Source organism: Seriola aureovittata, chromosome 4 (assembly GCF_021018895.1).
Source record: "Seriola aureovittata isolate HTS-2021-v1 ecotype China chromosome 4, ASM2101889v1, whole genome shotgun sequence".
NCBI lineage: Eukaryota > Metazoa > Chordata > Actinopteri > Carangiformes > Carangidae > Seriola > Seriola aureovittata.
The window spans coordinates 17,335,338-17,406,464 of record NC_079367.1 but is presented as its reverse complement, the minus strand read 5'-3'; the positions used below and the strand labels follow the sequence as shown (position 1 = coordinate 17,406,464).

General features: G+C 39.9%; 5 protein-coding genes and 1 long non-coding RNA gene across 11 annotated transcripts in view; 4 read left to right on the top strand and 2 right to left on the bottom strand.

Annotated features, from left to right (window-relative positions):
- calm3a (calmodulin 3a (phosphorylase kinase, delta)) overlaps window positions 1-896 on the top strand; it is an 8,527-nt gene extending 7,631 nt beyond the window's left edge. The window contains exon 6 of the mRNA XM_056374285.1: window positions 1-896. This exon is cut by the window's left edge and continues 843 nt beyond it. The gene's annotated coding sequence lies outside the window, so the exon portion shown is untranslated.
- An 11,306-nt stretch (window positions 897-12,202) lies between these two features.
- On the top strand, window positions 12,203-37,263 carry ptgir (prostaglandin I2 receptor). Its single transcript, XM_056374979.1, has 3 exons — window positions 12,203-12,458; window positions 12,669-13,728; window positions 34,554-37,263. Exons 2-3 carry the CDS (start codon window positions 12,874-12,876, stop codon window positions 34,839-34,841), a joined length of 1,143 nt encoding a protein of 380 aa, XP_056230954.1. The 5' UTR covers window positions 12,203-12,458; window positions 12,669-12,873; the 3' UTR covers window positions 34,842-37,263.
- A 1,391-nt stretch (window positions 37,264-38,654) lies between these two features.
- si:dkey-202g17.3 (4F2 cell-surface antigen heavy chain) lies at window positions 38,655-44,458 on the bottom strand. Of its 2 annotated transcripts, none has more exons than XM_056374470.1 (10): window positions 44,351-44,458; window positions 42,594-42,972; window positions 41,195-41,359; window positions 41,031-41,107; window positions 40,870-40,947; window positions 40,742-40,797; window positions 40,451-40,646; window positions 39,662-39,769; window positions 39,495-39,557; window positions 38,655-39,365 (listed from the first exon to the last, which is right to left on the bottom strand). In XM_056374470.1, exons 2-10 carry the CDS (start codon window positions 42,961-42,963, stop codon window positions 38,967-38,969), a joined length of 1,512 nt encoding a protein of 503 aa, XP_056230445.1. In that variant the 5' UTR covers window positions 42,964-42,972; window positions 44,351-44,458; the 3' UTR covers window positions 38,655-38,966. The 2 variants fall into 2 exon arrangements, with proteins under 2 accessions (XP_056230445.1, XP_056230444.1); XM_056374469.1 differs by lacking the exon at window positions 44,351-44,458 and adding an exon at window positions 43,119-43,299.
- On the top strand, window positions 42,888-47,741 carry LOC130167931 (uncharacterized). Its single transcript, XR_008827346.1, has 3 exons — window positions 42,888-42,978; window positions 45,722-45,784; window positions 47,644-47,741. It is a non-coding gene; the product is annotated as an uncharacterized LOC130167931 (long non-coding RNA).
- On the bottom strand, window positions 46,043-52,661 carry ppm1na (protein phosphatase, Mg2+/Mn2+ dependent, 1Na (putative)). The gene is made up of 6 exons (XM_056374476.1): window positions 51,793-52,661; window positions 50,235-50,806; window positions 47,613-47,730; window positions 47,392-47,506; window positions 47,213-47,276; window positions 46,043-46,301 (listed from the first exon to the last, which is right to left on the bottom strand). Exons 1-6 carry the CDS (start codon window positions 52,196-52,198, stop codon window positions 46,269-46,271), a joined length of 1,308 nt encoding a protein of 435 aa, XP_056230451.1. The 5' UTR covers window positions 52,199-52,661; the 3' UTR covers window positions 46,043-46,268.
- Window positions 52,662-55,605: 2,944 nt separating this feature from the next.
- Window positions 55,606-69,519, top strand: rtn2a (reticulon 2a). 5 transcript variants are annotated; one of them, XM_056374474.1, is made up of 10 exons: window positions 55,606-55,762; window positions 56,756-56,809; window positions 57,347-57,940; window positions 59,028-59,255; window positions 63,943-64,150; window positions 64,909-65,047; window positions 67,103-67,172; window positions 67,277-67,323; window positions 67,417-67,475; window positions 68,741-69,519. In XM_056374474.1, exons 1-10 carry the CDS (start codon window positions 55,732-55,734, stop codon window positions 68,814-68,816), a joined length of 1,506 nt encoding a protein of 501 aa, XP_056230449.1. In that variant the 5' UTR covers window positions 55,606-55,731; the 3' UTR covers window positions 68,817-69,519. The 5 variants fall into 5 exon arrangements, with proteins under 5 accessions (XP_056230449.1, XP_056230448.1, XP_056230447.1 ...); XM_056374473.1 differs by having other exon boundaries at window positions 59,022-59,255; XM_056374472.1 differs by having other exon boundaries at window positions 59,019-59,255.
- Window positions 69,520-71,127: the final 1,608 nt, after the last annotated feature.

Below are 71,127 nucleotides of genomic sequence, written 5' to 3'. Positions count from 1 at the left end.
TGTGAAAACCCACTTGAGGACTGCAGTTAATACATTTGTTCTGCAAACAGATATCCTGATGATACAATATTGATGTAATGCTTTATAAATGTGTTCTCAAATATTAATGTATTGATGACAAACTTTGGTCACAAAATATATCTATATATATTAGTGTATCGTAAAGTTTGCATTGCCTATTGTTGTAGTAAATGACCTGTGACATGTTTTATCTTTGGTTTTGAAATGTGCCATAATACTCTAAAAACGCCTCAACCTTCTTGCAAGACTCGTAGTTCATTAGAATATAATAAATCTACTTAATATAATAACATAAAAATACATGCAGTTGAACATATTTGCACTTTGGTATAAACCATGTGGATATTACAAAGGATTTGTTCTAAAAGAAGAAAAAGAAACCAAATGTCACTGTTGCTGCTGCTATAACAACTCATATGTTTCACTCATTTCTCGTCCTTGTTGGTGTCTGATCTTCAATTTGTAGTCCAGTGATTCAAACTTCAATCTGCTTGCTGTTTTACTGAACAGAATACATATACTGTATATTCACAAATAACTACTTGTAGTGGGGGTGATGTGTTTCATTTGGGCTATTAGAACGGGGCATTCAGATGGGGATGAAATAGGGGTTGTAGCAAGGAATTCAGCTTGGTTTCAGTGTTAGGTTTTTGAACAGTTGGCTAAATTTGGAAAGAAGGTTAGCTGAGGTATCTTTGATTCCTCAAAGTACTGAACCTAAATACCGCTCTGTTTGAGGCATTTTAATTGGTTACCTTTGATTAAGATGTGTGGAAGAAAATGGTAAATGGACTGTTAACTTTTGAAGGTATCTCAAAAATGTAAAGATGTGATATATTTTCCATAAATCAATAAATTGACTGAGCTTTACTTCACCTACATTTCATTGTCATGTTTCATCTCGCTTGAGTCAGTTTTACACAGACATACACCCTGTTGGTTTCCAGACAATGACTGAAAAATAGATTCACTGCCACTGCCACTCTGTAATATTGCACTATATCCTTTCTCTGCCCGTGTCCCTGTGCCTGAAAGGCGCACTAATCCCATCCAGACAGCCTCAGATTGGGTCAGGGCAGGGCAGGTCACCCCAGCCTTCACTGGAGAAACTATCCCAGGCACAGGCTATATTTAGCGGCTCATGAGATTGCTACAGGAGCCTGTGGTAATCCAGGTCAGAAAGGGTTATGACCTCTCACCCAAACATACTAAATGCAAACAAGGCATGCCGGTGTTGTCGCTGACAGGCAAGATCAAGAGCCAATGGGATGAGGTTGTAACTGGAGCAAGCAGCTGTGATTGGATGTGTGTCCATATGCTAATCGTGTGGTTAAGTAGATAAAGTTAAATGACTTAGGAAACTGGAGCACACTCAGCAGGACAATAATAAACGCCAGCATCACAGGCACAGGCAGGTGTGATTATCCCTGTCTGGTTGTGTAACTCTAACAGTGTTGTGCAATAATGGACATCTCACAGACGGCAGTGAGAAAGATGATGCTTTTTAAGTGATATGCTGGCTTCATCAGCTGTACTTTGAATATAAATCAAATATGTAAGTGTCCAGTGTTAATATTTGGGTCATAAAGTACAGAAAAACACAGATCTAGAGTATTTTCTCCAGTGGTGGAAAACAAATTCTATTTACTCCATTTAGTCCATTTAGTGTATGTTACAATTTTTTTTGTGTTACTTTATACTTCTATTTAAGTACATGTCAGAGGGAAATGTACTTTTAACTCCACTATATGTATTTGACATCTATGGTTACCTACCTTTCAGATTACAATTGTACAAAATATTTCATTGTGCAAAATATATTATCTTTACAAAATACAGTATGATGAAATATAGATTAAACTACAGTATAATGCTAATGTCTAATGCTGGTAAAGTTGTCTTCACCTCAACTACTTAATACTGCTTAACTGTTACAGTGGATATAAACACCCCTGTTAAAATGGTCGGTGGTGTAAAAAATAAAAAGATCAATCTTTTCAGGACTTTTTATGAGTCACTGTCAATGTGACCTATAAACTGTAAAACTCAAGTAAAAAACAAACAAATCATTTAGGAAAAAAATACTTTTTCTTTCAATAATCTGGTTGTAATTGTGTCAAATGTGACACAAGGTGTATGGCCTTATTTAGACACATTATTGTGTTAAAAAATGTGTTAATTTTATTTCTAAGGGTTTGATTTTAAATATGTAGATGCCCAACTGAATAAAAAAGGGTAACATTTATTGTACAATTTATTTTAACAATGCAGACATGAACATAAAAGATTTCATCAACAAAAGTTTAAATGCATATGGTCATCAACTTTAAATCATTCTAAAATTCCTCACATGCATCATTACCATAACAAAATACATTTTCCCATTCTATACTAGCATTTCTGAACACATTCATTAGGGCTCATTAGGTTTTTAGTATAAAATAATTCCATATAAAATTGCTTGTTCATAAAGTCTATCAAATTAACAACACATTTTCCCAGTCTAAAATTTCTTCAAATGGGTCATAAGCAAATATTCTGTATGAAATTTGTTCTCATACTGTGTGCATATGGTCATTAACATAAGAAACACATTCTGTGAGCAAATGTGTACCAGATCCTAAAAGTTGCAGAATGAACCTACACAATTTTTACCTGGGATTTAAGAAAACTGTCTTCCTGGAAAAAATGACAACAGGCTTAATGGTCTGACATTTACAAGGTCACTCAGGCTAACCACTTCAAATACATCTTTTTTGTCCACCACTTAATCGTAGTAATGATCGTCAAAAACATTCAAATAACAAAATTCTGACAAACATTAACACTTCTTCCTTCTCACATTCTGGAAGAATGTGAACAATTTCACATATCCTAGTTATACACTAGTACAACTATATACACTAGTTAAGTGTTTACTAGTTAAGAGGGACAACACTCCTTGTTCTGTAAGTCTGACCCAAACACACTTGCTGTGTGTGCAACATATAGCGCTTAAAATGCCAAGATTTCCATTCCTTGTATGTTGCTCTTCATGGAGCAGCTCACTAAGTTACTAAAGATCCTACGACAGGAAAGGAACTCACATACTCCAGTTGGATTCTGACATTAATACACATTTTGTTAAACTGTCCAACACATGAAGTGTGTTACGCCTTTATTGTATTTTTTCACACAAAATGTGTTATACATATAGCAACACTTTTTTGTGTGATTTTTTTGACATCCTTTCTAATGTATATAAGTAAACATAATGTTATTAGTAGTGATGCATTCATCTGAACTTTAAGTAGCGTTTTACTGTTGTAGTTGGTAATGTAGTACCAATTTTAACCTCACTGTGTAGTTTAACAATTTTTTTGTTTATTTGATCATGGCGTTGACTAAAAAGTACAATATTTCCCTCTGAAATGTAGTCGAGTAAAAGTAGTGGCATATAATTTCAACTCTTAAGTTTAAGTACATCAAAACTGTTCTGACTTACACAGCTTAATTAAATGTAATTAGTTACTTTCCACCACTGTTGGCCACAAAATTCAACAATTCAAATAACAGTTTTTGCCAAGTATCCTATACAAACTCTTATCTCTAACCAAATACCTTTGACTTATTATGATAATATAAATCAACCTAGTCAAGTTCTAGACACCATACAGACTGTGGCCTATAAAGATTGCCACCTAGTTGGAAAGGATTTTACCACAACTTCAACACTAGATGGTGTTGTTTCATCAAACTCAATTTGCAACATTGGATTTGGGTCAAGAGCAACACATAAAGTCCAGTGTGGCTAACACAGGAAGGAGATAAGACACTGTAGAACTTGAATGAGCAAATGTTTCAGTGAAGTCTTCAGTTAAATGTGATTAAACGCAGCCTGCTTTGAGACAGCATGTGTCCATCAAAATACAGAAATAAGTGTGTGTGTGTGTGTGTGTGTGTGTGTGTGTGTGTGTGTGTGTGTGTGTGTGTGTGTGCGTGCGTGCATGCAGGAATTGTATGGTAACTTGTTCATGTGTTTGCCTACCACACCCACTACCCATAATTGTGTACTTTGCAGTTGTCGTTATGCTTGGGGGAGAGAGGGTTGTGGAGCGTTATGTAAACTTTACTGTGCAATGCAGCTTCCTGACTAATGTAACAATTTTAGAAAGAACATGTTTGTATAGCTCATTTAATGTATAGACAAAATCCCTCCCCTTTCAAAAATATACCCACTGTAGACCAAATCTCCCTTTCTGTCATCGTCTTACGTCTCCTTCCCCTGAAACCATACTCTACCACATGCTTGATGCCACCCTTACTCACTATGCATGTGACTAAACAAACACTGTCAACCCTCTTTGTTCTTCTCTTCAAGGTGACACGACATCCTACAACGACCATTACTATGCTTTCTGGCTGTGAATATTTGGGCGTTTGAAAATAGGCTTTTCTGAGTTGCACCTGTTTGGCATGACAAATAGAGGTAAAGTGAAACAAAACAATGCACAGCACTGTCTCTGCTCAACTAGCCGCAGGCTGATTAATCACCACGTTCATGTTAAAAACAAACATACACACAGAGTAGTGTTTGAGGTGTGGCTATGCCTTGTTTCACCTGTTTAGTGCTAGCTCCCCTCACATTTGCAGCCGTTCTTGAATCCCCCTGGTGAGATATCTTCCCAACATGTCCCATACATAACTGAACTATTTAAACAATGTCTTCTACAACCGTGATTCCCACCCTTTCGGCTTTTCTTTTAAGATTTTGCCATTTCCATCTTTTTTGGACAGTTGATGGTACGACACAGATGGGGAGATTTGCAAGACATAGTAAGTTCCTGCATGGCTGGGATCAAACCATGGAAGCTGTGGTTATACAGTATCCGTCTTAGCCCCTTGAGCACCAGGACCCACCCTCTTTTAGTGGGAATTTTCTCAAGAAGCACATAAAAAGAACTGCATTTATGTATCACATTTTCCATTACAGTAAAAACAGATGTTCAAGTAATACATTTGCCAGTCAAATTTTCAACTAAATGCAACTATCTGATAACTACAATGTGTTCATGTGATATTTACTCATCTTATAAGTTGGTGAATATACCATTAATAATACCATTAACACACAAAGTAACAAATTGTGGAATAATCCTCCAGATTTTGAGGTAATTTTCTAATTTTACACATTTATATGCTAAATTGTAATGACTCAGCTGATTATCTTATTTGTAAATATATGACTAGTACAGAATACTGACAAAAGGTGGATGACATGACTAGATAAATTAACAAGATCTGTGACATCTAAGACTCTTGGGAAGAATCAATAGTGTATTCCAGTCACAACTTGACTGACAAGATAACTAATATATCAAAATAAACCATAACATGTATTGATATCATGGTACATGCTTATGCTTGTATAATGATGCCTCTTTGCCAACATTTCAATCATTGTTATGTGTCATCATAGTCTGATGTTATGACTGAAGCTCACTATTGTACAAACAAATTTTTATAGAACATTTTAACAAACAATAATCTGAGAAACATGTTTTCCTATCAGTTTTCAAAATTAAAATCACTTATTTAAATGTAATGTTAATACAATATAATGTGATGATAGTCACTGTTTATAGAATGAAGATGGTATCTAATGACATTATGGATGAGTCACCCTTGGAAAACTATGCGCTTGACTCAATAAAAGAAATTAATATTGGATGCTCAAAGAAACCATTAGGCATGAGAAAATTCTCTCTTGGCCTGATATGGTTGGTTCTCAGAACTTTTACTCTATCAATACAACGATGAAGTGGTTTTAGATGGGAAATTCCAACCAGGACCCTTTTTGTAATTACAGACCGCACTGGCGCTCTGTGTGGTGTGTGTCCAGTAAAAACCACACAGGTATATTTTAATAAAGGAAACTTACTTGTGTGCTCAGCACAAACACACGGAAACACATTATAGACTCATGCAGTTCACTGACAGTATTATTAAGCTGTTAACTTTAAAGACAAGATCTGTGACCTTTGGTACAGAATACATGCAAATACAAATACAAATACCGACTCTCGGCAAGATGTTGATGTTAGAAACAATATCTGACAGAAAGAAAACGTGGAAATGCGTTTTTATGGTGGTGTGTCGACCATCACAAGGCACAGAAATCTACCGTGTTTTCATCCACACATCAGAGCCTGTTTCTGTATTCTGCTGAAATGGACACTGGGCAGTGAGACTTCAATTACTGTCTGCTGCTGGTGAGATTAAACAAAAGAGAAACGAAAATGTCTTACTTTCAACACTACTAGAAAGGGGAACTCCAGTGTCGTGCACATAGCCGTTCCTTTTTCTGTCTTGAAGAGCAAGGAGGGGTTAAGTGACTGCTGTCACTTTCACTTGGTGGTACGTAATGTAATCCTTGTTTTACTTGTGCGTGCAGGGGTAGATTTTCCTGGGTATTATCTGTTGTATTTCATTTTTCATTCTCTGGAGCTCACATTACATAGATTTGCAAACAAACTAGATCCTGTAAGATGTGTGGTCTGACTACATCAAATGGGCACGCTCAATCATCATACATTTTCCCTTCCCAAAGAATTAAGTGCCATTTGTGTTTCTTTGTGGTTTTGATGCAATGAATTTTACAAATGTGGATGCTGGGAAACAGAGGTCACTTTCCACAGTCTTTCCTCAATAGCTAATGGGAAAAGTAGCTGCATGAGGACCGAAGCAGCGAAAAGTTCAAACCCTGTTTACGGTCACATCTCTACACACCTAGCCCAGTCAGTGCATGAGGAGGCTGTGTTTGTTGGATCTTTTTGCTTTAGAGTGTTACAAAAACTGTCGCAGCCCCTCCGTTTCCAACAATGTGAAGCGGATTATAGACACTGTTAGCTGATTTGACAAGACGATGTCCATGCCAGCTGAGGCCTGTTTAGACAGAGACTACAGCAAGGGAAGTCTCTGTTAGCAGAGAAAACATCTTCAAATTCCATTATGGTTTGAATTACATCAAACAAGGTAAGCCAACACAGGCCTGGCTCATTATTTCTGCATTATAGGTGCCTGTGTATTGTCTACAGGATTGGGAAAGCCCACTCTGTTTTTGAATTTCCACTGTACCATAACTGTATCTGTGGCTATGTTACTAAATGACTCAAGACTAAATCAAGAGTTTGTAAACACTCTTCAAAACAGTATAGATAATATAATATATAATATTGTATATCTAATATAATGTATTACACAAGAAAATGTACTGCACAAACTCATACCTGAGTTAAACGGATTTGCACCATGCTGCACAATGAACTATATACAGTTTGGTATTCTTTATTTTAAGCTATTGACTAAGCTAAGCATTTCACTGTGCTCTTGTTCTGTTGTGTAAGAGTCACCCTTGAGTCTTCAATATATAAGATCTCTGATGGAACTCTTAATTAGCACTTTATTAAACGCAGGTGTGTTTGAGAGCTCAGCCAGCTGCTGCCTCTTCAAGTGATTAAGCTGTTGGGACGTTACAAATAAATTCTGCGTATGTAAAGATAAAGTGAACATGAACAATACAAACATATATTTTGATACTTTAAATATTGTTAAGTAAAAATATGAAGTCACAACTACGTCACTTGGACGTAAGCAGAACTGGTGTATATCAGAAGCTGTGATACAGTATTTTTTCCCTGTGTGTGTGTGCTTGTGTGTGTGTGTGTGTGTGTGTGTGTGTGTGTGTGTGTGTGTGTGTGTGTGTGTGTGTGCGCACGCGTGCATTCGTGTGTGTGGTCTCCTGTCATCAGCAGCATCTCCATCACCATCTTTCACTTAAATCTTTAGAGTCGACATCAGCTCCGACTCACTGAACAGTGTTTACCATTAATGGATCTTAAAACCAGTTTTGCATTGCTGATCTTCTGAGTGCAAAAACAAACACAGAGGAGGAACTGAGGCCCTGGAAGGCAAAATCTCATGCCTTCCAGGACTTCATGATATGCGCAGCTGAAAACATGTGCTAGCTAATTGAATAATTTGGTTATTAACATTTCCATGACTTAGACATTTGATACTTATCAATCAATGAAAACACATGGTAGTGATGACAGCGGACATGCCAGACTAATATGGCAATCACCCTGAATAAAAATAGAAAAAAAAAGAAAAAAAAAAGACATGGAAACTTCTTTTGTTCTCTTACGCTCTTTCTCTCACACACATGCTGCTATCTTTCTCCTTAGGGTGAGGTTCTTTGTGGGGTTGGACCTATTTTAAAAATATGATAAATAGCCCATACACAGTATACACAATATACATACGTCAAATGTAATCCTTTCCTTAATCAAATCAGAACATTGTGGGAGCTTTTTCAAATCTCTCCAGATTTGAGTTAAAACCTCTACTTTATATTTAGCTGTCATCGGAAACATTCAATTAGGAATGAGAAGGTCACACAAAAATATCCAAGACCAAAATTCCCTGAGTGCTATATTTTTGTAATTCTGGTCATGGCAGTCTAAAGTTACAATTCCATCATCCTCCAGTGAGTTATGAATTATGGTAAATGTTTAGGTTATTAGAGATTTTGTATGAGACATTTATGTCAGAAACTTTGTTCCATGCTGCAACTTTCCTCTGCTATTCAACTGAAGGAGGAAATGATGCTTGCTAAATCAGGCATATCCATATGTTGAAACAGCCTCTATTCCTGTTTCGTCAGTTCTTGAATGTAATTGAAAGTAGCTGTATCGTGGGTAGTCACTGCAATCACCCATGGTAACTACGAGGAAATATACAGTTCAGGAAAACAACATTCATCTGGACTGTCGATCTCCAAATCTGTCTTCCAGGAACATGTGCAGACAGACCTAAGACACATAAAAGTGCTTTCAATATTATGTAATATGTTTTCGTGTTTCACTCCAATAAAGACACCGCCAATGTTTTTGGTACAGCATCTTATCTTTCCTTCTCTGTGTCTGTCCATCCGTCCATCCATCCATCCATCTATCCAGTCATTACTGTAATGTGTCTTTCTGTTCATCCCTCCATCAATTTATTAATCCATCTATCCAACCATCCATTATTCATACATTGATCATTGACTATTAATCCGCCCATCATCCATCTCCTTCCATCTATACATCTTAATTCTTCTGAGTATCCATTTGACTGGAACTGTGTGTTTGGCCTGTATGAAACGTGAGTCCCCGCACCTATCCACTCATGAATTAACAATATACACATACAACCAAACAACAGCAGCTTCTATTGTAAATCAGTGCTTCACTGCACTTGTTGTCATAACAAAAACTTGTGTAAATTTACCAAGTGTTATGATCTCTGTGTCTCAGTTGGTATGTTCACAAACTAGACTCCTGCTTTGGGGAAAGTGTGCAAGTATGTCTGCATTTGTTTTGAGTGTCTATGTCTGCTGTATATTTAAATGTGCCAGGCTCATTTGTTTTATGGCCAGTGCAACTGTAAACACCCTGCATGCCATCCATGTCTCAAGCTACCCCGTGGTAGTTAAAAGTAAATGAAGAGTTTCGTTTGTCAGTGAAGAAGTGAGGGCTGGAGAGGTGGAGTGAGAGGGAGAAAAAGATTAAAATCAATAACCTGCGTGTTTTTGTTTAACAATATCACAGCAGCCCATTCCAGCAATCTACTTCCCACTAGCAGCTGTGCAACTGAGCATCAACACTTTCATTTACAGAGTGTAAAAGAAGGAGTGACTTGATCTCCATTACTCCATCCAGAAATGAAGATGGCACTTCACTGTTATCAATAAACTCATTTACAGAAACAGGAACCAGTATTGAGAGAGGAAACTGAGCCAAGCCACAAAATTGAATTACTCTGCAGCAGTTTGTACACAGGTCTATTTTCCTGGTTGTGATGGTGTCATTAGTGCTACATCTTATTTAAGGTGTCATGAAAAGAAACCATTAACAAGCATGGAAATGGCTGCACATGATTTCATCTTGCGTCCGGGGAAATGGTGACGTCTTTGTGTCATTTTATGTTTTGTGTTGTTCTGTAATTTAAACACTTACTATTTATTTCCTGCATTATAAACATCAGATTAATCTAGCAAATAAACAGCCCAAACAGCATTCACCAATAAAGTGGGGCAAGCCTTTATGGTGCCTGAGAGGCAAAAACTCAAAGAACTCACTATTGCTTGTTAAACACATTGCTTTGAGCAACTGAAGTCAGCTTAAATTAGTGAATCAAAATTTTTACATCAGACTGCAAGTGGCTGGACTGTCAGAGGACAATTGGTCCATGTTTACAGAGACTTTGGTAAGAAACTCAACAGTGAGTGGCGACAAAATTAGGGTTTTGAACAGTGAGGGATAAATGTCCACCAGTGCACATGCTCAGGTGTTTTTACTTATTGTACCTGATTTGTTTTGAAGTTGTGTGGCGATGCATGCTGGGAGTCATGTGTGTTACGTTTACATTAAACAAGATTTACTGTACTAATAAGAATATCAAAGGTGTGAAAAAATGAGACGAACAATAACTATAAAGGTGTATGTTGTAACTGATGAAACAATGCTAACAGATGGGTGGGGTGGGGGCTCAGACACAATCTGCGTGCACAGTCCAAGTGATGAGGTCTAATCAGAAACATTACACCCCTACACCCCTGTGTAGGTGCACCATGGCACGGTCTTTAAAACATCCACATCGCGGCCTCCAGCAATTAAGGGTTTATCACAAAGAGCAAAATGTGAATCAAATATGATCAAAATCAACACAAACCAACAAAGCAGCTGCAGGCTGTGACTGCAGCATCTTCTCTGGGTTAAAATAAGCATGAACATCTATCAATGGTTTTTTAGACATCACTCATGGGTGAACATGATGTCATACCTCCTTGGGGCCAGACTAATTAATTTAGAAAGTGACACAGCAAAGCACCAGGTCATCCTACCCTTGCAGTAATGGAAAGCACATTTTGTCAGGCACTGTGCTTAAGTAGTTTTTTTAACTTTACTCCAACACATTTTGGTGGAAAACTTTAGATTATCTGACTAAACTTAATCTGTTACTTTGTAGATTTTCCTCCAAAACATATGGTGATCTTAAAAATGATTCATTACTGTTTATAAAATGACAAAACAAAATAAACTCCACCACCAACAGAACATTAAACTACATTAAAAGATTAAAATGCAACTTAAAGGTAAATGTTTAACTATAAAAAAAAAAATACAAATTAAATGATAATACTACTCTCTGAAAAGAGAACTTTTAATTAAGTCAACTTTTGAATGCAGGACTTCTATTTGGAGTTCAAGTGTTTGTTGAACTGCTTCTCTCTGGTTCCACTTTTGTCAGGCACTCAACTCAAATATTTGGTAGCATATTCAGTATTCTTAACCCTGGAGGCTAAATCAAAGCCATGAAATGCTCACACACACACACACACACTGTTGGAGAATTCACCTTTCTCTCTGCCTCAGGTATTTTTTAAATGTATTTTTAGGGCAAGAAAAGCAAAAACAAGCAAGGAAAACATGCTTTCATGACATTAATGTTTAGCCAAAGCGCACTGGTTCTCCCTTTCTCGGTTGAGCTGTACCAAAGCTGCATGAAATGTAAACTAGCCGAGATTAAGGCTATTCAAAACACCTTTATAAAAAAACAAGAAGAGACACTGCCAAACAAAACACTTACACAAAAGACTAATTACATTTTTTCCTGAGCTCAGAGAACAAGTCAATGCTAACCAAAGAGTCTGTGTCAGTACAGCTGGGCCCTATATGAAACTTAATCATTTCAGTGTATTGGCGTTTATGTTTTGATATTTATTTCAGTCGATACTGCAATAAAAGTTCATTATAGGTTACCTAAGTGTTAAAGTAATGTGGTTTGAGTTTTTGTCTCTTGAGAAAAATAAAACTGATTGCGGGGTATTGGATATTGATAGTCAGTGTGCTCATGATGCAGCTCCGTCTGCTTTTATTTCTGTGTACATTGTATTGAATCAAGAAATAAAAGGGCAAGTTAACCTACAGAAATCTCATTGTTAATCACGTCCAGTAGAAAAACACTAAAGTTCTGTCACGTTTCTATCTTTAACCCCAGCTACCACACGACTTGTTCTTCTGAAGACGATAACGTCAGCGTCTTTCGGTGTCACTGCGGTGGGTGGGACTATGCACAGAGAGAAAGTCAGCTGAGGAGAGGCAGAGTTTAAACAGTCTCACTGTGTCTGTCACTGAGTTCACTGTGTGTCTGTCTTTCACGATGCCGGCACGTTACTGGCAGCGGCACGTTTAAACCATGTTACCCGAATCCGTGGGATAAGAAGAAGAAAAAGAAGACGAAGAAGAAGAATAAAGAAGAAGTAGTAGTTGTTGAAGAAGAAGAAGAAGAAGGAGGAGTAGGAGTTGTAACTTTGTTTGGTCGCTCGTTGTATTGCTTCTTTCCGGCAAAAGGTGAGTAATTACTTCTAAAAGTTTCACAACGTATAAGAACACAACATGAGCAGAGGTAGAAAGGTATTAATTTGTCAAAAAGAAAGAGTTTAACATGATGCCACGTGGTGGATTGAGTTTCGTGATTCTGTATTTCGGAAAGGTCAACTACCTGAGCACTAAGTAGCTTTTTTTTTTTTTTTTTTAATCCTTGTGTTATTTGTTCCACAGAAAGATTTCAAGACACTCAGGAGAGTGCAAAGAAGACAGGCAGCCAGACAGAATTATGTTTTAAGTCAAGGCATCATTATGGGTCCCAGCATACATCCCTGCCTTCTGTGTTACCAAATGATGGCATCAAGAGGTCAGGATTCCCTTTTGTTGTCTAGGAGTTCCATATTAATTCCACACTGAGCCGGCACATTTCTTTTTCATTATGTTAGACATGAACAAAAGCATGGTTTCAAACGAATCATGTCACAATACCACCTGCAATGATGCTCTGGCTGTGAATGAGGATGGCAAGCCAGCGACTAGCATCATCATGTTTTTGGCTGGTGTGGTGGGAAACCTCCTGGCTCTCTTCATCCTCGGAGTGCACCAGAAGGAGCATCGCTCTCGGTCTTCTGTCTTCTGCATCCTGGTGACTGGCCTGGCCCTCACCGACCTGCTGGGCACTTGCCTCCTCAGCCCACCTGTGTTCATCTGCTACGCCCGCAACATGTCGTTGATAAGTCTGGGTGGCAAAAATCTTTGCAACCTCTTTGGCTTTGCAATGAGTTTCTTCGGCCTGGCGCCCACGCTCATCCTTTGCGCCATGGCTGTGGAGCGCTGCCTGGCCATAAGCCACCCTTACTTTTACTCTGTCCACATCCGCCGCAGCTTTGCCAAATTAGCTCTTTTCTTTATTTACTTCTTTTCTTTAGCCTTTTGTCTCCTGCCATACAGTGGCTATGGCAAATTCAGACAGTACTGTCCCGGGACATGGTGCTTCATCGACATGGATGCGACAGGGGATGACCAGGTCAACTTGGTGCTGGCCTTCTCTCTGTCCTACTCCTCCCTCATGGCACTGCTGATCTTTGCAGTGTTTGTGTGCAATGGTTCAGTGATTGTCAGCCTGTGCCAGATGCACCGCAGCCAGGTGATGCGGCGCGGCTCAGTCGGGTCGACAGGGAGAAGGAGGCGGCTGAGCCTGGCATGGTTTGGACAGGGAGAAGAAGAGATGGACCACCTGGTGCTGCTGGCGCTCATCACTGTCATCTTTGTGGTCTGCTCCCTTCCACTCACTGTAAGTTTGACCTTCCCTCAATGTATGTGTTTGTGTGTCACACAATTCCCTTTTGAATATGTTTGCTCCCTCTCACTCTCTTTCACCTCTACAACATATTTTGAGGCCCATCCAGTCATTGTTTTTTACAGCTTTTACTACTGAATCAGAGACGTGACGCCCTGATGTGTCATTTGAACCAGACCTCCCAGTGAAAGAGGTTAAAGCTTTAAAAAAAAAAAAGAAAGAAAGAAAAGTTTGTACTGAAAGAAACGGAAAATGGGATTTTTTTGTGGTGCAGGAAAGCTTTATAAATTGTTATCTTTAGCATGGGTCTCCGACTGACTGGATGTATATCTGCTCACTGTTCAGCAGAGGGAAGAGTTTCCAGCATTTAGTGGGTTTCTTTGGGATAACAGAGTTCCCCCACCTCCTGTGTGTCTGTGTCTGCACCAGCAACTTTAATTCCTTCCCCTCATTCTTTAGTCATTATGTACATAGAAAGCTCAGCTGGCATAGCGACCGTTAATCTTTTTGTTGCTGCGGTATGTGTTTGTGTGCCCTGTTGGAGTCTCTCTGACTGTGGCTTCGCCTGCGCTAATAAAAGGTGTGCCTGAAAGTGCAGCCTTTGCCACACAAGGCATGCTGTCACTGTGTGTTTGTGCTGTGCGTGTGTCTGCTTAGTTCCATATCTGTTCGTTCTGGCCTGTCTGTTTGAGAAAACCTGACAACCCTGGAGGACTGGTCTGGCCCTGCCTCTCCCAGAGGGCAAAGCTCCGCTGGCAAGTCTCCACGTTTAAACCAGCCTCCATCTGTGCCCCTAAACATTAGCCAGAGGTCCTGAGGTTTGGGAAATAACCAGTTGGAGGATGTGATTAATGTGATGTAAATTACAAAGGCATGTCTGCCTTTATATGTTAAAGTTGACGTATTAAACAGCGTTGGTCTGATGATCGAGCAATTTACAGGAAACAGTAAAAAGTGTTTGTGCATGTTTTCACTCTTCACCATCTACTCACTGTCTGCATCTGGATTGTTTGTGGTAACGCTTGTCCTGAAGGTTTGACGAATCTGCGGTGCAATGGTATGTGGCCCCGGGGGGAATGTACAGGGATGACGATTTGTACCTGTCAACGCTCTGAGTAACACTTCAGGAAACTGAAACCCCAACTTCATCACTTGTATACAGCACAGTCCTTTTTCAATACGGTTTAGTTTAAAAATAGAATTGAAAAGCTGTTACCTCTGTAGTAAAATAATTTAGAAATGGCACTCTGTTTTTTGGGTTTTTTTTTAACTTCCACTTTGCTCATCTAAAACCAGTATTTGGCCTATAAATTGATTTCATTACTATACAACTCAAATGTATCAATATTCATAAATTACTTGTCTCTGCTGAATAATCTAGAGTTGCAAGCCTGATCTGTAGCATCTCATTCTGAATAATTCAAGACCCTGTTAAGTGACTAATGATTCATGCATCATCTCAAAAGATTTATGTGTGTGTGTGTGTGTGTGTGTGTGTGTGTGTGTGTGTGTGTGTGTGTGTGTGTGTGTGTGTGTGTGTGTGTGTGTGTGTGGTGTGTGTGTGTGTGTGCACTTGATTTCTCAGATGCATTGATGCATGTACATGCTTGTGGTTGTTGTAACCGAAAGAACTGAGACAGAGGTGGTGAAGTATCTGAGTGCATGTCAGTAGACTTACCATGTTTCCAGACAGATGTTGCTTCGTGATTAAGATCGCTTAGTTTGCCTGAAGCACAACAGATGTGGGGGGTGGGGGGGGGGCAGATTGTGTTTTACGTTAGAAATAATGTGACGCAATCGATATGTAGTTGATGCTGCTCTCAGTGGTGACGCAGTTCAGACTTTTGCAAGCTCTCTCCTTTGCATACACCAGTATACAAGCTGCAGTCATCATTCTTGCATACACTCAACGATGTGCCAACACAAACCCTCCAGCACATGTTTCCGGTCAGTCTCCGTGTACTCAAAGCACTTTCATGTAATTGAATATACCCTGGAGAATTATGCTTTCAGGCCCTGAAGACTGAACCCTGTCTGGCTGCATGCTGGTAGATGTGGGTGAGATGCAAAGTAGGTGCTGGGAAATTGATGCTTTGGCAGAGAAGATTAAAAAGTAGTAGAATCAGAAAACATTCATTGTTCTCCCTGTTTTTTGCCTCACGGGCATTAATAATGTTGTGGCCTTTGTATTTAGAGATCAAGTTGCAAGATCATGTATTTGCTACGATGAGCAGTGTTTCCTCTGAGTATTACTGAGGTGTGACTCTTTCTCCAGTCAAGCAAGGAGGTGGAAGTTCACATGTGGTGGTGGTGTGATTGGAGAAGTTGTAAACGATCCGGAATCGTTTTGTTTTTTTCTTTTTCAAGGTGGTGGGCTGACGTAATTTCTAAGAGAAATCCATTGGCTGTGAATGTTTGTCCTGTTCATTGTTACCTGAATCGCACAGCAGCTTCTCAGGCTTGTCACACCACAGTCCTGGCCTTGGATGAAATATGTCACCTCCCACTGATTTAAACCGACAGTACAAAACTATGCAATTACAGTCGACAGCTGAAAAAGATAAGGTGCCATTAAGCAATAGAACTCGTTGTGATGAATATCACTGTAGCTGTTCTGTGAAATGACGTTTGATTTGTTTGATCTAGCATGAAACATGAGATCCTACTTGGTTTGTTCTAGGACGGACTATTGACACATCGCTTGAAATTTAGTGCCATATTGAAGATACGCTTACTGCCTGTTAAACACTTTAAAGTACAGCTACAAAAACACATCTCCAGCTGAAGTATGGGATTTAAAGCTTCTCCTCTCCCAGTATAATCAGAGTTAGAGCTACATTATGTAAAATTACACCACAAAATTTGCAATAAAATTAAGATGCATTAATTGTGACTATAACAGTTTGAATTGATAGCACTGAAACAGTAAGTTGATTAACATGACAATTCTGTCAAAAATAACTTCAAGATGTCACTTCCTAAAAGCCCTAAAAGGACGTACTGCCCTTTCAGTTGATCACATTTGCCAATGAGTGTTTAGGGTCAGTAAGTCAAAACCTTGACAAAAGGTTTCCCTCTGAAAGAGAAATCAACAACTTCTCCATTAGGCCTTTCTTCGCTCCTCTTTGTTCTGTCAACCTCACTTTATAAATGGTCAAAGCTTTCTCCTGAGGGGGACATCTACAGACTGATAGCTTCCTTGTGATGATCACCATTATCCCTCCTCCCTGCTGTTCCCATGGGAACCACAGAAGTTGCCTGGGAGCCATATGTTGGTGGTCAATACCTGGATCAATAAAGTGCTGCACTTGTATCACAAGCTATTCACAAAACTGTTAGTGGTTTAAATTCTACATTTTCATTATCATATTAATCCATAGTTGGGACTAGGGAAAGAAAAAGTGTCGAGAAGATCTCAATAACCTCAGGGCAGGTTTATTTTAAAGTGACTGTAGCAACTTTAATCTGCAGCACAGATGTTTCCACTTAATGAAAAAAGGTTTCCATTAGTATAGCTGATGTGTGTGCGTCTTAGTCAGCAGATTGTGATTGGCTTGTGTGAGTGAGGTTACATGACAGGAAGTACAACAGAGATCCATAAACTTTGCTGCATTGTTGAAAGAATTGCAGGCATCAGAATAGTAGCTGTAATGTGATTTTACATGTAGGGTTCAGAAAACAGAGTAACAGAAACAAATTATTTTTGAATGAAAAAGTTGTGTTGTCATTCAGTGTTTCCCACCATGTGAGGAGCCCGTGTGTCTGTGGGCATGCTTATTTGCATGCACAACATAGTAGTAAAATGGAGACCTGCTCTTAAAAACATTGCTTCATAGCACAACTAGTGGTCAAAAACTCAGAAAGGCAGTGTTAAAGAGGTGTCACAGTCAGGTTTTAAACTTGATTGAATTGGTGTACATATATATATTTTAGATGTTCCATGATTTTGTAGTTTTTGTTTTTTTTAATTAAAAAAAATCTACTTTTTTTTTTTTTTTTTTTTTTAATTTAATTTATAACTACTAGACTCTGATGGATCGTAGTAACCACTAGGTTAAGTACATTAAAGACTTTGTGATCAAGTCTGGACATCGTCCTCTTTAGTCAAGCACAGAGTACAGTCTGTTATTTGGAAAAAGAAAAAATGAAAACACCAAACCACTTCCAATACTCCTGAGCCAACTGGGCAAGAAGCCTGATTATCAGGAAGAAGATAAACAACAGCACGTAGCTCTGACACATCTGCAGTCACAGGGCATTGTGCCTCTGAGAGTCACGGCAGCACTTCATAAATCTGAGCTGTCTGACAGAATGGGAACTGGGAAACCACACTGGAACAAAAGCAGATGGAACAACGTTCAAGAAAAGTTATGTGAATGAGCTGGAAGAAAAATATTCTTCCGTTTGAAGATACAAAACCTTCACCCGTTAATGAACTGGAGACTTAATAAAGATCGAGAAACCAGTTGTACCGTATGAAGACAAATTCTAGATGAGATCATGCTTTAAAACCTCTTAAACATTAAGACAAATAAGACTCCGCAGGACTTTAGCCTAAAGCATAAAACAACAGCCGGGAGCTCTCGGATCCCTCGACAGGCCCAGTCAAGCCCAGGCTCAAATGCCATTGAAAATGGGCATAATGACAGAATGATATCTATTCATGGACACTCCCCAAATCCAACTGGATCCACACTGTGTGGAAAAAGAGGGGAACTCCCAAAATCCAGACGTATCTAAGATAAGTGTAATGCTTCCCAGACGTGGTCTCGGATGAGTCAACTTTTGCAACATGTGGAAATAATAGTTGAATCCCTTTTTGATGGCAGACTGGTACACATGACCTTCGCGTGTGAATGAGGTGTCAGATGATTCCACACGTCATGGGAGTGGTACAGTTATTGATGCAAAGACCCACATGCTGTGACAGTCAAGATAGGCGGTAGCTTTGTCTCTCAAACTGTTATTGTGCTACAGGTGCTGCAGGTGCTGCTGGGAGATAAATGTCATTGGGAGCTTTGTTCAGGTTTCTATAAGGAAAGATGATGCTCTGCAATCAGCAGCTGGCTTTGTGGACTGAACAATGAGGATTCCCTTTCTTAGTGGATCGAGGCTTAACCTGCATTCAATACATACACAGCGCACACTCGTTTACGTGCACACATTTACTTTCATTACAGTAGTCACAAGGCTGCAGGCTTGCTAAGCTTGCTCTTCATATCCTGCAGTTTCATCCTGGATTGTTGTGCTTCCTCACATTTTACTGGGTTTATAGCGGGGAAAGTGGACAACAATTGACAGAAGATCCTGAAAGTAATGAGCTTCAGATATTGGACCCCTTTTTAAAGTGTCCTTGTAGTGTGTGGGAGAACATGGCCCCAGGCTTCAGTCGGTGCACAACAAGGGGAGAGCAGCTGCTGAAGAGATTTTTAATGGCTGAGGCACAGAATGATGAAAAGAGGGTAAAGACGGATGTGGAGAGCAGATCAGAAACAGGAAAAACAACAGCGTAGATCATCGTTCCATGATGTGTTCTTAGGTATCCAAATGAAAAAATATGCATGAGTCAATGACCCAGTAACGGAGCAACTGTAGTTTGCATCCTTATCGTAGCTTAAATAGATTCGACCACACCCTCTGCTGTGTCATGTCAAACTAACTTTAATGCCATTAGTGGAGATTTTGACTTAAACCTGGAGCACACAAGCTGTAAAGAGCTATAAATACTAACATATCATCTTTTTAAATTGATAAAGCAAACTTTACAGACAAACAGCTGCTTATTTAGACATCTGTCTGATATGGAGCAACATTAGCATTCATTTGAAGTCATGTTTCTGGGCACAAAATGATTTTGTGCAAATCTTAACACTCTTTTTGGTCTCCACTCGATGGAAATATCTGGCTCCTTAGCAGCTAAATGCTCCAGTATGTTCACCTGATTGTTGCTATACGCGCCTGTCTGCCGTTTGATGTTGGAGTGGTAAACCACAGCAAGTTTTTTGAGCTTCTTCTACAGAAAACAGCTGAAGTCTCAAGTCTAGTCAAAAATGAGGCCATGAGAGTGGCAAGAGGAAACCAAAACAGTAAAGTTGTGGGTCAAAAAACGGAAACGATGAGCTGAAAGATGCTAAAATGCTCCTTTGGACTGAGGCCAACTGCATAGACGGGGGATAATTCTCTGTGGGTTCATCACCACAATCAACTGTTTTGCTTTCAAAATCAGTCTCTCACAGTCACTTGGACTGATTAGAATTGGATGAATTGATTAGAATTTGGTGGTCAAAGGTCAAGGTCTTAATTCAATTCAAGAATTCATGCGCCAATTATGATGCACCTCAAAAGCAAATTTCTGACAAGTAATGACACTTTATATCCAAATCAAAGGTCAGCTTCACTGTGTCTACATCATGATGTGCAAAAACACTGGCCATCAATCAACTCTAACTCAAACTGAAGGACAGATTGTGATCATATTTCCAGCAAGTTTCTCAGTTTCTTACAAGTGAAAACAGTGAAAGGAGACCTTCTTAGATTATTCATAATGCATCACAGTTTTACTGGTAAACCTGTGGCAAAATCATTGTGGATTGCATTGGATCAGTACAAGGTTAAAATGAACACTGACATTGCTATGCTGAGCAACATCTTGTTTGTGTGTTCATGTGTAATGCAGTTATACCCTGTCCCTTGAATGATCTGTCCTTTTGTGGTCAGATGGCTTGCCACATATTTTCTCTGAAGCTGTTGTGGTTTTACTCCGGTATATAGATTTGAACTGCTGAACTCCCATTAACTCTTTAAATAACAGGCCCTTGGCTGTGTGGTAATACCTGATAATAATAGATAATGAAATACATGTAGATACGATTATATATGTTCGTTGGAATCTAACAGTCCTTCGTATATGTCCACGATAGATCCATTGTGTGTTTATGAATAATTTCCTTTGTCCGTTTTGGAAGTATTGCATGTAGTATAATTCATGATTTAAAAGAAGTGAAAATAGCCCCACCTCCTGCAATAAGCCCAAATATTTCTTTGATGTGCATTCATACTTTCACTTACATCTTTGAACAAAAGCCCAGCAATGTTGGCTACAGATGTTTATTTTGCAGCAGGAAACATTCCTCAATCTGTTGCTGGCATTTCCCGGGAGTGAGTTTTCAGGAGTCCGCTTCACGACTGGGCCGATAATTTAAAAGAGATTTATTTTATTGTTTGTGTGTGTGTATATTAGCAAATACCCGTTTTTCTAGTTATCACTGCATAATGGCAGTTTTAAATGTTACTTGAAAGATTTACAGCTAGAGTAAATTAACACCAAGATTTAGCTGTGTACTGAATGTCAGATGGTTTCATGACATGGAAAAAGAAAGATGTAAACATATCTGGATAAATCTCTCCAGACAAAAGTAGAATCTGCACAACTGTAGCTGAATCTGTGTGTGCCTTTCAAAATTGTACACATCATTAATTACTCTAGTTAGTCATATATTTGATGAGGTTTCTTTCCTGACAAACATCCATGTCAGCTTGGAGCAACAGATTATTGAAGTTACTATGGAACCTACTGGAATCTAATGGAGGTTACCAGTGGGTTTATAGCTCACATCTAACGGTTTATTACATTGACTCAATAATAAAATCTTATTGATCCTGGCAAATGGTGTTAGTTGTGGATCTTGCTTGTTTCCTCTGGAGACACAGCAGCCCAGAATAAACCTGTCTTCTCCAATGGATATATATCCATTATATATCTGCCTCCATATTGTTAAGTTACAGCGGGCTGCTGTCAGGACCTGCATGTTGTTAAGCAGTAGGTGTTGTTGTAGAGACATACAGGTAGTCTTCCTTCAAATGCTTCTATTTGAAATACGCCTTTTCAAATGATTGATTGATCAGGCTTCTTTTAAATGATCTTAGATTATTCTTTTCAGACAAACTTAATTCAGTTTCTCATCACACAACAATTCAATATGAGTAAAAAAGGAAAACAGTGAGACGAACAACATAAAAATGAAATCCCCATGAAACAGAACAAGGACCTTGATCTCACGTTTAAGCAGTTCTGTTAGTTTTTAGTCTGTGTGTCTTCTTCATCATCATTTATGTTATTTGAAGTGTATATTTATGTACAACTTATATAACCAGCAGCTTTTGTTTTTCTTCTATATCATTTGCTACGTCTCGGTTGAGCTCCTCTTCTTTTTCCTCTTTGCATTTTCACTGACTGCGCCTCATTACCTTTCTTCTTCTGGTTAAGGAAATGAGGAAATGCATTTCTTGCTGATCTGCAGTTTTATTGATTTCTGTGCAGCAGACGCTTCAGTGGATATTTCCACTTTCTTCAAGGCTCTCCTATGTGTTTTTTTTCTTCTTCTTCTTTTTTTTTTTTCCAATGCCGGTTGTGTTTGGAGGATGATTTCCCTTTGAGTAGTTGCCAAGACATACAGAATATGTCAGCAAACCTTTCTCAACCGTTTACTGTATGCACAGTTGCATTATTTAGTGCTGTCCATATTTGCCGCCTTGGCTTCTTGCCATGTGTGTCCACAATTATTTGTCCATCCATCAGCAACTTTTTATTGTTCACACAGCAGTTGCATGAAAGGTGCTCCACACCCAAGTGTAGAGTTTCTCAACCTTAGGGTTGGGACCCCTCATGGTGTCACTTGATATGCAGAGACGGATATTGATGTTTTTTGTGTGTATTTATGATACATTTTTAATCATAGAACCTGTTTAAATAGGTTTGAAAAACAGGTACAGGCCTAGTAAGATTTCTTTATGATCAATTTGGAGCTCCATTCGTGCTTTTGAACCCGTAATATACGAGTATACCATGCTGACATTTACACGACGACTATATGATCAGCAGACTCACTTTGAGAAATAAAGGGTTTTGATCAAACAGACTTTAAGTTAACGTTGGATGGACTTCATCCACATGAAAACCACTTATTGGACCTTATTGTTCACCTCTAAACATTTGTAGTTTTTAGAGTCACTGTAACTCATGTTCACAACCTGTGGTTACAACTTTAAAATGAGATGAGCAGCATAATATATGAAATGTTAATGACATGTATCTGAAGAGCAGCCACTCTGTTGGTCCCTGTTTAAAACACAGTCCGGCCCCTTTTCAACAATGCACGTTGACTTTAATCTGATGGCAATTTAACATGGCGCTCTCTTTATCTGAATATGGTTCACAACAACAATGTTACTATGTTGGACCTAGTAACATATCACTCTCAACATGACACAGGTCTGAACTGAATAGCTCAGATTAATGTTAAGGCTGCAGTAGCAACACAAGGTGAAGAGTAAAGATCACTGCAGTAAATTTATTACCTCAATTTTCATCTCGTATGCACAAAGGAAATAAAATAAGTAATAAAACACTGTGAAAGAATCACTTTTAGGTTGTTGAGGAGATTCCTCTCAAATAAGATCAGTCTGTGAAAAAGGTGCAAGAGAGGTTAAATAAAAAAGGCCTTTTTTAAAATCTGACCAGCATTTTCTTTCTCTAAATTTTCACTTTTCATTTGTGCCAAGCTGCATGGATACACAAGTAGGAAAAGAGCTACAGAGTGATCTCCTTTTTCACTCACAAACTACATTGGGCTGAATACAGACACCAGTTGCTCATTAACCAAGCAGCAGAGCATTAATGCCATTAAGGAATTAATTTAAATCAGATAATCTAATTTCCCGTTGGTGATGTCTGTCATTCTAAAGTGAAAGTTGGCTACAGACGAGGGAAAAAGTAAAAAGAGGTAAAGGGTTTGAGAAGAAATAATGAACCTAGGTATTTTCACCAACTAGATATCGGATCAAAAATTATAACCTGCTATCCAAACCCATCCCTGGTGTTGACTTAGTGATGACACCTTCCAGTAAATGTATAGATACAGAAAGGAAAAAATGAGATTCTTGCTTCATATACCTCACCACCAGTCTCAGGAAATTATATAGAACCTAATCAAACCTGGCTGATATGCAGCGGTAAAAGACAACACCCTCACATCAAACAAAGATGAAGTGAAGCAGAATGGTGTTATCTGTCGTTGGGCTGAGGGACTCGTGAAAAGAGGCAACAGCTGACATCCAGTGTGACAAAAACATACTCGCTGTGGCCAAGAAACATTTAAGAACGACATGGGATGAATGCACATTTTGGTCAACCTCAAATCTTTCATTAGAAGTAGAAAGATGTAATTAGAAGGTTGTAATTAATCCACCAACGCGCTTCTATTCACAAAATGATCACAAAATGATTTCTGGTGTGACGGAATCACTGAGTAAAGGAAATGTGCATGTTATTGGGGTTTTCAGTGGAGTCATAAACATCCCCGTTCCTCTTCCACAAAGGTGACCTTAACTTGCATCAGAAAGGTAATGAATCGTAGCATTAATCTTAAAAAAAAAAACATATTAGATGACCAACTGTTCAATGGCCTGGTTGGGTGTTGACCCTTCTTACACAAGTAGCCAAGAAACGTATCAAATACTGATCCAGCTGATTAAGCTTGACTAAACGACACATGAATCACCCAGCTTTGTTTCAATAGCTGATTATTCCTGCATGTTATAACAACAGAAAACACTGTAAATAATTTTTGGGAAGCGGCGTCAGTAAATGTTCTTTGCGAACTTTCAAAATATGTTTTACTGCTGCAAACAATTGATGTTGTTCCTTCAAACAGCATCTCAGCCAGAGTTAGCAGACAACAGGGACTAAACAAAATGAACAGGATAATTATAACCAGGCAGCAGAGAGCAGATTCCGCGGTTTAGGATTTTACAGAACTCTATCTGTTGTTTACACAACAGCAGAGCCTGAAAATATGTTATGGCCACCAAGAGAAAATAAGTGATGGGAATAATCCCACCCCCACCCCAAAGTTAGCTGTCGGGTTTAGAGGTTAGGGTTAAAAATACCTGCAGAAACGTATGTATGGAAGTTGATGATTGGCTTTGTATAATACTTTGGGCAAATGCTTAGTTATACATTTTTTGATATGTGCAGCTCATATGAAATTGGTTACTTGGGGGGGGGGGTGAATGAAAATCAAATGAACCCAAACCATCAAACTGTTCCTCTAAGCTCGCCAGTTTCTTGACAAGAGCCTGAGGGATGAGTCCAAAAAACCTTCATCATGAAAAGCTTGTAGAATTTCTTTTCTTTTAGTAATCAGTGAACAGTTTACTATACATATATGTCCTTTGGAATTATATAGTATAGTAGTATGTACAGTATGTGTTACTGGTAGATGGATATTTCTGATGTTTTTTAATGTAGGGGTGTATTTTAATGTAATGTTGGATGGGTTCAATTTTGGTAGGACACAAATAAAATGCGCTCAAAACTGAAATGATGTTTTTGTTTATAAAGCCCAAATTCCTCCTTGATGGATTTACAGTCTATTTTAGGTGTCAGCTGTTGTGTATAGGAAGCCTCTGTGCACCTGCCATAATCCAGGAGTCCATCTCTGAGTTTGCGAGCTGGCAGACTTTCCCAGGATAACTGAAGATGGAAAAATAAAAACCCAAGCACAGGTGCATGTGCACTTACTTATCAGCATTCACTTTTCATAATGAAAGTGCTATGTGGTTGTCTCCAATTCAGATTTACACCATAAAGAGGAAATGGGTTTGTTGAAATATGCAATCCTACACAGTCACTTTGTTTTTTAAATTCCCAAAACAAAACAAAACCATCGAGAGACGGTGTGCGAGGAATCCTGGGAGGGTCATAAAACTACAAGCTGGCCATGCGTGGCAGTGACTTGTAGTTCTAATGTACTGCTGATTGTTACAGTACGTATCCAGTCCATCTTTGCCAAGAGAAAATGATCTGGAAAATGAAAAAAAAATAGAAATAATTACAGCAGTATTATGTTTTGATAATTTAAATGACTGACATGCAGCAACCACTTAATCAGAAACTTGTTTTCAATATAGTTATAATTTTGTACATTTCCAAGAGCTTGAAGTGTAAATAACAATCTGAATTTGAAGGGCATCATTTCAGACTGTGAGCAGTGCCACAAAGCTGACTGCAGTTGCTATCAGATAGAAGCTGAAATGTGCACATTGATGTGCATGGCAGCGAGAGGTAACTGATATGATGATTTTACTACAAAAAAAACCAAAAACAATATATATATATATATATATATATATATATATATATATATACACACACACACACACCCACAGTTTAAAGTACCCTAAACACACATCCCCAAGCTCTGGGATTTTAATATCCTGAATATACAAGGCAAACAACTTGTCTCATAGTTTTAGGTTTTGGCCATTATAACTACATGTTACAATAACAACAGTTAATTTCTGAGAAATCAGAACAGGGTGAAATCCATGAAGTCTAGGATGGCAAACAATATAAGCAGTCAGACGTTTAGACAGGTCTCCTAATATGGTTGAATCACCAGTTCAGCCTCATTATAAAAAGCTGATATAAATGTCTGTTTTCCAGAGCTTTGACCAATTGTAATTATACACAGTTTTCTATGCAGTGAAAAACTTTAATGTACTTTTTTGGTACAGTTTTAGTATTTTTTGTGTTTTAGAGAAATATAGTATTTATCTAGGAATTTCTTTACAACCCACTGGTCGTCTGACCCCTTGTACCGCTTCCCCAGCTAACAGTGTTATTGCAGATGTTATCACATCCCAGAACTCGGTAATGAAGTTGTTGTCATAACCAACTGGAGTGATGGATAAACCTACAAAAATAGGACACAGGCTTTAAAGCAACAAAAGTGGACGTTGTTCATTGCCAGTGAAAATAAAAGATGTCATTTATAATGCTCAGTTGTTGGCAAATGAGATGATATATTGTGCACGTGGCTGGGAATTAGAAAAGTGGTATGTGGTTATTGTACTGGGGCCTCTCTGTGACAGAATGTGTGTTACAACCAAACTAGAATTGGCTCTAATGGTGGAATGAAACACAAGTACAAGTCAATGATAATACTTCCATTCAAATTACTAGGTTCAGTCTATCAAAAGATGGTCTGCCACCAATTTCAAAGTGTACACATAGTATCATCAACAATTCCCCACCAGCAGCATGTGTATAATAATCAAATGGCTCTTACAGCTTCATCACTGTTGAAGGGAACCTGTTGTTGAGCCTCTGTTGCAACCCCTATACAGTGTATGGTTGCAACAGCTGCAAGGTTTTGCAGTACGACCAGTGTCGAACTGTTCTTATCTCGCACAGACACCCATCACCCAACTTCATATTTTACACAATTTATGAAAGTGTGTTTTTCAGTCTTTCACAGTTGCTTCCACTTCCTCTTTGGTGTTGCTAGTGTTGCTTTGTGTGTGCGTGCGTGCGTGCGTGTCTGTGTGCTCGCGTGCGTGTCTCTGTCATGTTCTTTTTTCGGTTGTCGAGCAGACAGCAACTCCTTACAGCTCCGCATCCCACGCATGTGAGACAGTTCACTCATCAGACAACCCACAGGGACAGTTTTAGTTTGCCCTACACTTTTCAACGTAACATTCCTCACGAGAAAAGGAGGCGATAATTATAATTACCAACAGAATAAAAGGGAGATGCATAAAACAACATGGATGATTTATAGCAGGAAGCAGTTGTGTGAATGTATGTGTGCGCACATAATATTTTTTGTTATCTTACCACTGCGGTCACTTCTCCCTCCACATAATTGACTGAATCGATTGACAACAATTGAAGTTCATTTTGGAAAATGCTGGTAAAAGTTGGAATAGCTGCAGGTAACTCACCGCAGCCTGAAGCACGTTTTAAAGAGGGAACTCACTAATGGACTTTCAGACAGGATAATTCCCCTAATGGAAGTTGTCTGAAGACAAACACAGACTTATTAATGTTCAATGTTTTCCTTTCTCCTGAGACTGAATCCATTTACATTTATACGCTGCCTGTAGTGCTTCCTAAATTAACAGCTTTTTACTGACGGACTTAAAATGCTCAGGAGGCTTGAGATCTGTTTTCTGTGTTGAAAAAGTCACAAAACAAAATCAAGGGAGGAATCAACATATTGAACAAACTGATTACATGCACCAGATGCACATGTGCTCTTGGTTGCCCACGCCCACCAATCTTTCCTCTCAGTATCTTTTTCTGTCAATCTCAGATGACACCAACCACCTCCTCACTAACTTCCTAACTGCAGATTATGTAAAACTGAAATCCCCCTCCAATGTAGAAACACTGTGCTGATACTTACATTACATATCTGCACCGTGTGACTCATCACACAGGTCCTTCAGGAACTAAATCTGGGGCATAGGCCACTGTGGTCAGACTGCCCGGGGACAAACATGTATATTTGATTGCTGTCGTTCGTGAGAAATTACAGCTGTGGCTAGAAATCCATTCAACTCGGATGCACTTTATTGGACTGCTCACCGTCATAGTGTCCCAAAGGAACAACCTGCTACACAGCCGTACTGTGTGTGTAATAGCTTTTTTGTATTTGTGTTGAATTTTCTCTTGAACTGCGCCCTCAGGCAGTAAAGAAATAGGGCAGAGCCACAGTGGAAAGACTTGATTAAACTTGAGGTATGAAGATAAATCAGAGGTGAGAATTTAGAGCAACCCATCAGGCTCACAACAGAAGCACCAGCTGGTCTCATACACCTTTGGTAAACTGTGGTGCCATAGGCGATTCAATTCTAGTAAATCTGCTTATTTAGCTTTTTCCTGACAAGAATTAGATGATAACATTGATTTTAGTCTCATGCCTTTACATTAAGCACAGGAAGTCGGGGTGTGTTAAGCCATAAATCATAAAGCCTGTATAAGCGGGGAGGAAACAGCTGTAACCTAGCTCTGTCCAAATACACCAGAGGCTCTCAAGCTCATGAAGTAACATGGTGCACGTTGTTCAACTGGTACATAAAACAGAAATAGCAAAACAAAATTTTTTGGTTTTAGGACAACTTACTATTTGTAGCTATTTCCTCCAGCTGGTTGTCAGTCAATACATGCAACATCCTGGGGCGGTGTTGTCATAGCAATGGCTTAGATGTGGTATTGGGTAGACGATGAAGTCAGGAAAATGGAAGTGCTTTGTAAATTTGTATTACACTAACCCTATAATCACCTTTAATTTCCTTAATAGAGACCTGATACTTGATACTGTGTTAAATAATGTTAAAGAAAAGAGGTTTTAAAAAAAAAAAAAAAAAAAAAAAAAAAAAAAAAACTCAATCAACCATGAATCTTTAAACTCAATAAAAGAGCACTTTCCTTTCTTTCTACCATCCTTTTAGGAGAATTACCTGTAAATAAAAATAAATGAGATTTTTTTTCCCTTTTGAGAAAACGGAGGAAGTGCATAACATTTTCCAGCTCTGATTAGTCATTAGTGTCAGCAGGTCTTCTTTCGATGCTGCCTACAGAACCAGGAAAGTAGGGCAGCGTATATATAAACATTGAGGGTGGGAGTCTGCAGATGAGTCACTGTTGCATGTAACAGTTACCTGCTGAGACCACATTGTTATACCGTTGGCATCTCAGGCAAACAAATGAACGTGTTTATTTGCTGAACAGTATGAGAGAGAAAAAAGTTTGGGCACTTGTGGGCATTGCTTGCTCTGTTTTTTCTGTTTGGTGCTGAGCAGATAGAGTACTGAAGGTTTTTAGGCCTTTTTTTTTTTTTTGCTGAACAAAAACACCTGCCTGCCACACACGGAAACAATGAGCTGAAAGTCAGCGTAGACCTCTGTAAAGCAGAGGCGAACTGCAGATTCAGGTGATAATGCTATAGGTCCCTTTTACATTAACACATTGTCATTTGATCTATTGTCAGCTTTAAAGCTGCTATAATCAATACTTTTATATTTGCAATGTATCAAATGACAATGTTTAATGTTAAAAGTTACCACACAGAATTACCACCTGCCTTTACATGTCCTTTCTTGGCTCATTGTCAGTCATGATTCACTCTCAATGCTCTCATCAGCGTTTTTTCCAGATGCAAGCTGCGGTTTTCAGCTAAAAAAAGCTCTAAGAACCCACGGTACGCTGCCGGGCCATCACCAAAAGGCAGAATTTCTGACTAGCCCATAAACATAGCGGATTATTTAGCCTCTAAATAGCCAGATATTGACTTCATGAGTTTGGAGTCTGCTGGATGTGTAAATAGGCAACCGTTTCCTATTATGTCCTCCATAAGCTTAACTGATTATATGTCTGTGTTGTATTTATAGCCCATTTCCACTGCCTCCAAGTGGAGACACACATGAGATTGATATTGATCTTCTCATCTTACTCTTGAAAGCCTAATGATTAAGAATATTTCCCAAAACATTGAACGACTCCTTTAAAGACCTGTGCAGCGCTGCATCATTTCTCTCTCTTTCTCCCTCTTTCCTTGCTCACTGGTGTAAACAGTCACTCTCTAAAAGGCCAGTAATCTCTGCTCTGCCTCCTCTCATCCCCATATAATGATCCTGCAGTGAAACAAGATCAGGAAGAAAGAGTTGGGAACAGTCCTCCAGGACCTTGAGATGGGAAATAACGGTTCATACAGCGTAGACATCCGTTAAGTGGTTTGTTTCCTGAAAGACGCAGCAATCATCAGCCCCAAATAGCATCTTGTGTGTCTCTGCCAGGATATGCACATTTACACCAGTCGGACTGGGTCCAGGTACATGAAGATCCTCATTCAGCAGGATGTTGAAGCTCTAAGTAAAATTATACAGACCTGAAATAAATGGGTGTTTAATCAATTAGTCAGCCTGCAGAAAAAAATTGGCAACTATTTTGATTATTTGTTAACCCTCCTGGTCAAAAATGCCAAAACATTTCCTAGTTCCAGCTTCTGTATGTTTAGGTTTAGGTCTGGGACTGTTGGTCGGTAAAAACAAACAATTTCATGATGTTACGTTTGGCTTTGGGAAACTGTGATGATTTTTTTTTTATGATGACTATTCTTTGTCAATTCTTAGACGAAGCCTTCTTCTTTTTTTTTCTTGAAGATATTTTTCCACTTGTTTATGTGACAAAGACACCTGAACAGTCCAGTTCCCTTTGACCCAGTTTTTGTACATACAAGCAGTACAGTTTGCAGAGCAGTAGATGTTGATGGATGAATGTGTATGTGTTTACACATGTACAACGTGCAGTGTGCTGTATGTGCATATGTCTGTGAATGTGCTGCAGGCATCTGTTTATACAGTGAATGTGTGGACATGCTTGCTTTTGCTGGATTTATATGCCGATAAGCATGCTCCCAGTCCTTCAAAGCTTTCACGCACCGGCACAATTCTCTGTTCTCCTAAATAATCACCCCGATCCCCAACTGCTGTATACTGTCTCTGGCCTGCTCTTTAACCACAGACTGATACATTAATATGCTTCTGTTTAAGGAGAGCCTGACATCTCATCAGTTTTGGCCCCACAGCCTGCAGCACTTGGAGAAGACAGCTAGTGATTTGTGTCTATCTCTGCGGGGCTTAAGGTCTGCTAAGAGGACCATAAGAGGCAGGGTGGCATGCAGGAACAGAAGCAAGGGTGAGATAAGCAATATGGATTGAGACAGCAAGGGTGAGGACGATAGCAGAGGATATGAGAATGCATGTCTGTTTGAAATGTTTCTGGCAAGGCTTTGTGATGGATAAGGTGTATGATAACTACACAATGAGCACAAGAGATGTTTGTCATTGTGTTTGTTATTGTGTAAGCCTGGCATTCATTTTTACCTTGAGTATTGATTCAAATAAGAAATTGTTGCCACCATAAGGCCTGTTTAAAGCCCAGGCAGTTAATGCTGTTGTGATTCTTGTCATGAAAGAAGGTCCCAAAAGGACACGGTTATTTTCAAAGCTTCTGAAACATTTATTGGATCCGCTGCCGCTTGCCTCTACTGATATCAAGGCAAACACCCCTAATAGATCTGTAGCAGGTTGCACCAGCTCCTCATAAACTCAAATTTAGCCAATAATACCTTGTGTGGAGATATATGCATCACTGGAATGGAACTATATCCAACTGTAATTTCTGGAAGTTATGTTACAGCTTGTGATGCTATAGGGACTTCATGTTTACAAAGTTGATCATTTTTTATTCGACTGTGCCACAGATGTTTCCTGGCAACAAATTTGCACATTACTAAGATCTTTACTTGCTAAAATGTTCCTTAACTCCTAACCTCATTTAGTAAATTACTAGTTTAAATTATGCAGATGAGTACAGTGGAAAAAAAGAACAATTGACAAAGAGGTGGCATCAGGTCAAATTGTGAAATGTTTGGTTGGCCTTTTGCAATTGCTGTCGCAATAGGCTGTTTTAAAAAGGAAACATCCTGTAAAAGGAACACCACACTGCCTCTTATGTGTGTATTGTGGCCGTGTGTGTGTCTTTGTAAGTATTATCATAATCAAACTGACCCTTCATGTATTAAGTCTGTGAAATCACTGAGAATCCAACAGTCATTCCCTCATGATCGGTTGCGCAATTAAAGAGAAATTCACACAACATCAAAAGTAACATGATTACTTCCTAAAAAGTCAGGAACATCTGGACCTTGTTTTTTTCTACTTTGGGTTGTAACCACTTCTGACACACCTAAGATGACAACACTTTTCCAGGATTGATGAAAACTGTTATGCCACTGAGCTCAACATCTTAGACGCTTCATAATTATAATTGCTGTTGTTTTGGGTTTGCATAGACTTTACATCATCCTCTCTCTGTCTTTCTCATGGGTGTATTTGTAGATCAATATCTGTGCGACCACATCCGTGCGAGCTAAGGCATTGTCAGCCTCGTGTCTGGTCCCTCTGGTAGTCTGGTTTGGCCTGGCTCTGGACTTTCTCCCAATGGCCCCTCTCACTCTGTCTCTTGCTTATTAGTGTTCTGTCCAGGCCCTAGCAACAGGGAAACATTTACACCAATGCATAACAGCTCTCAATCAGCACAAGCCATTAATTAGGCCACTGTTTGTTGGATATTTAACGGAGGAAATGGAGCATTGTTGATAGAGAAGAGGAGCAAGGTGACAAAGACGCTTCCTGGGCCAGCTGCTGCTTCTCTCTCTGCCCAGGATGAATAAGCAGCCAGCTGCTGCTGTCTGCAGTCTGTCATACCTTAAAGGTCAATGCAGAAAAAAGTTGTGGTCTTGCCATGTAGACTTGTTTGCATCTATATTCAGGACACTTTGTACATCTGAAAATTAAATGTGTACTCTCAGTGAGTTTGTTTTATTGGTACAAAGAGACGGATGTTGATATTTGGTAAAGCCTAACATTAGAAAGATGAACCACAGTTGCAACTGACACTGATACTAAACACACAGTCATGTGTTCGCATCTGGTTAGAAGACCAAAGTGCCGACTGGTCCATTACGTTCTGCTCTTACAGAGGTTTGAATCAGGTTTGATTTGGCGCCTTCCAGCAGACTAAATGTTTAATCTTGTGAGATACCAATTCACTGAAACTTTATTCAGTGAACAAGTTACCTGTGAATATTATTGATTAATATATGAACTTTATGACAAATCAATTGTTGTTTAATCTATATGTAAAATATAATGACAAATGTTCACCTCCATTTAGGCCAAAGTAGGGTTGCAAAGGGGCGGAAAATTTCCGGTAAATTTCTGGAAAGTTAAGCTTGGGAATTTTGGGAATTATTGGGAATTTAGGGGAACTAACTGGGAATATATATATATATATATATATACATACATATATGTTTATTCCACAGGCTCAAATGTGTGCCTTCAATAGTGTCTGTGCTTCAGGCTCAAAAGTGTGGTCCAGTCTTCTAGAAATCTTCTGTACATGTGATGGAGGCATGCACAGTGCCAGTAGGGGGTGTGGTCTCGTTAGCCATGCAGTAAGCAGTGTGCTCTGTGCATGTGATTGAGGAATGGCATAGATATTCAAGAAGTGTATTTGAATGGCAGCTGTCTTGTTTTAGTCAAGATTATGCTAAAATATACTTTCCTCAACTATATTTAAGTTCCCTATGAAGAGCCAACCTTCAATTTTGAAAATTCCCAGTTTATTCCCGTTTATTCCCATAATTTCCCATAAATTCCCATAAATACCCATGGAAAGTTTCCATTTTTGAAAATTCTCAGAATTTTGCAACCCTAGGCCAAAGCAATGTCTTCTCGTTCTGGTTGTTCATTTTTTCTGATGAATATGTCATCAGTTCAGTTCAGCTCAAGCTCTGTCAGGTTCAATGGGGACCGTTGGAGGACCACCATTTTCAAGTCTCCAGAGATGTTTGATTGGGTTCAGGTCAGGGCTCTGGCTGGGTCACTCAAGGACATTCACAGACTTGTCCCTAAGCCACTCCTGTGTTGACTTGGCTGTGTGCTTAGGGTCATTGTCCTGTTGAGGTCCTGAGCGCTCTTGACCAGGTTTTCATTAAGGTTATCTCTGTACTGTGCTCCGTCCTGCCACTGAAAAACTCCGGGTTTTTCAGCAGTGCCGGGTGTCCTCCAGACATTGAGGCCAAAAAATTTATTTTATCAGACCAGAGAATTTTATTTGTTTCAAAACAAAGGGCAAATCCCTTGCTGCAGCGTTCACTGTGACACTGTATGCTTACTTCTTTGAGCATGGTAATAGTTTTCATCAACTCCTCTCCTCTCTCATTTGATCTGTGGTGGCTGGACACTCAGAGAACAATCCCTGGAGAGAAAAATAAAAAAAATCAACCTGAAATACAGTGTTAAAAGTGAGGGGGCATGCTTCCAAATTACAGCCAGTATTTAGTATTTTCTTGACTTTATATTTTTTATCAAGAAAAGACTAACCCCACCTTTTCTGTCTTCAGATTGCAGGCTTTATCAACGCCATTCACCCATTTTGTGGTGACACAGAGAACCTAACAGCCTTCCGCTTCTACGCCCTCAACCCCATCGTGGATCCATGGGTCTTCATCATTTGCCGCAAGTCTGTGTTTCGCCACCTTTGCTCTCTGCTGAGTTGCAGCTTCAGCAAAGGAGCTGTGAAGACAACAGCACACTGCGCTCTGTCTTTACCCCTTGACAGTCACATACAGTGTAACCCGCCAGACAGGCCAGTTTCACAGACCAACATGTACTCCAATTTACCTCTGTGACCCAGAGGAAACCCTTGGCTGTGGAGGGTCAGGGACTGGAGGCCGGGGAGACTTTCGTGTCTGAAATACATTGGGGCAAAGTTGTGAAATGAAACTTTTAACAAAGAAGTATCAGACTTTGAGAAAGAAGTATCCGTCACAATGGAAATCTTCTGTACATGGTCATTTAAGTTTCTCTAGGTACTAACTTGATTGCAATTGGTCTCGAACTTCCACTGACTGATGGAAATGTTTAAAGTTGCAGGGAGGGTTATGCCACAAAGCAAAAAGCACTGTAACTAAGCACTAAGGAACACATCAATCCACTTCAAGCCATGGATAATATACTTTAAAATTAATACATATATGCACTCTGGTAAAGATATATGGGTAAACAATATGCATGAATGTATACTGTCTTCTTTTTTCCTTCAATCAGTCGGCCTTTTCTTTAAGACACAGCCAGGTGACTCTTGGATAAAGTGTCCACAGCATCTTGACGCCGTTGACATGAAGATATTATTTCAATACCTGTCACCGCTGGGGTTGATTACATGTTTATCCATTTCACGTGACCAGTTATAATGTGAGTGTGATCTAAAAGAGACACACATACAGTACCAGTTAAAAGTTTGGACACGTTGTCCGTGTGTCTTAACTTTTGACTGGTACTGTATTTTGTGAGGAGGAGTTATCATTATTCTGTCACGTGTAGCCACTGATATTTTCATATTTGTGATATGTGTGTACAACAAGAATTAGCATAAATTAAACCATTAACGGGCCTTAATGCAGAATGATCAACCACTAAAACTAACTTTACAGCAATGCTAGAGGTCCTTTAACACTTTCACTTTGGCACAGCGGTACTTTGAGCTAAATGCCAATGTCATCATGCTAACATGCTTGTGTTTAGCATGTACAATACTAACAATGATCACCATCTTATTTTTGTGTGTTTATTTGCTAACATTTGCTAATTAGCACTAAAAGAGTAGAGCCGAAGCTGATGGGAATGTCAGTAGTTTTAGGTATGAGGTATCATAAACCAGAGAAATGAATGCATTGAGATTTTAACTTTGTGATGATGTTAAATGAAAAGTAAAGGGGCTATCAAAGTGAGCGGCTCATACAGTAGGTCACTATAGAGCACTGCACCAAATTTCATGGCAATCCATTTAATTGTTGTCGAGGCATTTCACTCAAAACCAAGAATGGTATTAACGAAGAGTCAAGGGGTCACCAAGAGTCAGTAATAAGCTTCATCCTCCCTGGAATATGAATGTCTGTGCATTCAATGTCATTCTGTGGCCAATGATCAGTCTCGACCAAAGTGGTAGGCTGTAAAGTCTCTAAAGTGACACCGCCAGTGTATCTAAAAACAAGAATCCAGATCTTCAAGTTAGAATAATTACTTGTTGACCACAGAGTGCAAGTCTGGGTTCCAGATGTGTTGCTTTTATGTTGTTCCTGTGAAAATAGCCTCTCAGTAAGTCTTTCAGTCTGAGACATAGTGCTGGTTGGTGTTTTGTTGAAACAGAGCAAATAATCAACATGTTTCCTGACAGAAAGCATCAACATTTTACCACCCACAGTCCTACGTGCAGGACAAACTGCCACCACTATGAAAAGTTGCATGGATATGAACATGTAATTTATGAGAGATAAGAATCACATCTTTTCAAGTTGTTGTCGGTTCAAAAAGGAACAACCTGTCATAGAAATGATGAAAGCACTCTGGCCGGTCCAAAAATGCAGTAAATTAAAAGTAAAAATTGGTCATTTATTTTGATTTAGGCTTAGGTTAAAGGTTTAACTTCTGAAGTTCAAGTCTAATCCTCTGTCGAGAAACCAGATCAGTCAATCCGAAACTTAAAGCCGCTTAAGTCTCAAGGCTCAATTTATGTTCCTGTCCAGCCCATAATATAAATGTATTGCATGAACATTGGATTCCACCTCACTGATTTCTAAGCTACCTATTATAAATGTCTGTGAATGTTCTTTTAAGAGCCTCTTGCTTTTGAAAAAAAGAACTGCTGCTTCAAAATGCACTGTGATAATTAACCTTTTGTTGTTGTTGTTGTGATTTTAATGCTGTAGTTGAATTCAAATGTAGTGTATTTATGCCCTTTCACTGTGCTATGATGTTGTGTATGATTGTGTTGGTTTGGCGAGACACAGGGATATCAGATGGAGTTCAGGTTTTCTGGCTGTGTTGCACATTTTTCCCTGTTTAGTCTTTAATGCTCTGTCACACGAGCCATCAAAAGTCAGACACGTTACCATTTGCACATTTTGTTCTTTGAGGGTATAATTTGACTTTGAATAAAATAGTACATTTTTGAAAAAAAATAGTATGGTACAGTTTGTTCATGTGAAATAAAATATTAACAAAAGTCTTGCAGTTGTATGCCTCCGCAAACCAGTTAAGTAACCGTTTACATTCATGTCTTTCCAGACTCATATAATACTGTATATGTAGTTAAGGCGTTGACGGAATTTAATAAAAGGTATTAAATCAAATTGACTTGAATTTAATTAAATTTAATTAGATTTTCTCAAGTAAATTAGGTTGTTGTAAATGAATTTAACTATAAATTTAATTTCCTTTAAATTAACTCAATTTAATTGAGAAAATTGTATTCAATTGAATAAAACTAATTCAATTGTATTAATTTAATTAAACTTTTAAATTAAATTGAATTAGATTGATTCAATTTAATTGAATGAATCTAATTAAAATACTTGAGTAATCCAGAACAATAAAGTGTTGAAAACAACATGATTATATTGTTGAATTTACTAAATTTAAATATTTTTGTCTCAACACCCTTAACCAATCATAAGTCATGGTGCAGCCTGATGACAGCAGACTGGTGGGTTGAATTATGTGTGGTTTGGTAGCACAAAACTTACAGGTTCTTTAGAAGCGAGATAATGTTAATTTCTAATAGTAACATGATTCACTGTAAGTAAATGTTAACAATGACATAAATATTTATATTTGAAATTTCTGGTTTGTGTTGGAAATGAGGAGGGTTTATTCAAATAAAAATGACATGCAACATAAACAATACTGAATTCAGGAGATGAATGACAGCTTATCCGGTAAACAGTCTTATTGTTATGTTTTAATATTGGTTTGCGATCTTTAGAAACTCAATTATAAATATATAATAATAAATATAAAAGTTACAGTCAGTGCAGCAGAGCAGCAGAGTAGTGACCAATACTGTAGCACCACTATGTGGTTAACCAGTGCACACAAGTGCACATTTATTTCTAAGTCATACAGGCATTTGTTTTTCTGGAATAGTATGACAGTACATAAGTGGCAAGAAAGATTAAGATAATATGCTGTGAACCACTGCCAAGCTTCATTTGCTTCCCAGATTTGAATCAACAAAGAGGTTTGAAAAAGATAAAAATTCACATACAGGAGTAATTAGTATGCGGTCCACAATGTGGTCAGTAGCTCATACAAGTGATGAGTAATTGCAAAACCACTGCAGTGGGGTTTCACTTTGTTTATAAAACAGCTTTTCCATGGAAAGGAATACTTAACCTCTGGAGTTCAGACTTTGCGTCTGACTTCTGTGCACTTTTAATTAAGTAGGATTTTTCATGCAGGACTTTTATTTGTACGTATTTTTACCCTGCTGTACTGGTACTTTTACATAAGTAAAGTATCTAGTATAGTATAATATCTTAATACTACTTCCACCACTGCCTACAAGTCTTTGTGACTGTCATTTTGTCAATGCAACAAAGGATAAAGCTGCTAGGGAACCAAAAATACTATAAAAATGTGCAAATATTTAAATAAATCACAAATAACACAAATGCAAAAACAATTTCAACTGGTTTCCTCATCATATCTCTACCTGATATATAAAGTTATGTTAATGCTATGTTACCAGAAATAAACCATGCTCAGTGTTTTCCCCTAAACAGACTCCAGAAGGTTAAAGGGAATATATCCTGACAACAAATGATGCCACACACACAACACAAATTCATCGTTTTATTTTTAGTGACATCTGAGCGTATACAGATCAGAACTTAAAAAAAAAAAACACGTGTCAGATACTTGTCATTCTGAAACCCCAGCACCTAAATCTCCACACAACTGACAACAGAGAAGCTCTACGAGTAGCTTCCTGCCTCAAACAGTTTGATGACGATAGCTTCGTGGGGCCGCAGTTCCAGCGTGTACAGAGATGTCGAACCGAGGCGATCCATTCCTGTGCTGGCCACAAACACTCCAGCCTCGGGCAGGCTCGGGGCCCAGGCAGGATCCAGAGCGTGAAGTTCAGGCCCGACATTGAGCAGAATGAGGAAGTGGACACAACCCCAGGAGCGCAGGAAGGCCAGGATCGTGAGAGGTGCAGGAGAAGCAAGAGTGGAGTTGGAGGAGGAAGAGGAGTTGGCTGAGGTGTTGAAGGGGAGGAAGGTGAAGCTGCCGTACAGAAGAGCTTCTTCTCTGGCTCTGGAGTGACTGAGGGAGGTAAAGAGAGCTACAGTTGAACGCTTCACCTTCTTGTCCTGAGAGAGAGAGGGATTATAGAGACAGAAAAGTGTCAGTTAAATATCACCTACCCAACTAATACTTGGTTTCTTTATCAACAGCTTTATATGATAAAGAGACAGCAGACAACCAGCTTTATCACTCACTGTATTTGCGTCTGATGGTTCATTCTTCTCTCCATGAGACGAGCCAACATTCAGAGACACATTCTATATGGCAGAAAGCTTTTATTTGGCAACTTATAAAATGGTTAAATTATGAACTCAAAGTCTCAAGCAGGGTTTTTTTTATTTATTTATTTATTTTTTTAAACCTGTGTTTGGTCGAAGTCCTCATCATACTGGACTGCAGGTGATCCTGGCAGAGTCATCATCAACACCAGGAGTAATTTCTTCAAGTCAGGAGATGCTTTTCCTCCAACCTGCAGAAACACATTGCAGTTGTATAATGACATCCTACCTAAACCAAAGGGCAATTCAATTATACTCAAGATTACTTATGCCATTCAGTAAAGTTGATATGACATCACTAATGCTTCAATGCAGTTACAGACCTGGTGTTCAAGTTTCTGTAATGTGAGACGTACAACTGTAAACTGTTGCATTTCTTTGTCATATAGTTTGTCGGTGAACTGAATATCTGTAGACTGTTAATGGGACAAAACAATCAATTTTTCCAAGAAAATAATCATGATTGATTGATGAAAGTAACAGTTATTTGCAGCCCGACATTCATTATATTTAACTTCTGCATGCTTTACGTCGAGTAAATCCGCGCTAAATCTCCCATCTGTGTTGCTGTTGAGCTGTATCGAATTATACAAAGAGGTGTGTCTGTTGTTTAGCCTTCCATCACTGATTTGAATGGGGGTGAACAAAATAAAAGTAACACCTACCAACATAAACGCAATGCAGTTCAACACCCCCACAAACTACACCCTCCAAGATGATCACACGCCTCTTTAACACAGATTCAACTGGGACAACAACACTGAAACCTTCATGAAGGTAGGATGTAATGCAGGACTGTATTAGACTCAAGTAGTTTTGACGAGGTGTTCCTACTAAACTGCCATCTGAGTGTATATATGCACATGTCTTACTGTCCAACTGGGCCATATCTCATCTTCTCTTGTCTGCAAGTGTGTCTCTATAGCATCTGCAACTTCCTGGGCAGACAGGAGGTGATGTGAAGATGGCAGAATTGACCTCATGACCACATCCACCAGTGTCTTGTTAATCTGGCTGGAGTTGTTCAGAGGACGTGGGACTTCTTGCGTTTGTTTCACCACCACAATCCTGAAGAGAGACGAGGGTGTGCAGTTTCCAATTACTCCGTAGCTTCATTTTATGTTAGAAAAACAAACATCTATCCACATCTGCACATGCAGTACCTTTCCTCCTCCTGACTGCTAAATTCCCTGAAGACGTCTCTCCACTCCAGCAGAGTCTGAAATATAAATACTTTATTGGAACCACTGCTTATAAAGAAAATTTAAAATTTTTAATGAGTATCATTTACCTTTTCTGAATATGCTGCATCTGTATCGCAGATTGCAAAACCCGCCACACCCTGCTCCAACCAGAACCGCAAGGTATGCTGTGGAAACGGTAGTAATGTTTTAAGGAATCCAGCAGCACCGAGAACTTAAAGACGTTTAGTAGCATGACCAGAGGTTTCACCTGCAGTTTGGCTGATGATGGCTCGTTTCCTGCTACGTCTAGATCCACTTCACAGAAGTCCAACACCACTTTGAGACCTGCAGCACCAGTGAAAAGGTTCATTAATCATCAAACCATGCAGGAAAGAGTCTTCTATCTAGCTATGCGTGCTGTCTTTCACTCACCTGCTTTGTTGCTCTCTGTGAGCAGATGTTGGATCTGAGGCAACGTCCCCAAGCTTTCACCAGTCGCAGTAAGGTTTGATGGAGACACGTCTTTAACAAACAGACCCTCCAGGATCAGAGCCCCTATACCCAGGGACCTGAGGTAGGGAAGCTGCTCACACAGCACTTGAGAGATTAAAACATGAAACTGATTTAGTCATATTTCATCTGTCACTGTTCAATTTCTTTCTCTCCCCTTTTTTTTGTATGTTTTTGTCTCAATACACTTTGTACTTACCATTTGTGTTTGGTGAAAATGGTATTTAGTACTTTGTGTATGTAGCAGATGGTCATAATACATGTAGTTTAGTTTTTAGGTTACTCATCTATATTACAAATCTGTTCATTTACCTCTTCTAGTTGCTCAATTTCTCCGCGTGGGAACAAAGCATTGCCTTATCTTTTTTTTTTCTCTCAACGCAAACACAAGAAAACCTCTTAATCTCTTTTCTGAGTGTTTTGCAATCATGTGGTGGCCCACAGCTTTAAGCTTGTGATGTCTGGATGCCGTCTGTGTGGTAAGAGACAGTGATCTGCCCTGAGATAAAGGCCAGGTGCTAGTATGATGAAATTTGGCCTGCAAAAAGGCAATCTTGCAGTAATCAAGAACCCCCATCTGGGTTTGAAAATTGATAGAATTTAAATTTCAATGAGACCAAATGTCATACAGTGTGAACATAATGCTCTCATTAACAATCAAGAACCTGTGTGTCAACTAGTTTGTGTTTAACTGAAATGTGTCGAATTTCGTTTGGGAATGTCCCAAGACTAAATCCACAGTATCGAATGACAGTGGGTTCTACTTTATTACATTATGTTGAAGTCATGTCTTTATTATGCATTTTCCTAAAATTAATGTGTTGGATCAAAATAAACCTGTAGCACATTTCAAAGAGAGTGGGGAGAACAGGGAGTATTCTGGGGCCCAGCAGCTCTTATTTTTGGTCGATCTGGCCCCTGATAAAACATTGAGGCTCATTAATGTCGTCATCATACATATTCTCTTATGGCATGCCATGTTTATTGTGTGTCCTTAGCAGCACTATGAAGTTTGCCTTTCAATCTGCAAACATGGTAAAAGTAAACTTTGAACAAATGTGTGTCTCAGCCTAAGAAGACTTTACAAAGATACTGTATAATGTCCTTGCCATGCCCCTAACTGACCACCAGGAGACAGTCAAACTGTGATTAAATGTGTTCTTCAACAAGAAATTTAGCTTCACATGGACTGCAACTGGAACAACTGAAATAATAACTAAAAAATAATATCTAAAATGTTGGGTTTTTTTTTTTGTTTTGTTTTGTTTTTTTGTGTGTGTTTTTTTTTTTTTTTAAATGAAACCATTATTTATTTCCTCACCATTTATGCCCCCTGACCCCTCCGCCTCCATGAACAGGTCGGGCTGCAGCTGGTAGAACAGCGACTTCTGCCACCACTTGAGCGGGGTTACGACCGGCCGGGGGCTTATCGCAATGATGGCGATGGAGGTGGCGAGCATGCCCACCCAAGCCAGCCAGAACAGCAACACCATGTAACAACGCACTCTCCTCCAGCCCGGACCCCCCGCCACGACTTCCAGCTGCTCCTTGGTCAATGGCTGCCACTGCTGAACCGGTTCCGGTTCAGGCTCCGGGATGAGCAGCGGCGCCGTCTCTGAGCCGCCCACACTGCCTGACAGCCCGGGGCCTGGCACGCTGCCGTACCCGGTGTCTCCTACGTCCAGAGGCATCCTGTCCGTCTGCGGGTAAGTGATATGTGGTCAGATAATAGGGGTTTAATTTCAGTTTGTATAAACATGCACGCACCCAAGTTGTAGGAGGCGGGAGTGGGCCAACTGCTTGTGGGCTGAAGTTTTGTTAGGACTTGTTTGGTGTGTGTCCATACCGTGCTGCCCGTCTCCTCAGCGGCCTCCTTAACACTTTGTGCCATGTAAACCACAAGACGATTACAGATGCTGCAACAGTTAGCGTTTCTAGAGAAAAGTGCAAACACACTCAGCAAGCAGCTCTGCCATGGCCAGCACCCTAAATTCCCCTGTTTCTTCCTCCTTTCCACAGGTGTGCTACAGGTCAGGTGTCACTTGCGTCTGATTGGCCAATCCTGTTCACGCCCTCACCTCAAAAATTGGCCTTTTTTCAGTAGGACCATTAGGTTAAGGGACTGTAACTTTCTAAATAAGTTTTTCTTTCAGGCAGACTTACAAATACAAAGAAAAATCCAAGAGGAACTATGAAGGTTCATAAAGTCCAGCTTTTGACTTCAATAACAAGAAGACCAAGAGAGTCTCTTGCATTTTTTGAAGGAAAGTTTCTGTTAGATTCCATAAATAAAAATTAATCCATTCAATTATTTGCTTTCATACATGGGAAGTTTGAAAGACTAATATTCACCAAAACACAGAGCAATGATATAAATACACCTGTCACCAAGTTAGCACACAAATTCAAAAACGCTCTAGATGAAATTGGTTGAAGACAATCAAATGAGACCCTTCATTTATTTGTTCATGACAAAAATCAGGCTATAATATTACTTAAACTGGTAGATGAATGCAGCAGGACTTAATAGATCGTCATTAATTAGCAAAAAAGTTGTGTCTCCAATTTTCAAGATTCTCTTGCTATTGAATAATTGTGAAGATTACATGTGTCTTATTCTGCATGCTAAGATATTTGTTGAGTGTGTTCTTTTGTTTTATGAACTGTACCTTTTGGTCACATCTGCCTTGTAGATTTTGCCTTTTTTTTAAGTCTACCACCGCTGTCCTGTCATTTTCAGTACATTTGGCTCATAATACTCTATGGCATTACATAACAACGCCAAAAATGCAATCTCCAGTCTTACTGCAATTTTTTACAAGGTTTTCCCCTGACAGCAGTTGTTGGTTATGGGCCCTCTGGCGGTCACTTAGCACTAAACAGCTAATAGGTTGGTGATGCCAAGGGTTAGCTCTATACAACATGTCTCTGGACTGAGGGAGGAAACCAGAGGGAACACAGGCAAACTCAACACAAGTCTCCAGCTAGTTCAAACCAGGATCATCCTGCAGTGAGACAGAACTAATTCAACTCTGTCATCATGCTTTTTACCTAAACACAATCTAAGTCATTACTCACATTTTCAGTCTGAGGTTTCTTGCCTTCCTCTCTGGCCCCTTTTTTTTTTTCTTCTTTTCCACTCTTTACTTCCTCTTTAACTTTGTCCACCAGTGTTTCCGCAGAGCAGTGCCGTCCTCAGTTGAGTATTTGAGTGATCCGACTTGTGAGGAGTGAGGAGGTGAGAAGGACACTGTCCAATGAAAGCTCTGCTCAGCCAATTAATACAGAGGTGCCGAGCCTCACCACACCCTCGCAACACATTCTGAAGAACCCATGACTGCCAATGAGAGCCCCCTAAAGTCCCTCATGTGGTAGTTTTGACTTTGACTTGAATGATCTTGTTTTGTTTTTGATACTGGAGAAGTAAGGAATATGTTTTTTTAGAGAATTTATATCTATGTCCTGCTGTGGTCTCAGTCTCTGTTTCTGGATGGTGTACACCCTTTGACTGGTTGGTCTGAATGGGAGCAGACTTATGTAAATATATATATATGTAAATGTAAAGCCAGCCTTTAAATTTCAAGGCACGGTCATACAATGATAGATATTGAGACTTTGATCTGTTGTCACATTTCAAGCAAAGTCAACAGCCCAGCTTATTTTTCTTTTCTGTGTGTGGAAAAACAAGAAATCAGCTGAATAGAGCTGCAATCACTGACTGAAAATAAATGTGCAAGTAATTTGATGAATAATTTTAGTAAGTTTTCAAGAAATGCCAAACATTTCCAGCTCCCTTAAACTTGAGAATGTGCTATTTTCTTCTTTTGTATGGTCTGATTACCAAACACAATTGTAAAGTGGACTATTGGTTTGACAGAACATGTGAAAATGTCACATTGTGTAGACAAAATGAATCAGCCCTAAACCACTGTAAATCTCAACAACTCATATGTTCAAAATAAGTGGCTCTAAATATCATTAACATAAAGTTGTTAAATGAAAGATTTATGAGAAACACTTGTCACAGCATAAATGAATAAACAGTTTTTTTTATAGTATCTATCTATAATTTCAGATTGATAATCACGGGATCAACTATCAGTGAGCTTTATCAGGCTGTACAGATGCGTTGACTATAAAATCGCCTGCAGGAGAAAAACCTTTGAATCGCATGGTGATGTAACACATCACACATCTGCTCTAAAGAGCCGCAGGTTGCGTGTTTAATGAGGTCTGCCTGCTAATTCCTGGGAATATCTCATCCTTTTCCCCCAGCACGGCCCCCTCTCTATCTCTTTCTCCAACCCTCTCTGCATTCTTTATCCTTTTGTGTCTCTCCCTCTGGCTTTCCTCTCTTATGGCACACGTTTATGTTCTTGCTATAACATGTCATTGCTATCCACATCACCTTTGCTCCTTGACAGTATTGTGCAAACTAATTATTTACAGAGGGACCCTGCGTTCCAACATGAGACTCTGATACACATGCAGCCCATGTGTGGAGCACATAAAGTAAGTCCAAGTTGTTTTTGTGTTGTTTTTTGTTTTTTTTTATTTGAAGAATGCAATGTTATTTTGGTTTTTGCAGGATTTATTGCTTGAGAATGAGGAGTGTCAGCTCATTTGTTTTCCATATGTACAGTTTGTATGCAGCATTACACAGAATTGTAAATGAGCTGCCATATACAGAAGCCTCTAGCGTGTAGTAAATATCTATCAGTGTCTCTCCAGGCGCTGTATGGTTAAATATTATGAAGAACTCTTGGTCAGTAACAAATGATTTTAGAAAATATATTTCCAATATTAAAAAAAAAAAACACAGCAAGTATTTCATTTATTATAATTTCATTTTAATTGACCAGACAAAAAATCTTCAAAGAGAACATAGTACATAAAGAATCAGTCATTAGTGCTCGTCTAAAATGTAAATGCGGTTTAAGCTTGTGGCCATGGAGACGGTGAAGCTGGTGGTGAGTCTGTTTCCATGGCAACAGCTTTAGTTTGAGTCCTCCTCCGATCCTTCAATGTCCTGAAATGTCACAAGACAAGGCGTGATATTACTATCATCGAAGTTTCTGCATTTTGTTCATATAACTTAATTTTACAGGTAGATCAAGCTTACAGGAAGTAAACTCTACTTTCCTAAGATTATCAATTTAACAAAGATGCCTGACATTTCCTCAGATGTTTGTATTTGCTGTTTTGTTTTGCTTTGCTTTGCTTTGATGGATTTTGAGCAAACCAAGCAATTTGAGGACATCATCATCATATTGGTCTACATTTTTCACATTTTATAGGCAAAACATAATCAATTTACTGACATAGACAACAACAACCTTACAGGCTCAATTTTTCCTAAAAAATTACCTGAGCAATTAATCAATGATTGGAAGTGTTGCCTCCACCAGGGAGGTTATGTTTTTACCTGTGTCTGTTTATTTATCAGCAGGATTAGACAAAAAATACTAAAGCGATTTGCACTGAACTTGGTGGAGAGATGGGACATGGACCAGGGAAGAATCCATTGAATTTTGGGGGAGATCTGTAACATGTACTATGAATTTAATTTTTTTTCTGTGAAGTCTGGCGTATGTTGTTTGACATTGGTCATGGCAGAGGTCTGAGCTCTCTAGTTTCAATTTTATTTTCTGTCAATCAACTATTGACTCTTTTTTGCTATAACAATGATTGATTAATTGATTAGTCAAGAAATTAACCAGAAGATAAATCACTAATAAAACTAATAGTAAGTGGCAACCATACTTTTGTGTGACTTTAAATGTCAGGGGTCATGACTTATGGTCAATATCAAGATATATTCATCACTCAAAAACTGTTTGTGTAAATGAGGCATATTAGTTTTATTAATTTATGAATTTATTGTAACTGTCGGCATCTAACAACATGTTTATCGAATGAAATGTGTCTCATGTGTCTTACCATAGGTTCCTGACTTCTAGGAGCCATAACATGTTTCTGATATGCAGAGATGATGCAGTCTCGCCTGCAAAGAGAGAAACAGTGGTAGCACATTAAAAAAGATTTCTATTTTGATTCCACAAAACTGATTCCACCGTAAACATATCGGTGTATTTTGGGGGTTAATTGTTCAGACTCACTTGCTGGTGATGCCTCCTCCTGGTGGAAGTCCTGGCATCTCTTCTGCAGCCAGGAATTTGATCACATAAAGAAGGTCAGGGTCCTCATCTCGGGTCCTCATCATCTGGATAATTTCTGTTAGGGGAGGCAGTCAAAAAAATGTGGTAATAAATTAGGGAGATGACATTTACCCAAAGATCAGTGTGTTGTCGTGTGGGATTTAAGTCTTAAATCAACTCACCTTCCACTTTCACATCAATCTGTTGCTCCAGCTCCGCCTCCTGCTGCAGTGCCTCTTGTGACACCCGGGGGGCGCCGGGGAAGCAGACAATGATGATGCTGATGTTGTCCAAGCTGCCCTGGAGAGGGAGACAGAGCACAGCATTATCAGACAAGTTTGATGGAAAGAGCTGAGGCTGCAGTTTTAATTCCACAGTGGTGGAATGTAACTAAGTACATTTACTCAAGTAAAATTTCAGGTTCTTCTTCTTCACGTGAGTATTTCTATTTTATGCTACTTTATACCTTTACCTCACTACACCTCAGAGGGAAATATTGTACTTTTTAATTCACTACACATATTTAACAGCTATTGTTTCTGATTAATTAGCTGAAAGAAACCTATAACGAGCATGTTTAATTATGTATATAATTGCATGGGATTATGTATATTTAACTAAGTAAAACTATAGAGGGTTTATATTATCCCCATTCAACCAGATATTACATTAAAATGCGGCTTATATGTTAAATCAGTAATTATAATCCTGTAATATAATAATGTAATGATATAACTCTGGCACAGGCCCTTCTGCCTGCATAATGACTACTTGTACTTTTGCTAAGTACTTGAGCACTTTCACACTGTGGCACTGGTACTTTTACTTAACTACAGCATCTTAATACTTGTTCCACTGCTTGAAATCACTTGAAATAGACCTGCTGAGAGGGAAAAAAGCAGGGGGCCGAGGTCTGTGCCAGGCTGGGTGCAGATATATTTTGGTTGATTTTATGGGAGGATTATCACATGCTGATACATTTGCTAAACAGAGTTTGGACAACATATCAATCTCCTATGATGTCACAGTTAAGTAATTATAGAAGTCCTGGTTTACTGGACAAAATACATTACTTTAGTCTGCGGCTCTGAGGAAGTGCACCTGAAGTAAAGAGCTAGTAGATGAATAAATATTAGCATATTGCAGATATATATATCGATATCAGTAAGTACCAAAAAATTTCAGTTATAAAACAAAACTCTTGGCTGATAGACTGGTCATGGATTTCTTTTTTAATTTCCCAAATGTCAGTGTCAGTATTGGCCTTAAAAATCCAGCTGTTTTATGAAGTCATCATATTGTCATAACCATCAGCCTGTCGGTTATAACGTCAGAGATGCAAGCAGAGAGGCTCCTTGTGCACTGGAACACACAGTCTTTCAGCAGTTACTTTAAGCCTTTTTTGGAGAAATAAATAGCAGCCCATCCCGACCAGGATAAAACCTCTGAGCTGGTGTGTGTGTTAAGTTCCCATCAACACACTCACGTTCAGTCTTAATCCGAGCCATGTGTAGCTTTTCTTCCCTCCTATCCCATGTCCCGGGATGCCATAATACAGCTATTTATAGGGCGGGAGAAGGTCTCGTCAGTGTTGAGACGGGCAGTTACCAGCAAGTGTTAAGAAGACCTGCAGGAGAAATCTACTTGCATAACAACATCAGTGTAATTCTTGTACACAGAGACCCTGCTCACTAGTCCCCCTTCTTAATGTAAAGCCTCCCATTCATGAATCCACCTGCTGTAACACTCTGTGTCCTACTGCAGCGTCCAATGAGCTGAGTTTGGAGAAATTAGTGGGAGCAGTGCTGAGCTAAGACGCCAGGATGATGTCACTGTGCTGGGGAATTAAGTAGCTCAGTATTTAAATGGACTGGATTTGAATCTGTGCTTGTAGTGAATAATAAGAATCAGAATTTAACAATAGTCTGGAATTTCATTACTGACACTTTGTGGACATATAAGTTATAGTGTATCCACAGAATAATCGCAGGGCCTTTTTCTATCTTCATCAATTCAGGATATTCCTCTGTGTTGGGACGTCCTGTGTTTGTTTGTGTTTAGGTTCCTTCATAGAGAATGAATTGACCGAGAGTATAATCCACATGGAACTTTTAGATATTAATGGAAGGAAATCTCTGTTCACCCTGTCCACCACCTGTGTCACGATTAGTGGTGGGTGTCATTCCTGAATACCTACTTTGATTAATTATTAATTTGCTGATTATTGTGGTAATTGATTGTTTGGTCTATAATGTGTCAGAAAACAGTGACAAATGCCCATCGAAGACTCGTATAGAGCCCAAGTTGATGTCTTCATGTTACTTGTTTTGCCTGACCAACAGTTCAAAACCCAAAGATCTGCAATTTATTATTATAAAACGGACGGAAAAAGATAAGCAAATCTTCACATTTGACTGTCTTTTCTTTGAGATAGTTCCTGATTTTTTTGACTGTGTTTTATTTAGAAAAAACTATTCTGTGGCAATTGTAGAAAAGGGCAGAGGTATTGATTATGTGATATCCATGCATGGTTCCAGCTGTCCTAATGCTGAGGGAACACCTGTAAATCATTTTTTTCCTCATAAATTTGGACTCCAGTATGTTCGTCATTTCAGTGCTTCCTGTTTCCTGGTGCAACATTTGAAATCTGTGTGATTGTTTCTGTAACTGTCAAAACATTAACCACACGAGGGTTAAAATGTGTTTGTCATTATCAGAATGTTTTATCATATCCTTTATTTTCTTTTCTTATTAATTCATATTTCTGCACCTTGTTGATGCACCCTTGTGGCCTGACATCTCACCTTATAGAGGCAGAGGTCAATGACTTGGGTGCAAATCTCTCTCAGGTCGTCGCACACCTGCAGACGGCTGCGCACAAAGGCACACAATTCCTCATTGCCGATGGCGTCCCACACACCGTCACATGCTAGAATTAGGAACTCGTCTTCGGGTGTCCTCTCCAGCTCGTACACCTCAGGCTCTGGTGACACCAGCTGCTCAGTCTGCGGCCTCCAGTCCACCTCCTTGAAGTCAAAGTCCCCCAGTGCTCTGGAAACGGCCAGCGAGCCGTTGACCCTCTGCAGGGTCACCGAGCCTCCAGCGTTCTGGATGCGCTCCTTCTCTCTGGGGTTGAACGGCTTGTGGTCCTCCGTGTAGAAGACCACCTCGCCGTTATGGCAGAGCAGAGTGCGGGAGTCCCCGCAGTTGATAAAGTAAATGTAACGCGGTGAAATCATGACAGCTGCTGCAGTGGAGCCACTTCGGTCCCAGTTGTCCTGGCGAGCCAGTTTGTGCATGTGGCGATCAATGTCCAGGAAGCCCTCACGGATCCCGTCCTTCACCTGCTCAGGGTCCTCACTCGCTTTAACCCCACCTGTGAAACACGAGTGGGAAACATTTGGTTTTAAGTTACATATTGTATAGTTTCTGGCACTGCACCGCCATGTTGTTTGTTAAGAGGCCAACACATGGATCCTCGTACCACATAAACTGGGGAGATTGTGTTTTGTTTGATTTGTGAAATCAACATTTAATGGCATATTGCAAAGTCCGAGTACTAAAACCAGCACTGCGCCTGTGTTGTTGGAGTAACACTGCAGCTCAGTGCAGTAACATGGTCGACACAGTGTTTGTGAAAAAATTACATTAAACTAAGAAAGCCCAAAAAGTGTCTGCTTCAAGGGTTTCTGGCTCCTGATGCACAGCTGCAACAAAAGTTTACTGAAGGTTTTCATGTAATTATGATTATTAATTTTCTTTTTCTTTTTAATTTGCATGTTCATTTTCTCTCAGATGGCAAGCCAATCAGTTTACACTCTACATGTCAAGTATAAAACTTAATATCTGAATGAACGTCAGCAGCTGTGATTTGTTCTGATCCCCCCTGAACCTGAATCCTGTAAAATACCACAATATTCAGAATTCTTATTATGAAAGTGCCACGCATTATATTGTATGCATTTCTATCAACTTGTATATACACTTGGGCATGTTAGTTATCTCAGGTAATCTCATCTTTAAACCTGTATCGTTTGTTTTTATAACCTGCTCTCAATAAGCTGCTTTTATGGACTTTGCGTTCGTAATTCAAGTCTATTTCTGTGCTTAAAACGATGCCACCAAAGGGTCTGTTTGCACATGTGTGTTGAAAATCCCAATGCAGTATGTTTTCAGTTTAAACGTTTGACATTGAATTCATTTGGCAGATGCTTTCGTCCAAACTGACTTACAATGAGTGCATTTAAACTTGCTATGAACAAGAGCTAGATGTCATCCCTTCCGAACAAACAACTAAAAGTGTATTCAGTGCTTAGAGTATATCTTCTTGTACAGCTTCATTAGTCCCTAAGTGTTCTGTACCTGTCGCCAGGATGTGATCCAGCAGGTTTCTGGAGCAGTACTGTGCCACTGTGGTGCCAGCGTGTCCATCAAAAACAGCAAAGTATCCCCACTCTGTCAGCTCTCCTCTCAGCTGGGGCATGCAGGTGTGGGCGTCCTCCATCTGAGCCCTCCAGCCCTGCATGCTCGCCACAGCGTAGTTCAGCCCCGGCTGAGACCCCCCCTCTGACACATGCTTCTCCAAAATGGGATGCTCCAGGTACGGGCTCGGCATCGAGTCGTCCTCATCCAAATTGTCCTCCTCCCCGGGCCCTGCTTCCCTGGACCCCCCTTTGAAGAAGAAGGTGACCATCTTCTCTGTCTCTTTGACCAGCTGGCGGAGGAATGAGGGCACCTCCACATTGCTCGCCCTCCTGGCTGTCCTCATCACCCCGCGGAGCCTGTGCTCAAGCTTCCTGCTCGACCTGGCAGCGGCCCGTCTCCTCCTGGTACCCCTCCTCCGGCCCTGTGTTTTCCTCAGCAGGTCCAGCGCAACAGTTGTGCCGTGTTACTCCAAGCAGGTAAAAAAGAAAAAAGGGACTTTTAGTAAGAGTTGTGCTGTTAAATGAAAAACCGAGTTTATTTCCTGTTAAAAATGATTAGGGCCATTTCTTCATCCCTTTGCCTGCTTGTAGAGTCAGGAATTCCTTCCTCTGTCCTATTTCTTCTTTGACAGTAAGACTATGAGCTGCCTGTCTCTCTCTGTCTCTGTTTCTGTCTCCCTCCTTTCTCTGCTACCTCTCCTGTATCAGCCCTGTGCTTCTATTGGCCTATCTATTTGTGTTGATTTATCCCTCTGCTCCGCCACCACCTACTGCCCTTCTTCCCCTCCCTCTGTCTGTGTAACACTGCTGGATAATCACCTGGCCTTCAAGGCAGCCCATATGACTCGTGTCTGCACACATGCACGGATTATGAGCGTAGCATCTTACACAACACAGAGGGATCCCCAGTCACTGGCACATTTCTATTTAGGGATTTTATGTCAGATATAAGACAGTTTGAATCCAAACCACTTCATTCTGGGCGACTTGTCATTCAGTAATAAATTTGTTTTATTGAATGACTATTGCATCAGGCTCAGTGAAAATATTAGAAAACACAGGGTATAGCTTCTGTAGTGTGTTAAAATATGCATTAAGACTTGAGGTTCAAACTCCACTCTTGACCCTGGAAGCAGCAGTTGACAAAAACAATCAAATGCTACACTCCGTTTAGTGGCTGTTCTGAAGCTTTTGGTCAAATCGCATGGTTTGCCCACTTCGACCTGAGGTGAGATTGTTTTACTAGCTGCAATTTCCAACTTCAAAATGTTTTTTAAGATGTAGTCTCGTGGTCCAGCTTCCAGAGTTGTCATTTACTGTGATTTGCCAGTTTTCTTTTGCTGTGTACTCTCTGTTTAGGGTCAAATAAAACTCCAACTTATCTGAGATTTAGATGTTTCTTTCCAAATATGTCATTATCGTACCTTATTGATGAAGAATACGTTGGTTGGAACGGGGCTAGAACAGTTTTTTTGCAGGCTATAGCACCTTGCAGAAACAATTTAAAGTGCTTCTTTTTGCATCGAAATAATAAAAGGACAAGACGTATAAGAAATGCTGGGCAACATTAAAATGCACGTATAAATACAACTGAAAAAGAATAAAATAAATTTGAAGATAAAACAAGTGAAAATGGAAAAAATTCATTCTCCAAGTTAAATAAGCTTCGTTCTAAAGTTGTGTTATATGTTGATACGCCTACGCAAACCTACCCTGTACTATATGTGACTTGCTTATTCCCTGTTGTCCAAGCATGACAGTTGTGACTTTATCTCATTATCTGCTGTGTATTTCTAGCCTCTGGCCTGGTTTACATGCAGGGACTCCTGAGCTATAATGGTCTTAAGGACTATATGTGTTATACTTTGTTCCTATTCAGCCATAAGTAGGACTAAACCTTTTATAAGCTGATGTTGGTCTCTGCTGGAAATGTTTCAGATGAAGCGTGTTTGTTTACCTTTACTTATCCTGTTAAGTCAGGGCACACACACACAGCAAACAAGATGACGCAGGAAGTGCATCGCCACGTCACTGTGTTGATTTATTGTGATTCGTGCAGCACTTTTCAACGTGGGTGTAGAGTTGTTAAATTAAATGTCATGCATCAACAGTCATCTAGCTGATTGGTAGAGTCTCACGTGGGTAGTGAAGTGTTGTTTCTCTAAATTAAGACCACGTTTCCTATGAATAGCCTTGGTTAAGGTCTGTAAACACTATCGATCACCAGTGTGTGTCATTTGAGTTTTATACCATAAAGCAATCCATCGGTTTCCTAACAAATCAGACCCAGGCACACACACAGTCGTTCCTCTCAACTTGACAGATTTGTTGTTGATGCGATTTCTCAAAGGTTCATGACCTCAGTACATCATGAGAATCCCGTCTCTCACTATAAAATCTCTCCAGCTTCATTTAGGCCATTCCCAGTCATGTGGAAGCGAAGGTAGTTATTATGCTACACTGGAACAAATGTCCACAGCAAATAACACTTACTGCAACTCTGACCACCTTTGAATTAAGGTAGAAACGTTTAACAGCTGTGGTGAAAACAGAGCTACTGTATATGTAGGCATGGATTATTATGAGTCATATTTATTGGGATTTACACGAGCCTTTAAATGTGACCCAAAGGATGCTATATTTGCCTGCCACTCACATCCATCATCAAACAAACTGCGCTTTTGTTCCACTTGCTTTTTTTATTTTCTCTTTTTATTTCTGTACAGTGACTCAGTAATGTCACTTACAAAGCAATAACTCTTTAAAGTTGGTCTGGTCATACCAGACCAACTGAGGCTTTAGCAGCTGAACTCCTGAGTGTACTGAACTGAGCAAAGGTCCATATTAATCAATTATGAATGAATTATGAACAACAATAAGAGAGAATTTTTTTGTTCCTACTTTCAAAAATCACATCATCTTGCATTACATTGTCTTATGCTGTTTTTCTTATTAATGTCTTTAAGACTTTATTTATAGTATTGAATTACCTTTGTGTATAAAATGTGATGTATAAAGCACAGGAAAGAGGGCATACACATTTTCCTTCAACTCACTATTCTAACATTTTCATTTAGCATCAGCAGCTTTACAGCTACACACTACTGCCCCCTACTTTTCTCTATTCCACAGGTCTCACTTCCCATAATAAAAAAGGCTTTTAGTTGAGTCTGCACATTATTTATACTTCAGCATTGATTATAGACTTTGGTGTGGTTTGTTTTTATGATTGCACTTTGTGAAACGCAAATATTCCTTATATGTGTATTTGTGTTATAATCTAAAACATAGTAAAGCTGGCAAACATGCTGGTAATCTATGTGCCTGTCTGGGGCTTCAGTCTGTCCTGTCCCTCCTCAAATGCATCCCTCTGTGTATATGTTTAGTATATGCTCATGCTCTTATATATTATTAATGACTTATTACTCCCTCTCTTACAGCCTATAAGATCCTGAGAAGAAATCACATGACGAGGGTGAGAGGGACACACAGACAAAGATTAACTATGAATGGGAGATAACAACAGGCTCCGACAGACACAGGGACACACTCATGCTCCTCTTCCTTTGCTGTAGCACACACTACTATGCCGCTGCAGTCATACTGATGCAAGAGGAGATGAAGAGAGGAGGGAGCAGAGGGGAGGATGGTGGAGGGAGGCAGGGCGGGGCTGCTGAGTGACAGAGCGAAAGGCAGGAGAGGGATGAAGCTGCCCAACAGACGACCAAGAGACAGTGGGAGGAGGAGGAGGGAGCAAGAGAGAGAGAGAGAACGAGAGAGCGAGAGAGTATGTGTATCCACAGGGCGTGAGTGCCAGTAGCAGAGGAGGGGGGGGGGCCTTCCAGACTGGATGGGCCCAGCGATGCCTTGATGGAGTATGGGCCAGGTTTTAGGATTCTCCCACTGCCGTGAGTCTGCTCTTTTTCTGCTGTTTCCATCCATGTTTGCATGCGGGAGGTCTGCATTGGTTTGCCTCACTATACCATCGACATACATATATATTCCAGCTCATCATCTTTTCTTGCTGTGAGCATCGTATGTGTTAGCTCACCCTTCCCTCCCTCCCCTTCCTGCCTACTCTCCATTCCTCGCTCCTGCTCCTACCTTTAATAAACACATGGCTGGATGGATGGATGCAGTGCAGAAGCAGACCTTGTTTTTGTTGTCTCTCATTGATTTTGCAGATGTGTATGTGGCTGTGTACGAAACGGTTCTTCCCAGCAGGCATTACAAGAACACAAGTTATTTGGACCTAAAAGCTTCTGTTGTGCTCTCATATCTGTGTTTTATTTTATCTGTTTGTCAAAATATTCACCTGATATTCTTCGGTTCTCATTCCTCTATTGCATGTGTTCAAGCAGAGGAGAATATGCTGCATTCATTGCTCTGCCTGGGTTGATTTATTAGCTAATGTCATGCTGGCTATCTAATGTAGTGGAGGCCTTTACTGCTGCCAGTTTAGCTGTGTGAGGAGATGAGTCTGTATCCGCTGACCTACAGTATGCTAACTTAAAGTGTCACGTTCCTATGATCTATAACTGATATAACACACACTTTTCTGTTTAGTGGTATGTAATGTTATTTTGTATTGAGGTATAATATATTTATTGATCAGGTCTACTACCAGTAGCACAGTCTGCTGTTGTAACTTTGAAAAAAAAAATGACTCATAACAAGGTACTGCAGTGCTTGTTGGTGCTTTTATGTTATTCCTCATTTGACTTTAGTACACATACTTTGAATGTTTCGAGAGGCATGCCGTTAAGATGAATGTGAGATGGAAGGAATGAGTTTACAGCATATAAAAGCAGCAACAACACATTTTTATTTCTGACTTTGTTGTTTTAGCTACAGCGTGTTTACGAGTAGCTTCATCTAAGATTTTGACTGTTTTCTTCCAGAGGAATATGGCTCTGTGGCGTCCACTCCAGACTCAACACCTCCGTGCACCGATGGTAGGAAGAAGACACTTAATGCTTGTAATATTAGAGATTCCTGTTGATTCTGACACATCTTTCATTTGAAAATGTCATTGAAATTATTTCACCTCAACACCCCTGTCATGTAACTCCTCTAATACCGGCAGTGAAGATCCACAGGTTAGAACAGAATCGCTGTTACTGTTGAATTTTGGAAGGAGGGACGTTTATACACTTATCAAAGAAGATTTCATCTTTAGATGTTGCACACCTTTTTCTCCCCGACATCAAATGACACACTTTGGTGCTTTCATCTGACATATCTATTTATTAAAAACAAAATCACACTCTTTGCACAACTCTGAACTAATACACACAGTGTTAGCCACAGTCTCTATAATTGAATGAACTGCCAAGTGTTGTAAATTGCTCCTCTGCCCAGTGAGTGTAGAGTTTTCTATATTTTTCTCTACTCTGACCTCTCCCTGTCTCTCCCTGTCTCTCTCTGTCTTGTGTCTGTGCGTCTCTCCGTGCGTTGGGGTGACCACTTTTCCTGTTTTTGTGTCCATTCAGGCGGAAACGAGGAGTCCGAGATGTACGAGCTGCAAACAGCCAGGGAGTGGTCTGACGACGACGAGGGTGGGGACGGAGATCCAGATGATGACGAGGGACTGGCTTCATCCCCGTCCATCTGGGGCACGCCACGACAGAACTCCTTCGAGCTGACTTTCTCTTATATCGCCATTGCCGAGCCTGAGGCACTGGGAGCCTCAAGACACCTCCGTGACAGACGCAGGGGCGGCTCCCGGACTCGCAGTCCTCTGGTCCGCACGGACACCTTGGAGACACTGTTGGACTCCCCCGATGTAGACTGGGACCCTCAAGCCTTCCTCAGTCAAGAGGAAGAAGAGGAAGTCTCGGAGAGGAGTGAGCAGGAGAGGGTGGAGGCCACAACAACAAGTGCGGCGGGAACGATGGAAAGAGAGCAGCACAGACAAATTGAGACTATTACAATTCAGCCCTCTCCCCAAAATCTGGACACAGAAACTCAAGGGAGAGATGCTGGAATCCAAAGAGAGGAGATTCAAAGCAGTACGACTGAGACTGTCCAGCCTCCCTCTCCATCCCTGTCTTCCCAGCAGCAGAGCCCCATACAGACACTTCAGGGTGAGAGAAACAGGGAGATGAGGAGGTTGTCTTTTTGATTGTTGTCCCCTAGGTGTCTTAGCTTCTCAACAAGTGACACATAATTTCAAATAGGCTGCCTAGTAAAGTAGATGATTTAAAGCTCTTTCCTTCACTCATCTGTTTTTAACATTCAGAGGTTCATTAGTTCTCCCAATAAATCAACCATCAGTCTGATAGTCATCTGGTTGGGCTCAGTATATTTTCCGCGGATGCTTCCCGACTGATGATTCGCCAAATAATGTGCCCGCGTTTGCCCGTCTTCCTGGCACTGGTAATTCCTCCTCCATGTCAGCAGTCATGAGCATCAACCCATGGTACACCAAGAGCTGATTATATAGTCTGACTTACGAAGACCTCTCCTTGAGGAGATCGTCACGTGATGTGGCACAGAGGCAGGAGTGAGCGGTGGCCAGAAGTCATTGGGCCTCTATTTGGAAAAGCCACTCGAGGCATTTTCCTGTGATGGAATGTAGTAAACATTTATGTGTTATATTATCAGATATTTTCCCAGTTCTTGAACTAGCTGGTGTTGGGCAAAACGGACCATAATACTATGACAAATCACAGACAGGATGTGATTATTAGAAATATTTATATGTATAAAAATGAAATTAAAATTCCTTTCTTTCTTCTGCACAGGAACGTCTTCTGATGAGATACAGTATGATCTTAGATGCAACAAACTCACCATCCCCCTATTCTTCAGTCCGTGCTTATTCATTTAAATCTGACCAATGCAAAGTGTATTTTCAGCTGTATCTTGATAATGATGAACAATCCAACCCATTTATTTATAGTCTTTTCAATGAAATGATTTTAGAATGAAGTAGAAACTTTAGATATGTAAGCATGTTCTGTAGGAAAAAGTACAAATAAGTGATAGATAAGGAAAGTCTAGACTTTAATCTGGGACCACAAAAAAAATTGCAGTCCAGACACAATTTAACATCTAATTTGAGATCTTTTGTCGGTTTTAGTTCAAGCTGAGCATGTACAACAAGTCAGTGGTGATATCATCATGATAGTGACATCATCTTCTGTTTCCCGGCAACAGCAGCAGCAGCAGCAGCAGCAGCAGTGGCGGCGGCGGCGTCACCACCGACCCCAGAGCCAGAGTCTCCCCTCACCAGGGAGACCATCTCAGTCAAGCTGCTCACATCTGTGCGACCCAGAGGCCCAGCGTCCTCGTCGCCAGCTGCCATTGGTTTAAACTCTCAGGAACAGCTGGTCAGCGATCACTGGTTTTCAGCGCTTAACCTATCAGAGGACCCGACAGTATGCACCCACATAGCAGGTACAACCCCATCATCTCTACATTTCCTCATTCTTCTGACCTCTGATCTTTGATAATATCAGATTTCCACATGGTCCTTCAAGAGCGGGCAGACAAAGATAGACACCCCCCCCCTCCCCTCTCTCTCCTCCCCCCGGAAGTCCTGGCTGTCCATTGTGTCTCCATAGTAACCCTCTCCCGGGATTTCAGGAATGATTGGCTAATTGTGGGGAGGGCATTGCTGGCTTACTTTTTTCGGCTCACACGCCATCACTGCTGATATCAGAGTGTATTACTGTTTGACACACACACACACACACACACACACACACACACACACACACACAAAGAGAGACTGGGAGGTGTATGTGTGTGCATTTGTGTGTAGTTTCTTTAAATGCATGTTTGCTGTACTTTGTTGGCACAGTAGGAGTGAGTGAGACACCGATGAAGGGAGAAAGAGAGAACAAGAGATAACATCTTGTCTTCCAGCTTGATGGCACTTTAAGTGGACCGTCACTCAGAGTTGAGCTCAGACTTATTTTAGTTGATGTGGGGGGCCGGGGGGAGGGGGGGGTTCGGACTGTTGATAAATGTGTGGTCAGGTTGATGACAGAGTTTAGGGTGTCCTCAATAAATAGCACACATGCATCTATTGGAGCATCATGGTTTTTTTTTTGTTTGTTTTATGGTTTTATTATTTGTTTTTTGGACTGTGTATCAAACCTCACCTTTTTTTGGCAACTGAAATGCGTCTCTTGCTCTCAGTATTGAAAACTGTTCAGACTCAACACATAACACATCTTGTTTGGGTGAAGTCCTTGTTCAGCTACAGCTCTTGTTAAATGAAAAAAATAATAATAATATAAAAAGTCTTTTGTGGAACAAGTAAGGTTTTTAAAAACCTTTTGTCATCTGTGTGGAAACTCACACTCAAAAATTTGAAATGATACCAAACCCTACTTATTGAACTTTGTGCTATAACCTAAATACATATGTTTCAGCAGGTTACTACATACTGATTCTTAATGTCTAGGTAAACAAAAAACAAAAGTAAGTCTTGTTCACATCTAGAGATAAAAAGAACTTTATTAGCCTAGTTCTGAATCACTGCTACCATTTTGCAGCAACTGAAATAAGTGAATAATTCAGTTAGATGTAATTGCAATTTTGCCTGATTGTCAGGATATTTCTTTTTTGCCAAGCATACAGACCTTCTCTGGAGTTTTTACAAAGGAAGAAGCAACCTTGTCCTTAGAAAATCGCACCAATTGATACAAAAACTCAAGTCAATCATCTGTTTATTGTCAGTGGCACCAAAAGATTTGGCTGGGTGACATAACAGAAAATAAACCCTGGTTCTCGTGTTTCAGTTGTCGGATGAGACCTATATATGAACACAACTCTAAAGAACCTTTTCTGAGTTCAAAGGAATCTCATTAATTCATTCTGCTTCACAGTGGATTTGTGCATTAAGGAGGAAGATGTAGTGATTTTGAGATTCTTGTGTGATTGCTGTGAATCATTTCTTCATGTTTGAAGCTCTTGGAGTCTTGAAGAGTGGTGGGCGGTGCTGCAAACAAGATTATTTTGGGCTGTCAGGCCTTTGGACTGCTGAGTGAGCAGGGGGTGGCCAAAAACAGCTCAGAGGGGCGAGGGGGAGCACAGCGGGACAGAGAGAGTGACAGAGGGCGCGAGGGGGAATCACTGGAACGGCAACCAAAATGGACAGCAGAGGTGAGAACCTGGGCTTGAGGTGAAAAGAGGATGATTTGAGACAGCAGTGTACACCTACGTAGACGATGTTTAGGTATTTGCTTACAGTCGTGAGCTGACAGTCAGCTACTGCAGAGAGCTGTGTTTGATTTCGGTGAGAAGAAAGAAGGAAGAGGAAATCCTCAGAGGAAAGCCACAGATTCTAGTGCGAATGGCTGGGAACCACTTCTAAACTCTAGTAGTGGACTCTTTAGCTTTGTGACTTTGGTGTGGTGGAGAGAAGGCCAGGCTGTCAGGGTACCGAAGGTGTGAACTGAGCGGATTTCTTGCTTCTGTTTGATCATTTTACAAGCAGAGTCTCTGGAGATGGTAGCTTCCATCAGCTTAGAGGTGTGTTTGCCTTTTAACTGATGAGCTGCTCAGATGTAGCAGGGGAGTCTCCGTATCAGCTGTCTTCATTTAAATGAGCACCAGCCATTCAAATGAGTCTGAACTGTCATCTTGTGGTATGTCATTAACAGATTATTGTTGTGGTCGTGTAATAACTTTGCCAGCTGGATTCTCTTACATTTCAGTCTGCAGCCTTCAGTCTGCAGTACCACCAGATACCCTGGACACGTGATTGGCCTGACGTGACCTGGGTCAAATAACGTTGATGTTAAAATGGATTTGTAATTTATGTTCTTATTGGTTAATTGACTGGATGGTTAGTTAATTGCTTGATTGGATTATTGATTCTTTCATGCAGTCGCTCCCATGTGGCTCATTTAAAAAAAAATATATATAATTCAGTCAGAGGACCTGTAGCCTGAAATTCTGGTATAGAGATTAATGAATGTCCTAATGTTATGTCCCAGCCATTTATAGGTGGTGAACAGTGGATGTAGTAATTGCCTCCCGATTAAATGGCCATTATTACTCACTAATTTCTCACATACAGTCATTTATTACTTAGCACCTATGGATACAGCTGCACATGAAGCCCACTTGAAATGTATTCATTTAAGTACAGAATGAGTTAAAAGTGGAAATAGAAATAAATGAGTCCACCCTCAGGGAACCTAAAGGCTGCAATATTTATTACACATAATGCAAAAGTGTTACAGAAAGATATGCAACTGCAGACTGCAGATTTAGCTGCTCGTTAACTTTAGAAAAAGCCAGGTTATGGTGCATATGTGGTAGCTTGTATGGAGTTTACAGAAAGAAAGAAAAACAAAGATTTTCTTACCAAAACTTAGATGAGAAGCTATGAACCACTATGAAATCTGTAGGTAATTAGCCTAGCTTAGCATAAAGACTGAAAACGGGGGGAAACAGCTAGCCTAGCTCTGTCTGAAGGTAATGAAATCCTCCTACCGGCACCCGTAAAGCTCATTAATTAACATGTTATCATGTTTGTGTAATCTATATGAAAACCGGTCAAGCCTAGTCAAGAAATAGTCAGGAACGTAACCCCTCTTAAAATCACAAATTGTCTTTTTTCCACCAGCTTTGTACAGATTAAAAGAGCAAGATACAGTATGTTAACTAATAAGCTGGTGCTGGTAGCCGGATTTTGTTACCTCTGGACAGACCCAGGCTATCTGTTTCCAGCTGCTTCCAAAACTGTTGAACTATTCCTTTAAAATAAATAAATCCAGGTTTTACAATATGCTCAGCGATCTATAATTATTAAAAATGCAGTACATGCCTCCCGCAGTACTGCTGCATAGTTGCTTCACTCCAGTGTGTTTAGAAAATACTGGGTGAGTAAAGGATAAATGCAGAGTTTGGGTAGTTCTATAATACAGTGCAGTGCCTGAATATAGCACTGTCTTCCATGTGTACTTTGTTTAACATAGACATTGTCTTCAAGTGAAGTGCTTTCAACAATATTATTTAATCAAATTAGTCGCCTGTGCTGAGTAACACTGTCCCACAAACAAACCCATTGGACAGGTGTGTTCCAGGGGCATCATGGGTATTAATTGTGTGCAGTGATGTTTATAAATAACCCACCTGCTGTCAGTGCACTCTATTCAAAGAGGCTTCCCTTTATTCTAATGCTGAGGCTTAGCATTTCACTAAATGACAAGCACAAAGGGCTATGCCTGTCTGAAAGTGCAGCGCCATACAACAGGACCCGTAATTACACAGTGCTTTAACACTGCTTTAACTACTCTATGGACTGTGCTTTAGTTTGATCTGTTTTGTCCACATTGTCTAAATACGACATGGTCATTCATTAAGCTTTTACACTGACAAGAATGTCATTTTTGAAAGAATTCAGCAAGATAAAATTATATTCTATTATATATACTGAAGTTGTCTACTCCAGTAAAGCATGACTCTATGGACGCCTCAGTCTCCACGGCAGCTGTTGCTGGGTGACCGGGAGGGAAACCAACAGGGTGTGGAAAAGGGGCTGCTGAAGGCCTGACGTCTGTCAGCAGGTGCTGTGAAAGCCTGCACTTAAATTCTCCTCGACTGCTCGCTTCCCTCTTTCATCCGAGGGCTAAATTTAGCCCAGGCCGGAGCCTGACGTGTCCTCGTAGCTGCTGTGTGTGTTCTCCTGCTAGAGGCTGGAAATCCCTCCCTGAATCATATCTCCATCTACCGCCTCTCTTGCCTCCTTTCCCCTTCCTATCACTATGTCAGAACTACTTTATCTTCCTTCCGCTCTTCCTTTCTGCACTACCCCCTAAAATCAAAAGACCTTGTGGTCGGCTAAAAGCTGAGGAGGCTGAGGGGTGATGTTACTGCAGCTGGTCTGTTCAAACCAGGAAGGATGCATGTAATCAAGACAAGATTGTTGACTGATCCAGTACCTGCAGTATGTAAACAATCCAGTCCGTATGCTGCCTCTAGCCTGGTTCAGTGTCAGTTTTTCATCCATTCACAGTAAACTTCAATAATTCAAAATCAGATTCAACCCCTCACTTGTTTTTTTTTTAAAACCTTTTTGTTTCTTTTACCCTCTCTTCTTCCACCTTCCTTCCTTGTCTTCCAGTGATGGACCTGATCTACTGGAAGGACACGGAGCGCACAGGCATGGTGCTAACAGGGCTGGTGGTGGGCTTGCTGTCCCTGTTCCAGCTCAGCATCATCACTGTGGTCTCCACAGTCTCCCTGGCTGTCATGTGCTTCACCATCTCAGTGCGCATCTACTACCAACTCCTCTACGTCCTCAGCTGGGGTGATGGACAGCACCCCTTCAAGTAAGTTGCTGCGCCTGCATTTTGTGTAGGACAGTGGTAAAGTGGTTGTCTTTTCCTTTCTTGTTCCAGCTTTTCTAAAAAGGAACAGGGAGAGCGGTCAAGACAACGAGGAGAAAAATGACGTATCACATAGAGCTGGATTCACCCCATTAAGTCACAGTACATAAATCTTTTCCAAAACAGTCTGAGTTCATTCAGCCAAAAGTCTTTTCAGTCCAAGTTCTATTTTCTTTGTTCATTTCAAAATGCAACATTTATTTACTGTATTTCACCAATAATAAAATATGCAGTAGCTGCACTTATGGTTATTAATTGGTGGTTTTCTATTTGCATAGCTTATTTTGGGTTATGTTGAGGTTCAGGCAGTGAAGTCACTGAAAAAAAAGGCTTTGCGCAATAAGCAACATGCAGTTTTTTTCTGGGCTTTCATTAACAAATAGCAAACTTAAGTGCCCTCTTTATTATTGATCAGTGATACTCCTTCTTATGTATGAAATGACAGCCACATAGACTAAATTGGTTGTAAAAGCCTGGTGGTGACCCAGCAAATTGAAAAGCTTGGGCCCTTTGACCTTTGGACACTGAAGGAGGGGACAGATTTATATTTGGGCTTGAAGGATTACATCACTATCCGGTAAACAGTAAAGGAAGAATGACTAAATTGATTCTACACAGAGAGGCAGAACTCACATTTCTGTTTTTCAGCCTTCCTTTTTCTGAATCTCATGTCCTCTTTTTATTGTCTGATTTTGTCTCAGGTCATACTTGGACCTGGACATCAGTTTCAGTGGAGAGCAGGCTGACCTCTATATGCGGAAAGCCATCGTCATGGTTCTGTCTGCTGTTGACACTCTGAAGAGTCTCTTTTTTGTTGGAAACCTTTTTGATTCTCTCAAGGTGAGCTAAGCTAAGTTAGTTTTACTTGATTTGTGTGTGCAGGTATGTGTGTGTTTGTGAGTGCAGGCTGTTCAGTCTCTTGTTTAGTCTCTAAATGATCTGTCCTCAAATATTTGCTTCACCCTGTCCAGAACATCTCCCCCTCATTAACCCAAGCATCAGTGCATCTCTGCATCTCTGCATTCTTCTATTCTATTCGCTCCATCTTCTGTCATGTTCTCCCCTCCATCACTGGAGATGACAGTATCGCCATGCCAACCGTCTCTCTCATTATGCTAGCTCAGAGCTGAAGACTCTGCTCCTAAATAAGGGCAATATTACTGACAGTAACTGTCTGTCCCAATGACATATCTTTGGTAATCATGTGGAAAACAATCAGTCCCTTTGGAAAAACAAATCATTCCAAATTAATTTGAATTGGTACTAACTAGCATAAAAAGGAGGCAGTGCACTTCGCTCTTCTCATCTGTGCTATTCATCCAGCCTCTGGATCTGCCTCCCTTACTACCAGAACCAGAGCATTATGTTAGTATTCATCAAGTCTAAGTAAATGTGACAGTATTACATGTCATTATCTGTTCATGCTTTGTTCCCACAGTCTGTTTCCATTCTTTGTTAGACAGTGCTTGAATGTTATTTCCCTGCAACCTAATTCATAAGGTACTAGTAACTTATGATGATACATTGATTAAACAGTTTTTGAAAAGCATTAGAAAGGGGATGTAGTTCAGGTTATAGAGTGAGGAGGCCATTAATTATAGCATTGGTATGATATGTGGGTCCTCATGTCCACATGCTGACCACAAGCTTGACAAACTTACCACAACGCTGAACATGATGTACAGAATCTATATTTGTTCACATAATATACATGCATTTTTCTGTGTTGCTTTTAATTGTGTGGAGATTATTTAAATTCAAAGAGTTGTTTAAGTTTATTTTACATATTATAATACCGTACATGCAAAGAATGTCTGATTAAAGGAGCTATTTGTAAGTTTTGCCATTGCTACATAGCCAGCATTAGCATTAAAAGCTGTTTACTTACCAGTCTAGAAGAAACGTTTCGAGTTCAGCATCAAACTTCATCCCTTACCTCGCCAAGAGCTGTCCTCAGTGGTGGAAAGCAACCCTCTAGTATCACTACTTTACTTTGCTAACCAGCCTGGTCAGACCGCCCCGTCACTTTCCAATACCAAGTCACTGTAGCGTCCAGTCTGCCCTGAAGAAGTAGCACTGCTCAGAGGTTATATTATAACGTCTTGTCTTGTAAACACTATGATGGCTGATGCTCTTGCCAAGACTGGTAAGTAAACAGCCATTAATGCTAACGCTGGCTACGTAGCAAAGCATAACTGCATACTGCATTCATTAAATGTAAGTACATTATACACAAACCTAATGCCAATAAATGCTAAATGTTGTATCTGTACCAATATCAGCTGAAATGTCCTTATAAATCATTGCACGTTATATATGTGCTGAAGAATCAGTTTAGTTCATCCCTAAAATATTTACGGCATTTCAGTAACGAACAGCAGCGGTTTGTGAGCGGACAGAGTTCACACATTTACAGTAGATGATGAGTTAGTGTGAGGTGACTGAGCCCGCTGAATCCCAGGACCTCGGAGTCTCAACCCTGACCTGGCCGGTATGTGACATGACACACAGGACACCGTAGGCTGAACCCGCCCGGGATAAACCGGAGTCTCTTTCCATCTGAGACAGGGGTGTCCCATATCAGGGCATCACTGGATCCCATACACAGTGACTGAGACACTGAGAGATATAAGGGGAAACACAAACCTATATTGGGAGTTATGTACTTGGAGCGTATTTCTTCATCGAAAGGAAAGCGATGGCAGCATGGGTAATTTTTATTGAGCGCTGTATTAGATATCCACAATATGATACAGGGAAATAAGAAATACTGCAGCATGATCTTCTGCTTCCGAAAGAATGAAATTAAAAGCACATGGAGTAGTTCTGGAGGCTGATCATTGATGGGAGTCAAACTAACTGTCTGCAGCTGTTTTCTGTTTTTCTTGGTCTTAGTTCCTGGTCCTGATGTACCTTGTGACGTACCTGGGAGACTTGTGCAATGGCCTTACTCTGCTCATCATCAGTAAGAAACAGATATCTGCTGCCTGCTGGAAATCTGGAATGTGTTAACATACTGTGTGGCTATCATGTTAGCTACCCTACTTTTCCATCTTCTTTCTCCTCCAGGTTTGATCGCTCTCTTTTCTCTGCCACTTTTCTACAGACAACGCCAGGTAATGACTTCAGTCTTTATATTGTTACTTTAACTGGTCCTTCATTTCTCTATTTATGAACACATATTTTTGGCCATTTCTGTTATGTCACAGGAGCAGGTGGATAGCTTCATTGGTAAAATCCAGGCCCACATTGACAACATCAAGGACACGTGAGTATGGCGCCATCTTCTGACACAATGGTGTCATCAACACAGCCTCACTGGGGTTTTTCGACTTAAACGCTTAGCCTTCTACTGATACAAAGAATCTGTCTGAATCCCCACACTTATAGTGCCTACTTGTGTGACTTATTTCTAGTAGCGGCCAAAGTAATGCAATTCATAAAGCAATTAAACTTAAGTTATCTGAAAGCATGAAGACCTACTATACATATTGCCATATCATTTCAGTTCATTCATTCATTTATTCAAGTATTGTTCATAATTATAATAATTTTACAGTGTAGATTTACGATTTTATTCTAAACAAGAAGGATCAATAAACAACTGTGGAGATTAACTGTGTACTGTTTAGACATCATAATAATATTCAGGCTGATTGAAAACACCAGCTTAGAGACTGCTAACTCTTGGAATAATGTTGTGCAGTAGACAATGGTGAACTTTCAGATACACTTAGCTCTAAATAAATCAGAATACATTTGCCTCAGGTGCTTCCACCCACCATTAGCAGTAATGAAATTTTAAGCCTGGTTGTTTTGTTTTTTTTGCTGAAATGCACCTTTGGTGTCATAGTTAATGTCAACCTCAGTTTTTATGTCCACAGGCTTGTACCTTTGACTTCAAATATTTTCCAATGGGGTTCCTTATCTTTTTTGCTGCTGATTTAACCAGGAGAGTTTCATGCCGATCCATGCCGTAGAAGTGAGTCAGTTGTGAGTCACAGACTGTTGTCTGCAGGAAGAATGACTGGGAGCTTTACTTCCAGAACCAGGAGCAAAATAGCTCCTACTTCGTAACTGCATGTCAATTCGAAGACATCCCAAGATCCTAATATGATTTCTGACAGCGATGGTATCTCCCACCTGGTGAAAAGATCCACAGATGTGTCAACAAACCTCTGGCAAAATGACAGCAAAGCCGCCATCTCTGGCTTTTATCAAATTAACAATGATACTGTTATTTCACTAAATGCAAAAGGACCAATATGTTCATTGTTTATTTGTATCTGGTTTCACTTAAAAATCACTCCAAATAGCACAGCAAATGCAGCTAATTTATGTGATTAAAATATTTGTGACTACAAGGCCAGCATTATGTTTCCTGTTCTCCCCATTCTGCAGGCACACTTGCCTTCGGTCTGGTGGTGCGTTAATGTGGACTTAAGAGCTGAAGACACAGTGTGGGTACTGAGGCAAACCCTAAATTTGATGATCTACTTAAGCACTGAACCCTCCTCTTTTTCTCTTCCCCAGCTTTCGAAGACTTGCCCAAGGCGGTGGCCCTCCTCCTGACCCAACCCCTGGCGGCGCCAAACCCAAAGTCCAGTAAACACTGATGAAAAAGAACTTAAAGACAAGCTCCCAGAGTTACAGGCTGTCACTCAGATGTCTTACCCAGCAGTCTGTGCTCCAGAGAACAGAGCTTCAGAGACTGGGGAAGGGAAGGGATATTACTTAAACGGACGATGATGAGGATTACGCATGGTACTTTATTCTCTAACTGTATCTAAATTATGGGGTTAGAGGTCGGGGTTTGGGTTTGGGTTAAAACATAATCAAGGTGAAATCAAGGTGTGTGAATCCTGGATGAGACTCTTGCTGCTGACGTCGGAGATGGAAAGACTCAGCGATACAGCTCGTCATGTGTGACGGTCTTTGGAAATATTCATTGTTTTTAAAATGTTAAAGTGTCTTAGATGGAGCTGTAATCCAAATGAGCTACTAAGACCAGAAATGGGAAGTTCTCACACTGACAGCTTCACACCTGAGAGAAAGGGAAGTCAGTTTCTAAAGTGATTTAGACTACAGGAGAGAAAAAAAAACAAACAAAAAAACATTATTATTCATGGCAGCATAAAACTGGCAAATAAGAATGCATGTGTCAGCACATGTACTTTTCTGAATGCATATTCATTCTCATGACTGTTTATCTGTGTGTATGCAAGTATGAGTGTGTTTGTGTGCGTGTAATTCCTGACATACCGCTTGCTGAAATGTTACCTACAAGCAATTAAAGTCACATTTCTTCTTTATTTTCCAAAATTTTCTGTTTCTTCTCATCCACACAGACATTCACTTTCATTCACATGATCATTGATTTGAGTTTTCTTTTGGTCAAGTTTTCTCACGTTACTTCATCGCTTACACTGCTTCACTTTCCCTCATTCATTGATGTAAATGGAAAGTTGAAACTTAATATGCAGAAAGAAAAGTGAATTCTGCAACAGGTTCAAAACTTGAGATGTATCGTAGATGGATTGAAGTTACATGACAGGAGGCTCATTATTGAAGGAGCATCAGAGGTGTTGGTGTTGCTGAGTAATTTTCTGATTGGGAAGAAGTGTCGTCACTTCAGATGGAGATCCTCTCCGAGCTCTTAAAGTGTTTATCTCCAGCCTTGGAGGAAACTTGTGAAGGGATGTGGGAGTGAAATACAGCAGGTGCCTTTCAAACTGCAGGTTATAGTGCATGATCTGATTCACAGTATTTACAACTCCTGACAACCGCTTACAGCAACCTCTCCTTACAGCAACCTGACCATTGCCTTCCTGAGAATGGTGTTTTGTACGTGTACAATACTTGTGTGATAGTACATGTGTACCATGACAAGGTATCTTATACAGAATTGTAAGTAGGTACATTTTAGGATTAATAAAATTATTCAGGATACACATTTCCCTTTAGCGGTTGCTTTTAAAGCTCTCACCAAAATGTGTCCGTTCCTATGCCTTATTATTGCGTAATCTACCTGTGTCCTGCAGTGCAAGCCTTGTTATGTTAACAGACATGATCCATGACATCCAGACATGTGACATCATGTGCTGCTTAGTATTGGACCTACAGTAGTTGCACGCACACTGGCCTCCTGTAGTAGTTTTATGTACTAATACAATTGAATTTTTTGTCTTTGTCTTTCTTCCAAGAGGAACTTCAGCAGCGTGAATGGAGATAGCAGTGAAATTAAAGGCACTAATTCTCTTATCTACCCACACAGCTTGGTACATACAAAAAAGTTAATTCCTTGAGATCTGTCTTGCCAAATTATATTTAAACAAAACTGCTGTTAATCAAGTCAAACTCATCACTTTTAGAACTGTCTCATTACGTCTAGACTAATACATGCTTAAGTTTTTATATTTGCTGTGTGAATCAAAGATGAAATTAAATCGAAACAGGGTTTTAGTTCATTTCATTTAGTTCATCATTTTTAGTTCATTTAAAAATCAATCAAAATCAGTCATTACATACATGATAGTAGTACACTGATTATTTTGTATTCTTGAAAATAACTAGAGTTTTAATCTTGGAAAAATAAACACTGAAACGCTAAAACAAGCCTAGTGTGAATTTCTGATAGATATTTTTATATATGTTTTATCATAATATATATTATTGCCTGTAATAATATTAAAAACTCTACCATTCTGTAAATTCACTCACTAAACACTTCATTAGGAACAACTGTTCACTTGTTTATTCATGCAATTATCCAATCATGAGGCAGCGGTGTAATGCAGATGATGCAGATACAGGACAGGAACTTAATAAGTTATTGTTCACATCAAACATCGGATTGGGGGAAAATGTGATCTCAGTGACTTTGAGAGTGTTGTTGTCAGGTGGGCTGGTTTGACTTTCTA

Excerpts from the sequence above, each read along its gene's own strand:
- ptgir (XM_056374979.1), top strand. The coding sequence starts at position 12,874 with ATGTTAGACATGAACAAAAGCATGGTTTCAAACGAATCATGTCACAAT. Across the intron at positions 13,729-34,553 it reads TCTGCTCCCTTCCACTCACT|ATTGCAGGCTTTATCAACGC; the intron begins GTAAGTTTGACC and ends TTCTGTCTTCAG.
- ppm1na (XM_056374476.1), bottom strand. The coding sequence starts at position 52,198 with ATGAGGACAGCCAGGAGGGCGAGCAATGTGGAGGTGCCCTCATTCCTC. Across the intron at positions 50,807-51,792 it reads GGATCACATCCTGGCGACAG|GTGGGGTTAAAGCGAGTGAG; the intron begins GTACAGAACACT and ends CGTGTTTCACAG. Across the intron at positions 47,507-47,612 it reads GATTGATGTGAAAGTGGAAG|AAATTATCCAGATGATGAGG; the intron begins GTGAGTTGATTT and ends CTCCCCTAACAG.
- rtn2a (XM_056374471.1), top strand. The coding sequence starts at position 55,732 with ATGGGCCAGGTTTTAGGATTCTCCCACTGCC. Across the intron at positions 64,151-64,908 it reads GATGGACAGCACCCCTTCAA|GTCATACTTGGACCTGGACA; the intron begins GTAAGTTGCTGC and ends ATTTTGTCTCAG. Across the intron at positions 67,324-67,416 it reads TTTTCTACAGACAACGCCAG|GAGCAGGTGGATAGCTTCAT; the intron begins GTAATGACTTCA and ends GTTATGTCACAG.
- si:dkey-202g17.3 (XM_056374469.1), bottom strand. The coding sequence starts at position 43,163 with ATGGCACAAAGTGTTAAGGAGGCCGCTGAGGAGACGGGCAGCACG. Across the intron at positions 41,108-41,194 it reads CACAGAGAGCAACAAAGCAG|GTCTCAAAGTGGTGTTGGAC; the intron begins GTGAGTGAAAGA and ends CTGGTGCTGCAG. Across the intron at positions 39,366-39,494 it reads AACCATCAGACGCAAATACA|GACAAGAAGGTGAAGCGTTC; the intron begins GTGAGTGATAAA and ends TCTCTCTCTCAG.